At 45.7% G+C, this 72,089-nt stretch overlaps 1 protein-coding gene across 1 annotated transcript; it reads right to left on the minus strand.

Moving 5' to 3' along the window:
* Positions 1 to 4,730: 4,730 nt before the first annotated feature.
* GPD1L (glycerol-3-phosphate dehydrogenase 1 like) lies at positions 4,731 to 59,101 on the minus strand. Its single transcript, XM_065885497.1, has 8 exons — positions 58,959 to 59,101; positions 46,382 to 46,559; positions 32,759 to 32,899; positions 31,165 to 31,303; positions 24,500 to 24,612; positions 13,455 to 13,688; positions 13,110 to 13,216; positions 4,731 to 5,102 (listed from the first exon to the last, which is right to left on the minus strand). The coding sequence occupies exons 1-8, from the start codon at positions 59,003 to 59,005 to the stop codon at positions 5,006 to 5,008; spliced, it is 1,056 nt and encodes a 351-aa protein (XP_065741569.1). The 5' UTR covers positions 59,006 to 59,101; the 3' UTR covers positions 4,731 to 5,005.
* Positions 59,102 to 72,089: the final 12,988 nt, after the last annotated feature.

The following is a 72,089-nucleotide window of genomic DNA, read 5'->3' on the forward strand; positions in this document are numbered from 1 at the left end:
AGCCAACATACGGCTTCCAGGTCATCCTGGAAATTGATATCTAGTCAGCACGCAGGAAAAGAGTAAAGACAAACAGAATCGTAACTCTAGGAAGTGGCATTTTTTTCTTCCCTATGTCATTGGACAGAATTCAATCACCTAACTGCAGGGGAGGCTGGGAAATGTAGTTTGTGCATCTCAGAAAAAATTTTATAATTTAGTTAATATATATCCTTGTCTCTGCCATAAGCAGCTATAAATCTTTCTCCTTTAATATGTTAAGATTTCCTGGGGTGGGATAGGGAGGGTGGGAGGGAGGGAGACGCAAGAGGGAAGAAATATGGGAACATATGTATATAACTGATTCACTGTTATAAAGCAGAAACTAACACACCATTGTAAAGCAATTATACTCCAATAAAGATGTAAAAAAAAAAAGATTTCCTGCTTTTCAGTGACCTTCACAAAATCCTTTGAGCTAGACTGCACGGATATTATTCCCACTTAAACAATGAGAGGAAAATGCACTTCAAAGAGGACTTGGCTGCCTTGACCAAATGTATACTAAGACAATGAAGCATGATCTCGAACCCAAGCCTTGCCACAGTGCTACACCTCCCACCCAAACCAAAGGGGATGCAGCTCGCTTCAGTACTCAAATCAATCACACCTTCAGTAAAGTAGTAGATTATGCTTATAGCTTTCTCATACAACTTATTTCCTCAAAATAAAAAAGAAAAGGTTCACCATCAACTTAAGTTTACAAGTAGTCATGAAAAGTTATAAAGATTATGTGGTAAAATTTTAATGGAAATATATTTGGGAGAATAACAAAACTGGTCACATACAATAAATTCTGGACAAATTTCAGACTTTATTTTTTTCAAAAATTGCCTCTCCCTCTTCTTTCTTCTGGAACTTCTCTCAGATGTATGTTGAATCTTATCCTATCCTCTACTTACTTCTTGAATTCTCATTTTCTCTGCTACTTTCGGTTAATATCTCCATACCTATTTTCCAGTTTGGTAATTCCCTCTACAGCTCCTGTCAAATCTACTCTTTAATCTGTCCAAAGACATAATGTAAATTTTTTTATTCATCTCAAGATGTTCTAATAGGTTTGTTTTCAAGTCTCTTTGGTTGTTCCTCCACCCCCAACAGTAATTTGACCTTAATACTTTAATCCTCCTTTTATGTCTCTATTTTTAAAATTACCCCTCAAAGTATCTCTCATTTTGCTCAATTAAATATCTGGGCATCTAATTCTTCTGTTTTCAAAAAGCTGTTGACTTTCACTCACAATGAACTATTTTGCAATTATTTTATAATTTTAAAAGTGCATATTCAGCGGGAATATTTGTAGGAAGTGCATACTTATGGGAAGCCTGTGCAGCCTGGATCCAGAGTGATTTCTGCAGGTGTTTTTGTTTTTGCTTCCGTCAGTTACCTACCGGCGTTACTGGCCCAAGTTCCGACGCTTATGCTAACTTTGGCTTGTGGTTCCTGGATATAAAAATTCAAACCCAAAGCCTGTTTGTGGTGCTGGCATGATCACAGGTTTTCAGCAGAGACCTTTTTCTCTACCCGGAGTCCAACTTTCTTGCTTCTTCCCATACATGTGTTTTCTTAGCCCATTTTCTTCCCAACAGTGTAGCCCTTGGAGGTTCTAGCATAAGTTTTACAGCCCAAACCCCTAGGTGATAATGGAGAGCACTCCCACACCCTCCCCTGAAGCCACAGAGCCACCTCAAAGCCTTACTGCTCTGGCCATCAGCCCCCATTTGTTTCAGGCTCCTGGGGATTTCCCTCACAGTCCACTGGATGGCTGCAACTGGAAGGCCTCCATCCTACACTTACAATTATATAAAAAGATCAGCAAGCAATAGAAAGGAACACAGACAAATGGAAGCAGATGTGTTTGAGGAGTGCATTAGAGATAAAGCCTTTCTTTTAAAATTTGCCTTTTTATTGTTGTCAGTGCAACACAATTCAGGGAGAAAAAAAAAGAGCTTCTTAAATAAAACTATTAAATAAGCTGATTTAAAAAAACAGGATCAGTAGCACAGGTTTGGGGGATTAAATGTTTATTAAATCAAGCTTTTAAATTATATCCACCTACAGTCTGTAAACAAACATAGTACATGTGTAGGTAAAAGGCTCAGATTAGAGCTAGTGGAAAAACTGAAGATTCCTTTGTACAGTGGCACCTCACTACTCCCTGGGCCGATACCATGGGGCCAATGTTATAGCTAAGAGTTAAATGAAAAACCAGAAGTAGTTTAGCTCAATTCTACCTGCCAGGATGGGTTTCAAGACAGATATTTGTTCCACATTATAGTAGGCTGGATTATACAAGGCAACAGTGTAGTTTTTACATTCACAGATTTGGCTGAAACAGTATAAATTAAGCTTCTCTTCTAGATGTCTCCCTCCCCTATCACCATAATTAGTAAGAAAGGTGAATTAAAATAAATGATGGACCACAGGTGGTTATAAAAATAGATAACTCGTAGAGTAATAAATATCTACAGTTAGCAAAGCACAAACTTATATAAAATTTACCTTTTTCCATATGTGCAGAATATTATAATTATGTTCAAGAGGTACAGTCAGAAGACCTCAGAGTGGTAAGAGGGCATTTATAAAGAAAAAACACTCAAGTACAAAACCCAGAGTAGGAAGCTGAATGCAGATGAGAATATACAAAAGACAAAATCCGAATTCCTCACATCTGACGATCCTACCTGACAGACACCACAATTAGCTTACAGCCCTTTATGTATCTTAAAAAGCAACACTTTGTTACCTATGTACAAACTTTTCAAAAGATTAATTATGAGACAAGCAAAAATGGATTGACTTAACAGTGGCCCTAAAATCAATGAAACTTGTAGCATTTTGTGTGCTTTCATATACTTCCGTGTAGAGGAGTTTTTAAAATTCCCACAAAACCCGTTCTATAATCATTTTGGGTATAGAAGGGAGAAAGTCCCAAGCTGGAAAATAAAAAAGGTCAAAATCTCAGGCTTCCCTGGTGGTGCAGTGGTTGAGGGTCCGCCTGCCGATGCGGGGGACGTGGGTTCGTGCCCTGGTCTGGGAGGATCCCAGGTGCCGCGGAGCGGCTGGGCCTGTGGGCCATGGCCGCTGGGCTTGCGCATCCGGAGCCTGTGCTCCGCGGCGGGAGAGGCCGCAGCGGTGAGAGGCCCACGTACCGCAAAACAAAACAAAACGAAACAAAAAAGTCAAAATCTCAAAGTGACTGAAAATCCATGAATATGTAAGACATTCATAACATTCCCTTAAACACTTATCAAGTACTATGTAAGGTAACTGCAATGTTATCCTGAAACCAATCACATTTACGAAGATACAGTAATTCCCATTCTAATTCTAGAATTAAAAGCACTTAGTCCACACAATGTGCGTTTCAGCGAGGTTGACACCCACTTGGCTGTACCTCATAGTGTCACCTTAAAGCTGCATCAAAGATCCATGGCAGACCTGAACTGTAAAGGTTCAGAATGAACAACACCACAGGTAGTCATTCATCCTTATTTTTTGCAGAGTGAAGGGTATACTTGAGCTGTCCTAAGGTCACCTCAGCCTGGAAACTTCGGCAAATTTCCTTGCCAAAAAAAAAAAAAAAAAAATCTCCACAATCTGTCTGGGACTTGCTGGGCTAAATAAACAGGTTCCACTAACACACATTCTACCCCTTCAGGAGGGGTGTACAGATGCAGCTTTTCCCAAACTCACTGGACCTTGCCAGGGAACACTGGAACCACCACTAGATCCTGGGACACTCGTTTCCTATGGAACATGATTTGAGAAATGCCAATCTAAAATAAATTTTCTACAGTAGTGGTTCTCAAACAGTAGTGAGCACTGAAACACATGGAAGGCATGTCAAAGCAGAGACACAATATCCCCACTTCAGAGGTCTGGGGTGGGACCCGTGAACCTGCATTTCTAAGAGACTCCAAGTGAAGCTGCTGGAGTGAGGTCCACACTGAGTGATATCCTTCTAGACAAGGACGCACGCAAGCCTCAGCTGCAGGAAGCCCGCTGACGGCCTCAAGAAAGGCTGCAAATGGCATTTGCTACAACCAATTAGCTTGAGTTCAAACCAGCTCTCAAGCCTGAGAGCCTCTGGCTGTGCCCCTACTCACTGGGCGACAAGGCACAGTGACTGCACCTTAATAGAGGAATAACAGCAGCCCCCTTTCAGGGGATCTGTGAGGCTTAAAGGAAATAGTTGCACAAAAGTACGACCTGACAAAAAGCATCATACAAGTGTCATTAATCAGAAGAATGTGTCAGTCACAGCAGAAAAATCCCAGATGAGTTTTCTGTCTTCTGCCACTGCTGAGCCTTTATGAAAGCACATTCTGGTAGCTAATGAAGAGAAAAGAGGCTAAAAATGCAGAAAACTGCAGTGAGAGGAAAACAGATGAGTGGATTACCTAATTAAAAATAAGTAATTGTTAAAAAAAAAAAAAGACCAACCCACAATCAAAGTAGTTAATTATGTTGGCTTTGAGATAGTGTTTAAAAGTTACAGTATGTTGATCTTTGAACTCACTCACTTGTCCACTTTACCATATTAATGTTGGTTAAATTTTAACCTCAAGAGAATGAGAAAAAAAAAATTCCTTCACTGGAATACATAGGAATTAGATCCAAAACTTTTCGCTGCGATAGTTCCAATCTGATAAGCTACCACAGTGGGAAAATTTCAACAGTGATTTTTAAAAAGGGCCTTTAATTTTGGTTCATAGAAATATCCACAGAATGAAAAAGGAACACACACTCACACGTTCATATATGTGCGTCTAGATGTTGCCCAGTAACATCTTAGCCAATGAACTTCATCTCGCAATTCAAAAATGAACCTGTAAAAATTCATACACATCCATGATGGGATTACGGTCAAGCAAACGTCTTGTTGCCAAGTCCCGGTTTCCATCTGAATCCAAATGACTGATTGGAAAGGCAGGCCTTTCCCTGACAGGTTTCAAGATTCACTTTATATATGCTCTGGATGGCTCTGGAGACAAGACAACATCTCTTGAACGGGCCTGCCTTCGTAGCAGATCTGGTACACCGCAGTGAACAACGGAAACCTGGTCGAGGGGACAGGAAAAGACAAGTTAAGCCATCTGGCCTACCTCACAGAACCAACTAGTCTTTCTCTCCTGCCTAACGGACTACGGACTAGCATATGCTAGTATTGGAAAACAAAGCGACCGCCTTCACACCCCTCCATTATTTGGTCTGCAGAGAGCCTCTGCACGGTGGCTGTAAGAACTTGGTACAACCTAAACCATCCCCTGCCTCGCTGTTTGGAGTGCGCCGTCTACACTCGCATCCCACGGTAGTCTTTATAGGGTGATCTGTGGTCAATGACATCAAGAGTTGTGGCTCAGGCTCTTGGCCAAATCTAGAATGAATCCAAGTTTTTGTCACTATTTTAAAAGGTTGGAGAATAAATTTTAAATCGCAGGGAGGTACTGCTCTTGCTTCTCCAAGAAGAATCATCCAAGAATGAAGATGAGGCAGCCCACACAGCACCATAAATAATGCAGGCCTGGAACATTCTCAAAAGAATCAACGTGGGGACACACAATTAGCGAAGTGCTGATCTCATGTTGGAAGTGGGGTTTATTCTGCCTTTTCTTCCAAGATGTGAACACAGGTATAAATGAAAGTTTGAAATGGATGAGGTCACGAAGGAGTGAGCTAATAATCCACTGTAAGAAAAGATAACATTATGCCAGGGTACTGCTGGCTCGGCAAGTTATTATTATTTTTTAATGGCAAAAATCACTAAGGAAATAACTTTATAATTTCAATCAGGCTTTTAAACACACACACATACACACACAGCCTAAATGAGCTTGAAGGAATCACAGGAATCTTAAAAGCCATTCTGAAAATTATCCAGTTAAGCATCCTATAAGGACGATGTAATGTAAGAACAGCAAACAGTGCTGATCAGTCATACGTCTTTATGACAGTCTGTCACTGTGGGGTTTTTGTTTTTTTTTTTTTTTTTTTTTTGCGGTACGCAGGCCTCTCACTGTTGTGGCCTCTCCCGTTGCGGAGCACAGGCTCCGGACGCGCAGGCTCAGCGGCCATGGCTCACGGGCCCAGCCGCTCCGCGGCATGTGGGATCTTCCCGGACCGGGGCACGGACCCGTGTCCCCTGCATCGGCGGGCGGACTCTCAACCACTGCACAACCAGGGAAGCCCCACTGTGGGTTTTTTAAGGTTCAGAATGTTCTGGGGGTTTTTTGGAGTCAGGTAGAGAATCAAATCTGACTCCACAGCCTATTACCTTTGGGCAAGTTTCACAAACCCTCTGACCCTGTTGCTTATCTGCAGAATGGGGCTGGACACTCAGGATTATTGTAGTAACTGACTTACGTGTAAGGTGGACAGTACGACACTTGACATATGGTGGACATATGGTAGCTTATAAATGCAGCCACAGGGCGGCCACTGGGTCCCAGACTGTTCGAGAGGACAGGGCCCAAGACTAGTTTGTTCACCTCCGCATCAGCACAGCCTGGCCCAGTGCAGGCAAGGGGCAGATGCTCAGTGAGTATTTGTTGAATGAATTCTTGTGAATGGGAGTTAGAGCCTGGAGATTTCAACCCCTTCCATGGCTGAGTTTTCCTCTTCCTAAGATGAGAACAACTTGTATGTCCCTCAAGTAGGGTGGCAGGTGGTTAAGTGGCCACCCGAAACCATTCCCAACCCCTTTCTCTCCTTATCGAGATTGGAAATAGCCTAAGGCTCACTTTCGCAGCCTTTCTTTCACCTAGAATTGGCCCAGTAATTTCTAGCCAGCAAGACACAATACAACTGGGAGAGTTTCTGGGGAAGATCTTTCTCTCCTTGAGAGGCACTGGAGGAAAAATCTGCTACCCAGACTGCCCTCGCTCCCTGCCCCTGAGTGCAGTTGTGTATGTGATGCTTGGAGCTGCTGGAGCCATCTTGAAGCTTTGAGGGAAGGTTAACAAGATCATTAAGCTTCTAATCCAGAGGCACTGAGCCAGTACTAATAATGTCCACCTCCAGATTCTTTGTTACGTGGGAAAAATAACCCTACTGTTCAAGGCATTTTAACTGGGCGTTGCTCTTGAAGCCAAGAGCAATTTTCATGACCAGCCATTTCCAAAATGTGTTCTGTAGATGAGATGTTAACAAGTGATACAGAGGTAGGGAGAGGAGGGATTTCTATCAGTAAGTAATTTATTTAACCCTCACAACTGCCCTATGAGGTAGATAATATTATCTCCACTCTATAGATGAGGAAACTGAGGCACAGTTTCTGACTTTGTAGCCAACACTCAACCACTAGGTTATAATGCCCGTCTCAATGCTATTTTCTAAATTTTAAAATGCTACGAAGCCAATTAGATCAGTTTGGGGAACTCTCTAAAGAAGGTTAGAAGTGAAAGGAGGACAAGGAAACCATAAACAGAATGAAAAGACAACCTAGTGGATGGGAGAAGATATTTGCAAATGGTATGACCAATAAGGGGTTAATATCCAACATGTATAAACAGCTCATACAACTCAACAACAAGAAAACAAACAACCCAATTAAAAAATGAGAAGAAGTGAATATACATTTTTCCAAACAGGAGTTGCAGATGGCCAACAGGCACATGAAAAGATGCTCAATTATCAGGGAAATGCAAATCAAAACCACTATGAGATATCACTTCACACCTGTCAGAATGGCTATCATCAAAAGGAACACGAATAACAAATGTTGGCCAGGATGTGGAAAAAATTTACAGTCCTATTGGTGGGAATGTAAATTGGTAGAGCCACTGTGGAAAACAGCATGGAGGTTTCTCAAAACACTAAAAATAGAACTACCATATGACCCAGCAATCCCACTACTGGCCACATATCTGAAAAAAACAAAAGCAATAATTTGAAAAGATACATGCACCCCAATATTCAGAGCAGCATTATTTATAATTGCCAAGATATGGGAGCAACCTTAATGGTCATCAACAGATGAATGGATAAAGAAGATGTGGTATATATAAACAATGGACTACTATTCAACCATAAAAAAGAACAAAATTTGGCCATTTGCAGCAAATGGACTTGGAGGGTATTACGCTAAGTGAAATAAGTCAGAGAAAGACAAATACTGTACCATATCACTTATATGTGGAATCTGAAAAATACAACAAACAAGTGAATATAACAAAGAAAGAAGCAGACCCACAGATATAGAGAACAAACTAGTGGTTACCAGCAAGGATGAGAGGGAAGGGGGGAGGGGCAATACAGGAGTGGGAGAACAGGAGGTACAAACTATTATGTATAAAATAAGCTACATGCATATACTTTGTAACATGAGGAATATAGCCAATATTTTATAATAACTAAACGGAGTATAACCTTTAAAAATTGTGATTCACGGGGCTTCCCTGGTGGCGCAGTGGTTGGGAGTCTGCCTGCCGGTGCAGGGGACACGGGTTCGTGCCCTGGTCCGGGAGGATCCCGCATGCCGCGGAGCGGCTGGGCCCGTGAGCCGTGGCCGCTGGGCCTGTGCGTCCGGAGCCTGTGCTTGCAACGGGAGAGGCCACAACAGTGAGAGGCCCACGTACCGCAAAAAAAAAAAAAAAAAATTGTGATTCACTATATTGTACACCTGTAGCATATAATATTACACAGCAACAATACTTCCCAAAAAATAAATATTTTTTTCAAAAAGTGAAAGGAAGACAAAAGATAATATTTTATTAAAAAATGGGTGTAAACCAAATAAATCAGCTATCCTACTAATGGATACTGAGGGCTTAGATGTGTCAGGCCTCAATCATGAGCAGGGATGTGCAGTATTATAAATGAGGCCCCAGGCCTCAAGGAGCTTACAACACTGTTATGGGCTGATTGTACCCCTTCCCCAAACTCACCCAATGCCCCAGCCCCTCAGAATGACTATATTTGGAGACAGGGCACTGAAGGAGGTAATTAAGTGAAAAGGGTTCATTTAGATGGACCGTGGGACTTTCCCAGCAGTCCAGAGATTAAGACTCTGCCTTCCAATGCAGGAGGCTCGGGTTCGATCCCTGGTCAGGGAACTAAGATACCACACGCCGGGTGGTGTGGCCAAAAAAAAAAAGATGGGCCCTAAACCAATACGGCTGCAGTCCTCATAAGAAAAGGAGACTAGGACTCAGACGTACACAGAGGGGGGACCACGAGAAGACGCGGGAAGAAGAGGCTTCAGAGAGGTCAACCCTGCTGACACCTTCGATTTCTGTCCTCTGTAACTGTGAGAAACAAATTTCTGTTGTGTGAGCCACTCTGTCTGTGGCATTTTGCTGTGGCAGCCCAAGCAGACTAATACAAACACCTGATACTCACACATGGTCATAAAGACACAGGCACAAGGATGTTAAATAAAGCAAATTTCACAACAGAAAAACCCCAACAATGTTTATTAATGTCTTAATGTCTATCAAGAGAAGGTTGGTTAATAAATAAACTGAGGTTCTCCCACACCATGGAATGTTCTGCAGCCATTAAATGAGACCTCTAGGTGCGGACGTGGAATGATTTTCAAAGTATATCCTAGGGGGGCTTCCCTGGTGGCGCAGTGGTTGAGAGTCCGCCTGCCGATGCAGGGGACACGGGTTTGTGCCCTGGTGCGGGAAGATCCCACATGCCGTGGAGCGGCTGGGCCCGTGAGCCATGGCTGCTGAGCCTGTGCGTCTGGAGCCTGTGCTCCACAACGGGAGAGGCCACAACAGTAACAGGCCCGTGTACCGCAAAAAACAAACAAACAAACAAAAAGACTCAAGAGGAGAGGAGGCCTGATTTAGCCCACATTGTTTACTGTCAGCTTCATGCTTTGGTCATGAGGAGTAAGGAAATGAGGCTGAGCCTGCCAGTTCTGCTTTATGAGTGACAGCTCCACAGGGCGCCAGCTCTCCCCATGCTGCCTCCTCCCCCCACTTCTCCCCTCTTTCCCCCCTTCTCTCCTCCCTTTTATATATATTTATATATATAAAAATATATATATATATTTATATATATAAAAAAATATATATATATTTATATATATAAAAAAATATATATATTTATATATATATATATATCCTAGGGGACTTCCCTGGCGGTCCAGTGGTTAAGACTCCACACTTCCAATGTAGGGGGCACAGGTTCGATCCCAGGTTGGGGAACTAAGATCCCACATGCTGCATGGCACAGCCAGAAAAAAAAAAGAAAAAAAAATCTGAAGTGATGAAAAGGGACAAAGCAGACTGTGGAGTTCGTTACCCATCACACAAACAAAAGGGCCATGTGGAAAGTTCACTGAACCCTGAGAAATCCACCTCCATCTGGCGTAGGGATCAGGACCCACTTTAACCTGTGTGCCTTTTTCTTTTCTTTTCTTTTCTTTTTTCTGTACGCGGGCCTCTCACTGTTGTGGCCTCTCCCACTGCGGAGCACAGGCTCCGGACGTGCAGGCTCAGCAGCCATGGCTCACGGGCCCAGCCGCTCCGCAGCATGTGGGATCTTCCCAGACCGGGGCACGAACCTGCATTGGCAGGCGGACTCCCAAGTGCTGCGCCACCAGGGAAGCCCCTGTGTGCCTTTTTGTATGACTTTAATTTCTTTTTCTTTTGTGTGACTTTAATTTTTTAAGTCCATAGCACCTTAGCAGCAATAGTGTCTAAACCAGGGGTTGGCAAACTATGGCCTGAGAAGCAAGTCTGGCCTGTGACTTGTTTTTGTTCCGCCTGTAGGCTAAGAATCATTTTTACCTTTTTAAAGAACTATGAACAGAAACAAAGACTGTAGGGCAGAGTCCTGTATGTGGTCTACAAAGATGAAGTCTTTGTTATGTGATTCTTTGCAGAGAAAGTTTGCCGACTGCTGCTCTAAACAGTAAGTTCAAAGCAGGGAAAATGATTTGTATCTGGAGGATATGAAAGAGGTTCTCTGAGGACAGACCTGGCTTGCCTTGTGGGCGATGATGGCTGAGATGCTCATAAGGGGGTGTCCAGGCAGGCCAAACCGCAGGACAGATGCACACAGGAGTCTGAGAAGGAGGCGGTTGGGGCCAAGGGAGGTCCGCTTCCACTAAAGCAGGGGTCACAGGACACGCTGTTAGAAACAAAGTTGGTACTCAACTGAGATGCCAACCTAAGGCCTGTGGACCTCCTTCTCTAAGAGCAGGAGGCCTCTGAGTTAGAGGTGACCACAGCAGTCATCTGGTCTACCCCTTTGACTTTGTGGATAAACGGCACAGAACAGCTAAAAACATGACCTGCCCAAGACCACACAGCTAATGAGACACAAGGCCACTGTCCTTCTGCTCAGCGCTCTTTCTATAGCAGGCAAGGGAGAAGGAAATGGAGGAAGACCAGCATGGTGATGGCTGGAATGGAAAAGAAAGAAATCCAGGTAAGCGGTGGTGCAAAGGGAGAATAGCAGGACTTGGCTCTACCTGTGCCACTGGGGGCAGGCGCAGTGGGGGATGGACCCATGGGACTCAACACTAGGCCTGGGAGAGAAGGGCAGGTGCCCCTCAATCCAGCAGCGACCTCACTAAGCACAGGGATGGCTGGGTCGATTTCTAATCAGAAGAAAATGGGACATGACTGTGGAGAGGCAGGTTTCTCCTGCTTGGTTACACTTGCTTTAAAACAGGCAGGTACTGATCCCAGAACACCTGTTCCAGCCTGTATCCTCCAGTAGTTAGACAACACACACAGACTCACACCGGCCAGTGTGTCAACTCATAGAATCCTATCAAAGGACAGGACCCTATCCTATCTGTATACTACTGTGGGATCCTAGGACTCTACCTTGGTTGCACACAGATGCCACTTTAAAACTGTGATTGGGAGAGACTCACCATCATCAAACACCCAGGTATTTTTTTAAAGACTTAAAACAAAAATTCCTGATAAAGACTTAACGGTCATTAAAGTAGCCCCAATCACACACAAACCCATCAGTGTCTGCTGTTAAATAGGTAAGGAAAACCATGCATGTCATGGGTATTTTCCTTTTAATCATGATTAAAAGGTAGTTCTCCTCTTCCGAGGCTTGTTTATGACTCCCCCCTCTGCCCGGCTGGCATTGAAAGCCGTTTCAAAAAAATCAAATGCAAATTAAGGAAGGAAGACAAATGCTCTGCTGCCCCTCATTTCTAACTTCCAATAGGGAACTGGACGGCTGATCAAGGGGGAGAGCTGGATGCAGGCGGTGGGGTTAAGTTGCAGGTGCTTGGGACCAGCAGCATCTAGACTGACCTGTAGAGGGTAAGGGAGCTGATGGCAGACCCGTGACCCACCTCCCGGTGCAGAGAAGTGCACGCTGGGGACCAGCTCCCCACTCTCCCAGGCACTCACCTCTCCAGACTATTACAGGAGCGTTAAGGACGCCCAGGATGTGCCACACAAGCATTTACTGGGTGGTGTGGTAGCATCGTGATTACAAAGACAGGCTTAGCAAATCAACAAGAGGAAGGGCTGGGGCAGCCTCAGACGCTGGGCAGCTTCTGCGGGACTACCGGGCTTCCTCCCTCCATCCCGCAGCAGAGCAAGCTGATCCAAGCCACCTCTAACACGCGACCCGCCTGGACACGTAGCAGAGGATGGGTGGGGAGACTACAAGGCTGCCCATCACACCTTAAACAGGGCATCTCTAGTGCTGAAGTCCTGGGGGGAACTTGTCCTTCCTTCTTTTCTGAATTGTTTGACATTTCATTAACAAGGCTGTTTATCTTTTTATTAAAAGGACAAAGTAATCTTTTTTTAAAATTTAAAATGTATGTCATGTAGCTCTTACCAAACATCCTGCAGGACAAGCCAGAATCTCAAACTTCCTATTTTGTACTATGCCCTGCAGCGCTGAGCCTTCCTCCCTCGTTTCGTGTTTTGTGCAACTGCTCATTTTCAGGGTAGGCAGATGTTTCCTGCCATAGACCCTCACATCACACAAAGGACGGAACTAATGCAGTAACTTTCTGCACACACTCATCAAGTGCCTGTGCTCATGTACTGACCAGACTGGGGGTCGTGAGCAAGGCGGGGGGATGATGGCCGCTCCCCTGGCCTCATGGACAATGGGACACTTACTTGTCGAGCAGCCCCTTCTGTTTGAGTATGCGGTACACCTCGGCCGAAGTCTGAGGTCCTTGCAGCTTCTGCCCATTCAGCATCTCCTTCTCCAATTCTTCGATGGTCTTAAAAACAAAGGATGAAAACAATCTGTAAAATCTAGAGCATCACTTATTTTAAGAGCAGAGTGGGGGAGGAGAGCTGCAAGCCAAGAAAAGATAACAACATACAAGGCAGAGGGTGTAGGACTGAAGCGCTTTTAAGCAAAGGCAGATGGGGGTTATCAGGACAAGCCCAGCACACACAGCCTCCACCCACAGGTCAGCGGCTCTCCCCAGACTGGGATCCCACACCGGGGGCTACCTTTCCGGTCCTGGCAAAGGCCTCGGCCACCCTGCGGTTCCGGCCCCCATAGCAGGTGGTGATCAGATCAGCCACGCCGCAGCTCTCCAGGAAGGTGGCCGTGGACACCTGGCCCTTGCAGAAGATCCTGGCAAAGGCGATCATTTCCATGAGCCCCAGGCGGATGACAGCGGCTTTGGTGTTGTCGCCACAGCGGAGGCCGTCGCAGAACCCGGCTCCCACGGCCACGATGTTCTACAAAGGAGACAAGAAGCCCGGGGATGCCATCACACGCCCGCTGGGGGAGAGAATGCAGGGAAGGCAGGGACACTGGCTCCCCTGGGTCCCACACGACCCAGGGTTCTTTTTTTTTTTTTTTTAACATTTATTTATTTATTTGGCTGTGCCGGGTCTTAGTTGCAGCATGCGGGATCTTCATTGCTGCGTGCGGGATCTTTTAGTTCCAGCATGCGGGATCTAGTTCCCCGACCAGGGATAGAACCCAGGCCCCCTGCATTGGGAGCTCGGAGTCTTAACCACTGGACCACTAGGGAAGTCCCACGACCCAGGGTTCTGCTTTTGTACCCGTGAGAGAGAGTAGAAAGAAGGGACCAGGCTCCCATATTCCCATTCACAGGGCAAAGAGCCCACACCTGTGCTCAGAGCGGGGCATCAGCCAGAATGGGAACGGTGGATGGTAGTCTCTGGTCAAATACTGTTTGAACAAACGGTTTTTTTTTTTTCTTTGCAATAGGTGCTTTTATTTATTTTTTTCCCTCCCTCTTTTTTTTCTTTTATAGTTCAATAAATCAAATGCTTTATTCAACTATAACATTCACAGAAAAGTAGTCAAATCATAAGTGCACAGCTTGATGAATTTTCACAAACCGGACACACCTGTGTAACCAGCTCCCTGATCGAGGAGTAGAACGTAACCACTGCCCCAGGAAGGCCCCTCTGACTTTCTCCTGGTCACCCCTGCACCAAAGGTAACCTCTCTCCTGACTTCTAATGGCACAGGTTTACTTTCCTTGTCCTTAAACTTTATATGAATAGAATCATACAGGGTGTGATCCTTCGTGTCTATCTTCTCTGTCTCAATTTGACATCACGTTTGTGAGCTTCAGCCATATTTTTACACATAACGCATTTATTTTCATTGCTACGTTATATTCCACTGTGCAAATATACTGCAATTTATCTGTTCTGTTGATTGGCATAGGGGTAGTTTCCAGTTTGGAGCCATTACAAATGGCTCTGCTATGACACCTGGTACATGACCTCTGGTGGCCGTGAGCAGGCACTTCTGTTGGGAGCGTACCTGGGTCAGAACTGCTGCGTGATGATGAATGCATACGTGCAGATCAAGTTTCTGCCTTTTGTTTCATTTAATAATCCCTGGGATTTCCCTGGTGGCACAGTGGTTAAGAATCCACCTGCCAATGCAGGGGACACGGGTTTGATCTCTGGTCTGGGAAGATCCCACATGCTGTGGAGCAACTAAACCCGTGCACCACAACTATTGAGCCTGTGCTCTAGAGCCCATGACCCCGCAACAAGAGAAGCCACCGCAACGAGAAGCCCGCGCACTGCAACGAAGACCCAACTCAGCCAAAAATAAGTAAGTAAATAAATAAATAAATTTAATAATCCCTAAATGAGCATTTCTGAAACGCTGGGTTGTTGCGTGGCTCTTTGCTGCATACCAGGCAGATCAGACACAGACTTGCCTCTTCAGAAGCTGACAACCTAGTTCGGGGGTCAGCAAATCAGGGCCAAGTGTTATAAGTAACGTCGTACTGGAAACCAGGAACTCCCGTTCAGTTACATACTGTCTGTGGTTGCCTGTGTGCTGTCAACAGATCTGAGTAGTTGTGCAGAGACCTTTAAGGTCTGCAAAGCCCACATTTTCTAACGAGCTCTTCTGGAAAAAGTTCGTCATCCCCAACTTAGCAGGAAAATAAAACCTGTGCACAAATCACAATGATGCTCAGCAGAAAGCGATATTCTGTAAGAGGTACTGAAGGTTGGGTCTCATTTCAACCCATGTGTACTGAGCGTGCACTGTGGGAAGCCCCGCTGGACCCTGGAGGGGCTGAGGGTGCCCTCAGGGGGCAGGGGGCTGCAAAGATAGAATTAGACACAGGGTGTCCTCAAGGAGTTGACAATATCACTGGGAAAAGACACAGAAAAGCACATCAGGAGACAGAAGGACAAGATTGTGCAGAGAAGCTTCATTTCAAAGCAGGGAAGCCTGCATGGAGGAAGTGGCATCTGAACTGGGTCTCAAATCCTATGTAAAACCAGACAATCACATATGCCAAGTAGTGCCTGAGTGGAGGTGACAGGGGGTGGCGGTGGGGGGGGGGTGGACTTGTTTGGGACACCAGTCAACCCTCAGGTTGCCAGCTCTTTCCATGTTACCAGCTCCCTCTCCAAGAACACTCAATGCAGGAAAAAATGCAGGTATTCTGCCTCTGTCTAACCACACAAGCATTTTGCCATAATACCTGATGCCTATATATGGATTTGTGCCTTAAGACCTTAAACTATGAAGCCAGTTAGTAACAATGAGAAATAAGCTAAAATAAGTGCATTTCTTCCTCACTCCCCCTAATTTTTAAAAATTAATTAAAGACAGAACATTTTTAAAAACATTCAGGCCTATAAAATCTGAGGGATAAGATAGAAAATGGAATGACCCGGGGAGGAAAAATGTCTTCTCTGATTGATATGCAGTTTTTTATAAGACAGATCAAACACAGCACTGATGTGGCCAGGCTCTCCCTGACAGGACGCGGCCACTTCAGATGAAAAAGTTCCCGTGAGCCCTCTAGAAGCTTCGGTGGGCTTCCGACAGAGCAGGACCCTCTCCTGGCTCCCTGGGTGGCAGCAGATGAAGACAGCTGAATGAGGGAGCAGAGGGCAGGGGCCCTATATGAACCTTCCCTTCCTCAGCCATCACACCAGGCCTTACTCTGGTTCTGGCTATTCCTCTGCAAAGGCCAGGATCCATGCAGACCCCGGCTCCTACAGCTGCAGGCGGAGCTGAGGAATCCAGCCTCCTGACCCGGGAGCATGTTTTCATAAGGTACCACCTCTGCCTGTACCTGTGAGCTTCTCCAGTCCTTCCCACCACACAGGCAATGCAGACTGTAGGTCTCAGCAGCTACCTGACGGCAACCACCAGCCCCAAGCACCTGCTGCGTGTGCACAGGGATGGGGGGAGGGCGATTCCTGGCTGGGCGCGCTTGGCGTCTAGCAGCATCACGTGCAGAGGAGAGGGGACAGGCAGAGTGAAGGAGCTGGAGAGACGCTGACAGGCGAACTGGGATCCATTCTACGGCTCTGCCCCAGAGCTGCTGAGTTGGGATGGAACAGCCGGACCTTTTAGATGGGACACTGTGCCGAGAGCAGGAGCGAGAGAACACCCAAGGCTGGGCCCAAACAGGCCCAGTCACCCCTCCTGGCATAGCAGCCAAACTGAGGAAGCGCATAGGGAGATACGAGGGGCACACGCATGACATCCAGAGGGCTTCTGGTTCTCAGTCTGCCTTGTCGCTGTGTGACCTTGGGATAATCACTCCACCTGTCTGAGCCTTCTTGGCCTTGGTTGTTAAATTCAGGGCTTGGACGAGATCTCTCAAGGCTCTTCTGCTGGTGACATTCCTCCAGGGAATCTGGATCAGTTGTGGCCTGCCCTGGGACTGCAGACAGTGGGACAGCCCTGGGGCAACAGAGAGACACCTAAGGATGTGCAGAGGGACTGACCACAGAGACCACAAAGCCAACTGCTGGTGAGCCCACCAAATGGTTTTATCGAAGTTACCATGGCAACATGCCAAGGCCTAGCTTCCAAATGGTCAGATTGTGGAAATGGCTCTCTGATGCCTCCTGGGCTGTGTCCCTGTGCACCCCCCCTTCCTCACAACGTGACCCACTCTGGAGGTCACTTGAGAAACCAACCCCAGCCAATGTCTACAGACTGGATGGGACATAACACGGACTTCCTTTCAACAAGGGGCTCCTGCAGATTATTTACGAAGCGCCTACAGTGAGCCCACCAGGCCACTGCACACACGGTCTCATCCAAATTCTCATGGCAACGCCGGCAACTGTGTGCCTGTCCCCCTGGCTGGCTCAACAAGGGTCAACGGCTTGCCAAGAACGCCCGGCTGGTAAGTGATGCACATGGGACACGCCCCCGGTGCCTGGCTCCACGGGCCCACTGTTCCCTGTCCCCTGCTGCTTCCATGGTATGGCAAATGTGGCCTGGCCACTCCCACCCCTCTCCGGGTCCAAGAGACCTTCCTGAGACCTCTGCAACCAGATATCAAAGAGGACTGCCTCTTGGGCCTGCATGGAGGCTCAGGAGGCAAAAGCAGGAGGCCTAGGAGGAGAAAAGATTTATGGGAAAGAATAATAAAAATAACAACAAAAGTTAACCTTATTGATACGGGGAGGGGGAAGGGTAAGCTGGGATGAAGTGAGAGAGTGGCATGGACATATATACACTACCAAATATAAAACAGATAGCTAGTGGGAAGCAGCTGCGTAGCAGAGGGAGATCAGCTCAGTGCTTTGTGACCACCTAGAGGGGTGGGATAGGCAGGGTGGGAGAGAGACGCAACAGGGAGGGGATATGGGAACATATGTATATGTATAGCTGATTCACTTTGTTATACAGCAGAAACTAACACACCGTTGTAAAGCAATTATACTCCAGTAAAGATGTTAAAAAAAAAAGTTAACCGTATCGAACTGTTTCTAAGTGCGTCATATATTATTAACTGATTTACTCTTCACAACGTTCCTACAGGGAAGGTCCTGTTACTACACACAGTGAGAGGCAAGGAAACTCAGGCACCTGGGTAAGTAGCCCACCCAAGGTTGTACAGTCAGGATCAGGAGAGCTGGGTTTCGAGCCCTGGCAGCCCAGCTTCCTAGTTCTCTCCAGGGAGCAGATCACACAAGGCTGCTCCAGGCCGGTGAGTGGAAGGCACAGAGGGGCCAGCTCAGCAAGACAAGAATTTTCTAACAAGAAGAGTTGACCCCACCCAACGGAAAAGACAGAAGCAAAGGGAGTGTGCTCTCAGTCACTAGAAGCATCCAAGCAGGAGCTGTAATGCACGAGCCCTGAGCTCCAACGCGTGCTTCTAACCTTCTACGTCACTGCGCTCAGAGAAAAGGCAGAGGAGGGTGCCCGTGGCCCAGGGGCACACAGGTTGGGACCACCTCCCAGTTTCCCCTGGATGTCTGGCCTCCCCACCACGGGGAGGAGGGGCCACTGCAGAGTCAACCCCTCCCTTCTAAGGGGACCCTGGGCCCTGTTTAATCACCGTATGATGCATCCTGAAATCCTCACTCTCTCACCTACCACTTATCACTGTCAAAAGAAAAATAAACACACTGAGCTGGTCAGATCATGCCCGAATAGCACCCGAACAGATGTCCTCTGAGGTCGCTCAGCTGTGAAATTTATCACTATCCGCTGGGCATTTAAATCTGCTTTAAACTATTCATGTGAATAGTGAAAATTTATTCACTATTTTAAACACAGAGCTAAAAATACCATGATTTTCAGAAGACAGGCGTCCTTAAGCCCCTGCCCATTTCCCGGGTGATAGCAATACTCACAGGCAATCATCCTCCGCGAAGTGCGGTCTCTGCAATCCTGAATCGGGGCGGGTTGGATAGGGCTCAGTTTCTTTCGCTCCCACCCACCCACAAAAAGACTACAAAACTGGAGGAGCAGCCCATGTGACCCGCAGTTTATGCAAACACTCTCACCACCTAGGGAGAATGGCCCTGCTGAAAACCAAGTCAGTATTTTCTGTAAGTCCAACAACCCGCCTGACTCTTCTTGAGGCCACCTCCGAGTGCATCTGACCTCGCCTCGCGGAAACCTGAAAAGTGTAGGCTAACTACGTCGAGGTACCATGTATGGTTTGCAGGTTGGGTACTGTGTAAGGCCACCTTGGCTGAGATGTCTAGGAGGCCCAAAGTCAAGCCCACGCTCAGCCCACCAGGCTGCACACCCTGATGAGAAGCTGCCTTAGCGAGAGCAGTGTTGTCCGGCAGAAGTTTCTGCGATGACGTAAATGTTTGCTATCTGCTCGTCCAACAGAGTAGCCACTAGCTGCTGAGACTTCCTTAAGACTAATGTGGCTACTGAGTCTCTGAAATGGGGCTACTGTGACTCAGAAACTGAATTTTGAATTTTTAAAAAAAGTTTTAATTAATTTGCATGTAAATGCACACAGCCGCATGTGGCCCTGGCTGAGACTGGGCACCAGGCTGTGGCCCACAGTACATTCATCACAGCCAAAGCCCTGGAGGAAACCTACACGCCCAGCAATGAGGGTGGTGAGCCTCACCACAGACAACCCTACAAAGAATGCCGAGCCTCTGTGGCACAGGTAATGGGTGTATCTCCCAATCTACTCTCCTCCTCTTCCTGAGTCCTAGAGTTCCTGATTTTCATGCAAGTATATGGCTACCCAGAGAGAGGGGGAAATGTCCCAGCCTCCCCTGCAGCAGGTATAGTCACACAATTAAGTACTAATTGCCCATTAAGATGAAGCCAAAGTGTTACACTGTGACTCCCCAGAACCTGCCTTAAAAGACAGCTGCCATATGCCCTTTATCCTTTTCTTCACCCTGCTGCCTGGAAGGCAGATGTGATGGTTGGAGCTCTGGTCACCATCTTGGAATACAAGTACAAGAGCCATACCTCGTGAACTGGAAGGAGCCTGGGTCCCTGAGAATTCGGTGGAATGGAGTTGTCATATGGATTCAGGATTTTTACACAAGAAAGAGATAAACTTCTACCTTGCTTAGCCACTAATTTTTTTAAAAATTCTTTGTGAAACTAAATCTGGTTTTAGTGCACAGGTTTTATTATTTATATAAATTTATTTATTTTTTATTTTTGGCTGTGTTGGGTCTTTGTTGCTGCACATAGGCTTTCTCTAGTTGCGGGGAGTGGGGGCTACTCCTCGTTGCGGTGTGCGGACTAATTGCGGTGGCTTGTCTTGTTGTGGAGCATGGGCTCTAGGCGTGGGCTTCAGTAATTGTGGCACGCAGGCTCAGTACTGGCGCAAGGGCTTAGTTGCTCTGCGGCACGTGGGATCTTCCGGACCAGGGCTCGAACCTGTGTTCCTTGCATTGGCAGGTGGATTCCTAACCACTATACCACCAGAGAAGTCCCAGCCACTATTATTTTGGGTCTCTGTTAATGAAACTTAATCCTGATAAAGTATTTATTAAAAATAACATAGGTTGAGGACTTCCCTGGTGACGCAGTGGTTAAGAATCTGTCTGCCAATGCAGGGGACAGGGGTTCGAGCCCTGGTCCGGGAAGATCCCACATGCCACGGAGCAACTAAGCCCGTGTGCCACTACTTAGCCCGCGCACCACAATTACTGAGCCTGCGTGCCACAACTACTGAAGCTCGCGTGCCTAGAGCCCGTGCTCCACAACAAGAGAAGCCACCGCAATAAGCCTGCACACCACAATGAAGAGTAGCCTCCACGCTCCACAACTAGAGAAAGCCCTCATGCAGCAACGAAGACCCAATGCAGCCAAAAATAAATAAATTAATTAAATTAAAAAAATAACATAGGTTGAGCTGTACACTTATGGTTTCTGTACTTTTCTATATGAAGTACCTCTTAAACTTTACATTAAAACAAAAATTCACTGCTAGTGAAAGAAGCCAGACACAGAAGAGTACATATTGCACAACTCCATTATAAAAATTCTATAGTGTACAAAAGCAGATCAGTGGCTGCTGGCTTGGGAGAGAGGGGTGAGCTACAAAAAGACATATACGTGGGCTTCCCTGGTGGCGCTGTGGTTAAGAATCTGCCTGCCAATGCAGGGGACACAGGTAAGCCCTTATCTGGGAAGATAGCACGTGCCGCGGAGCAACTAATCCCGTGTGCCACAGCTACTGAGCCTGCGCTCTAAAGCTCGCGAGCCACAACTACTGAGCCTGCGTGCCACAACTACTGAAGCCCATGTGCCTAGAGCCCATGCTCTGCAACAAGAGAAGCCACTGCAATGAGAAGCCCCCGTTCGCGGCAACTAGAGAAAGCCCACGTGTAGTAACAAAGACCCGACGTAGCCAAAAATAAATAAATAAATTTACCAAAAAAAGACATACAGAATTGTTTGGGGTGATGGAAATGTTCTGTATTGTGGTGATGATTTTCAGGGTATATACACCCAACTGCATTATATATTTAACTGGGTGCAGTTTAATATACACGAATTGTGCCTAAATAAAGTTGATATTTAACAAGGAATACTCCCGTAGTGATTAAGAGATTAATTTAGCTACGAGGTGAAGGACATTCTGAAGCAGTAAGATGCACTGGTACAACATGATTTTGCATTTTGAATTTTCTTTTTCTTTTATCCTTGTAAGGAGCTGTTATCTTTCTTCCTCCTTTTTTCCCCCTTTTTTTGGTAAGTCAAATGCCCTCATGTTTTTGAGCACAAAAAAAAGTGTACTTCAAACATTTTTTTAGTGTGGAGAAGATTACTAAAGGTTGTTAATGTGGAAAAAAACAAAAAAGAATGCATATACGTGTGTAACTGGATCACTTTGTCGTACAGCAGAAATTAACACAACACTGTAAATCAACTATACTTCAATAAAATAATTTTTTTTAAAAGTAAAACATAAACTGCTTGAACAGTAAGATCCAGTTTTTGTTTTAAAAAGAGGACCTAACAAATGTGTGCTTGCTAAAAAGACTGGCAGAGGAGACAACAAACATTAATAGTGATTATCTCAGGATGCAGGGACTATCAGTCATTTTCACTTTCTTCTCTACACCTCTCTGTTGTGTGAAACTACCTTTTATAATCAGGAAGAAAACAACAAAATCATTAATTACATAATCAAAGAAACACACGCCCATTTGCCCTGGTTGGGCAGGCTCTAGCAAGGGAGGGCTTCATTTCATTCAACTTGCCTGGACACCAACCAGAAAAGTCAGGTCGTCCAGAGTAACAAAAGACACCGGACTGAATCTTAAAATCCATGATCACATTCTGACCGTGCTAATATCTGCTAAGTTTGAGTCATTTACTCTTTATTTTTTTTTAATTTAATTTAATTTTCTTATACAGCCGGTTGAGTCATTTACTCTTTGGCTCTCTTATCTCCTTATCTGTCCAATGGGATGGTTAGACTCAATTACTGCCAAAGCACCTGTTTCTCAGTTTTCAGAACTCCCAGCTCTGATGCAAGCCAGCAGCAATGATGGTAACTGATCCTGTTTTAAAGGAAAGCCAGGGGAAGGATGCTAAATGGTCCTCAACCCCCATCTGCCTCTGCCCCTCACGAACCACTCTATCATGGGTAGCGGGAGGCTTCCTGCCAACAGACATGAAAAGCCACGCTCAGTTCAGACACAGGACCAGCATGTGGTCCCATCAGCAGAAACTTCTCCAGAGCCCTCAATCTAGAATCTTTCTTCTCCCCCTGTTCCTTTGTTCTGGGCGGGTTCTCACAGCTTCCCCATCCACCACCGAAAATAACCCAGTCACTTCAAGAGAGCTCTGAAGCACACAGACCATGCTGAGCAATTAGGCCTTCATGGTGCCACTGCTGGTGAGTTGTCATTAGTTTAATGAAGGACTATTAAAAACACATAAAAATCTCAACCAACAGAAATAAACAACACAGCCAAAGCCAGCATCTTAAATGTATAGCAGGCGGTGTGCAATGTGAGAATCCCCACCAGCATTCAAAAAGACGGACTGGGGCTTCCCTGGTGGCGCAGTAGTTGAGAGTCCGCCTGCCAATGCAGGGGACATGGGTTCGTGCCCCAGTCCAGGAAGATCCCACATGCCACGAAGCGGCTGGGCCCGTGAGCCATGGCCGCTGAGCCTGCGCGTCCGGAGCCTGGGCTCCGCAACGGGAGAGGCCACAACAGTGAGAGGCCCAAAAGATGGACTGCCTGGGAGCCCAAGTCTTTCGTTGGCTTCAATTTTTAAAATTCTCATTGTATGGAGACATGACCACACATACACACACGATATTAATTCTACAAAGTGGTTTTCAATTCTGACCAGGAAAAAAGGTGTACACTTTGGAGAAAGCATGGGAAGGCACTCTTTGGACTGGTCTCCCCTGCATTCTTTTGATCTTTGCAATTTTCACCTGACAAAGTGAGGCGAATGCCAGATTACTTAATTTCCTACCCTAGGTGCTCAAATTCCTGAAAGGCCGCTTCTGCTACAAAAGAAATTACTCAAAAGTGACTCAAAGGGGTTATCCATTCACATGGAAGCTCTTTACTTTCCCTTTTTTTTTTTTTTTTTTTGAGATGGCAGCGAAGGCAGCTCTGATTCCAAGGGGAGAAGGATGAGAAGATGCAGCCCAGCTTCCCGTGGGCTGTTCCCCATAGTCAGGATAGAGGGACCCCGACCACAACTTTTAAAGGCAGAGGGGAACAAGCCAGGAGCCCAAGACCAAGTGCGGAAACTTCCCTTGACCCTCCCAAGCCACTAGCCAATAGAAGCTGGTTCTTTAATCTGATCTTTTCCCTTTACAGGCAAAGATAAAGCTGATCTTAGAAAGACCTGTCAGCAGCAGATTGTTTTTTTTCCTTTAAAAACAACAACCGACCACACCATCAAACCAGTAGAGTAGCATCATTCAGAGGGGCCAAGTTCCTCTTCCTGCTCAAGACAGTAAGTAGGAGAAATGTATAAATTAATAGAATACTTCACTCCTAGGTAAGACTCCACAATCAAAGTAGTTCCTGGCTTTCCAAATGTTAGTGCTGTCAACTTCCCAAAGAACAAACACCCACCCTTCTCCCAGATTTACAAATAAAAGCCAACCATGAGTGAGAGAGGAAATCTAACCGCCAAGGAAAGGCTGGGGCAAAGCAGGAAGTGATAAACAAGGCTGCCAATTCACTATTCTCCCCAGAAGTATGTGCACAGAACACAGAGGCCATTCTTCAGGACTGGCTGCAATGATGCTAGCAGTGGCCCTGTGTGATCACTCCTCCTGTGAGCATAAATATCAAGGCTGCTTTACCTTCAGAGCACCACACAGTTCAACCGTGTCTGCATCATCCACCACCGTAATTCGAAAATTTGGAGTCTGCAGAAGTTCTTTGAAGAGAAGGCCGTTCTCTATTACCTTGCTGCCTATTGAAAGGTTAGAAAAATGGAAATTAATAACAGCCTCTCATCTTAATTTTTGCATCTAACACAGTTTAAAATGACGTTTTTCTTATTACAAAAATAACATATTTTCCTGATAGGAAATTTTGAAAAGTCATAGGACTAGAAATAGAAAATTAAAATATTCCACAATCCCACCACAGGATCATTAACAATTTGGCATACATCTTTAACTTACTGAAACAGGAATATACACAGTTTTTCTCAACATTGAGAACAACATATGTGATTTCATAATCTGTTTTCCCCCGTTTATGGCAGGAATAATTTTCAGTGACATCATACACTTTCTACTTTACTTTAAATGGCTGCTTTGTAGTTTACTGCATACATGCATTATATTTTATCTAAGCATCTTTCTATTATTTGATATCTAAAACTGTTGCAACTTTTTGCTACCATACACACTTACTTATAAGCTCCTTCCAGGGGAGGAAAGTACATCCCTTTCTACCAGCATTTGGCTTGACCAGAGGATGTGCCTGGACTCACAGAGGGTGGGACAGATTTCCCCACCCCTTGACCTTGGGCTTAGTCATGTGACTGGCTTTGGTCAGTGGGACATTAATAGACCTGACACAGTGGAGGCCTGAAGCCTATTTGTGCAGCAGTAGGGCTGGTTCCCTTGTCCCTCTGCCTTCACTGTGAGAATACATCCTGGCTGGCCCGCTGGACTCTACAGGAAGATGAGACAAAGGAGCAGAATGACCCCAGCTTTGATCCGCCAGCCTCCAGCGGACCCACAGCTAACCCATGTGTTAGCTGTGCTTATTTTGGATGCCACTGAGAATCTGGGATTGTTTGTTACTTAGCATCACTATGGCAACAAGAGAACTGATACAACATCAACAAACATGTTCCTGACAATTGTGGAAGACGGAAATGCATTCAAAGGGTCCTCATTTTTGTTCCCGTTGTATCCCCTCCCTTGGGACCGTGCTTAGAATGACACAGAGGATCAGTACTTTTCACCTTATTTTTTTGGTTAGCGACTTTCAGTTCAAAACAAAAATAAAACTTTACACATAGAGCCTGATGTGAGATCTGCTCTGGTTGGTGGGATGCAGGGTGGCGCTCTGCTCTGGGAGGGCTCCAGAAATCAGGATGATAAAATTCACCAGCCAAGACCTAGCTCCCACGTGATGATCTCCACACAGAGCCTGGGGACTATGGCACTTTGGCTCTTCCTGCCTCGAGGTTCTCAAGCCTATTCCCAAGCTTGTTTTCACATTACAATCACCCAGGATCTTTAAAAACACCAAAGTCTGGCCAAACCCCAGACCCATTAAATTACAAGCTCTGGGGTGGAGCAGGCAGGCATCACTAATTTCTGAAGCTCCCCAGGTGACTCCAATGGGCAGACAAGTTGGCAAACCTCTGATTTAACCTCCTCTAGCCTCATGAGTAAAACACTATGGCACTCAGGACTGTCTGAGGTTAAATAGGAATCAGGTGTGAAAACAGCCTAGGCTCACAAGGATCACACAAAGGTCTATATAATAATAATAATAAGATAGCTGATACTTACATGCCTATGACTGATTTGCCCCATTGACAGACAGGAAGCCCAGAGAGGTTTACCAAGTTGCCCTAGGTCACACAGCTAGTAGGAGGCAGAGCCCCAATTCTAACCTAGGTGCTCTGGCTCCAGGGCCTGCACTCCCTCTCTACGCTATGCTCCTCTCAGGAGTGGGAAAAGAGAAGATAAACAAGCAACAAACATCGCAATCAGAACTATGGTCTTCCAACGCAGGAAAAAAAGAGGATGGTCAACAATCAAAATTACACCCAGAAGTAATATAATGTCAAAATGATCCAGGGGAGAGTGGAAAGAGGGTGGGAAACAGGTGAAATAAGGCCAGCCAGCAGTTAATCATTACTAAAGATGGGCAGTGGTGTCATGATACTGTTCTCCCTACTTCTGTTTGGTTTAAGGAAATTTGCCATCATATAATAAAATATTTAAGATACTTACACCCGATACTTAGAAACACATTTTCAGGACCTCCCTGGTGATCCAGTGGTTAAGAATCCGTGCTTCCAATGCAGGGGTTACGGGTTCGATCCCTAGTCGGGGAACTAAGATCCCGCGTGCCGTGCTGTGCGGCCCCAAAATAAACAACAACAAAAAAAGAAACACATTTTCTATTCTACAGGCATTGCTATGATGTCATTTAGCTGAGTTCTCCTCTCTCCAAATATCAGAAGTATGTCCGCTTGAGCAAACTGTCCTCTTCCTTTTTTAAACAGTCTTCCAGACCAGCAGCACCGTTTCTTCACCTGGGTTGGGCAAACCAGCCCCGGTCTCACATTGTGATGTTATTCCTGTCTTTTTCCTCTGTCCTCACCGCCATGGCCACTGCCTGGTGCCTCCGACAGGAGGGAGGCTCACAAGCGTTACAGACAGGCCCTCACTCCTCCCACTCGAGCCACTTTAATCCAACCATCAGCAGCTGTGAGTAACCTGACACATGGCAGGGAGAAGACTGTTCTCCATTTGCCACTGACACAAGGTGGCATTTGCTGGTACCTCTGTGGCTGCAAATTCCACATGGTGTCCATTAGATAGGTGAGCTTGATTTACAGCAATCTTACATTTTCTCAAATTCACCTTTTATTCATTTTTATTCTTTTCCATTATGGTTTATTATAGGATATGGAATATATTATATATTGAATATAGTTTCCTGTGCTATACAGTAGGACCTTGTTGCTTATCTATTTTATATATAGTAGTTTGTATCTGCTAATCCCAACCCCACCCCCTTTCCTCTTTGGTAACCACTGTTTTCTATGTCTGTGAGTCTGTTTCTGTTTTGTAAATAAGTTCATTTGTATCATATTTTAGACTCCACATATAAGTGATATCAAACGATATTTGTCTTTGTCCGACTCACTTCACTTAGTATGATAATCTCTAGGTCCATTCATGTTGCTGCAAATGGCATTATCAAATGTACCTTTTAAATTTTTAGATCTTTTATTGTTTTAAATCATGGATAAGAAAGCACTGATCGTATTATTATTACCAGTCATGAGCAGTGATGCAGCAAGCAGGGACCCATGGCATCTGGTCCAGAACAGGGAAGGCCCATCAGCCACGTGGAAGGGCTCCCCAAACTCAATATGAACCAAAAGACAGGAAAATCCCACTTCTCTTCCACACCAAGTTTTGGAGATAATCAACCTATTTAATAAGACTCCTTCAAAACACTCATCTCAGTCTGTAATTCCCTATTGTTTGTGTACCTAGAAGCTCCTTCTGCATAGAAGGGGCTTATGAATCCTTGACATTTCGCATCATGACTGATACATAACAGACTTTGAACAATATTTGTGGGTTGAGTGGAAGTCTCAGACTCTGTGAAGTCAGTCCCAAGGAGGAAAGGATTTCTCACCACAAGGGGGTGCCGCAGTTCCCCATGCTCGTTAGTATTTTTACCAGACACTGAAAACAATGCCATCTTCCTCCTCCTCCACAGGAGACTCAAGTGGACTAAGATTCCTGAATCTGTCATAATTAAAAATGAGTTGGCTGCTAATGCCATCAAGAAAGGAGACCTGGATAACCACAGCACAACGATCAAATCCGGAAAATTTAACCTTGACACAATTATCTAACTACAACCCATATTCAAATCTCCCCCATTACCCCAGTGTCGCCTTTATGGCAACCAGGATCCAGCCCAGGATCCTGCACTGCACTTAGTGGTCAGGTCTCTCTAGACTTCTCCTTTAGCCTTTCAATATCTTCTATGACACTGACATTTTTCAGGAGTGCGGACCAGTTGTTTTGTACCAATGTCCCTTTCTTTGGGCTTATCTGATATTTCCTCACAATTAAATTCAGATAAAATAAGAAAATTTTTTAAATATCACTTTCCTGTTCTATCTTACTTTCAACAGTTAATTTAATTTAATTCAGGTCACTCTTACCAGCCATGGACCAACCCACAGAGAAGGCAGTAGAAGCACTGGGTAAACAGAAGCCAGAGGAAGAGATGTAACTTCTGTGCATGTGTCTGTGTTACGCACCAAAAAAGTCTAATGCACCCAACTGGGAGAAACAAGGCCAAGAGGCATGTAAAAATCCTAGCTAAAATCTACAGGTTTTTTTTTTTTTTGGCTGCTTCAGGTCTTAGTTGTGGCATGTGGGATCTTTCATTGCAGCATGGGCTCTTCGTTGTGGCTCACAGGCTTCTTTCTAGCTATGGTGTGCAGGTTTTCTCTCTCTAGCTGTGGTGCGTGGGCTCCAGGGAACATGGGCTCTGTAGTTTGTGGCACACAGGCTCTCTCATTGAGGCGTGAGCTCAGTAGCTGTGGCACATGGGCTTAGCTGCCCCTGGCATGTGGGATCTTAGTTCCCCAATCAGGGATCGAACCCGCATCCCCTGCATTGGAAGGCGGATTCTTCACCACTGGACCACAAGGGAAGTCCCTCAAATCTACAGTTTTGAATCAAAGATTGGAGAAGTCTCAACCCTATAGAATGACTGGTGTAACCAGTCAATCCTAACCAACTGATTAGCAAATTGATTACTGGCAAATAGGACTGAGCTGGAACAACTCGTTAACAATTATTTTTGAAAAATAAAAGTAATTACAGAACAATTTGACAGGCTACATTAAAAGCATAGATGAATAAAAGAACTATGAAAGAATAAAACCTATATACAGACTAGCATACAAATGAAAATTTTTTTTCTGGAAGGATACATAGGAACTGCTAACAGTGATTCTCTTTGGGAAGAGGGAATAGGTGGGAAATTACAATCTTAATTCTAATTTATACCTCCTTGTACTATTTGAATTTTCTTACCTTACATTGCTCTTGTAAATATCAACCTGGGTAATGTTATTATAGGTCATTTTGTTTTCCTCCTTTTACTATTTGTGATATCTCTCCTCTCCAAAATTACTGTTTCTCCCCCTCCAAAAAAATTTTTTAAGTGCCCAGATAAATGGATTGTCAACAGAATGCTACGCAACTATGAAGATGTATGCTGACAGAAGTAAATGAAACAATTATAAAAGAGTAAATAACTACAGCCGTAAATAGTTTGCCACAAATAGACAAAAATAATGAAATTTAAATGAAATTAAAAATGGTTTTTGTAAGTCAGAGAAAGACAAATATCATATGATACTGCTTATATGTAGAACCTAAAAAAAGTGGTATGAATGAACTTATTTACAAAACAGAAACAGTCACAGACATAGAAAACAAACTTATGGTTACCATGGGGAAAAGCAGGGGGAGGGATAAATTAGGAGTTTGGGATTGACATATGCACACTAATATATACAAAATAGATAACTAATAAGGGCCTACATATAGAGCACTGGGAACTCTACTCAATACTCTACGTATATGGGAAAAGAATCTAAAAAAGAGTAGATATATGGGTACGTATAACTGAATCACTTTGCTGTACAGCAGAAACTAACACAACACTGTAAATCAACTATACTCCAATAAAAATTTTAAAGAAACTTTTAAAAAATGGTTTTCTTTTGATTATCTCTATTTTCCCCTGTAATCAGATAATGTCTGTACAACAGAGCTTCCTTTAACAAAGCTGCCAAGGAGAAATGATTCACATTGCTGGTGTGTTTGACAAGGGTGGAAGTAAGTTCTGGAGTGGTAGATAAACTTAAATACACTTTTGCAAAGCACCTGCAAACCCAACAGTATTACTCTTCTGAAGAGTCCTATAATATGGGCACTTAGGAATTCCAAAGCCCTTTTTAAAAGAAACAAAAAATTTCACAACACCAATGTGTAAGAGTAGAAAGAGCTTTCTGTTTCAAGAAACAGGAGACCCAAGTTCACGCCTGGGTTCTATATTAGCTGTGTGACCTTGGGGCTGGTAACTTACTCTCCGGGCCTTGGGCTTATTCACCTGAAAGTGGGGATCATTCCCATTAATTTCTAGATCTCCTTGGAATCTAATGAGGATCCAGATCCTGGCATTTGTGAGTAAAGAAAAGCTGGGTTTCCCTTATAAGAAGACGTACCAGAGAACTTGCTTTCCGTGATCCCACCCCTCCCACCCCCATATAAGAAGGCAGCTGTCTGCAAGCCAGAAAGAGAGCCCTCATCATAGAAAAGTGTTGGTTAAACCTTAATCTTAGACTTTCTAGCCTTCAGAACTGTAAGAAATAAATTCCTGTGTCTAAAAAAAAAAAAAAAGAAAAGCTGGGTTTCTAAGGCCCCACCATGGATGTAACCACCTGCTTCTTGATACAAGTACCCTTGTGTTTTTGTGTTTAACCTCGATAATGCATTACTGGATCACAGCAGGTCAACATGGTCTCCTTGGCTTTACTTTCACTCCAGAGGTTACTGAAATGCTTCAGTCCCACAGAATGGCCTCCTACATAAAATTCCCACCCCACTGAATGTCCACCCCAAGAATGTTAAGGGCAGGAGGGAAGAGTCCACTATAGAAAATTCCAGAAACGGAAAGTGTGCCTGTTAAGACACCCAATGTCCCTTCCCCAGGTGGCCCTCACCGATGGTGGTCTCGCAGAACTTCCCAGCGGCCACCTCATTGGCAATGTTGGCTCCCATCAACACGCTGATGTCAATGCCCATCTTCTCTCGGATGATGTCGGAAATGAGCTTCAGCCCCTCAGGACCCTCGTCTATGCCCTGCAAGGATGTCAGCAAGTTAGGGGAAAACGAACCACCAAGGACAAGAGGCAGGAGATCATTGCTTTATAGGTCACCTAGATTCAGACTTCCAATGGCATATGCAACTTGAAAAACCTCTCTTATTTACAACAGTAAACAGACATACTGTGTATGTACCATTTAAAGAGTAAAATTAAATGAAAATGTAACCACCCAGGTTAAGAAAGAGAACATGAAGGACACCACTGAAGTGCCCTGTGTCTCTCCCCAAATGCATCCTCCTTATTAGTGTTTCCTGGTCCCCACCAGGGTGAAGCCCTATCCTGAATGCTTTATGCCCTCCCTGTTCCTTTGCTTTTCTTGATCATTTTGCCGCATAAAACTACACCTAAACAGTAAGTTATATCAGTATATTTTTGAAAACCTATAAATGAAACTGTACTGCTCACCTGTGTGCTGTTCTGTGCTATATTATTACTTTGGAGATTCACCCACACGGCTGCATGAATGCTCTGGTTCATTCCCATTTACTACTGTGTAGTATTCCACCATTCATCTGTCCAGTCTATTGATGACTGACATTGAACTGTTTGCTTTCATAAACATTCACCTATGAACACTATGGAACACACTCTCTCACAGAGGGTTCTTCCCCTGGCAGCCTGGGGAAGTTTATGGACTCATTCTCAGACTTCATATGCATAAAGCAAAATACATAAGATTACCCAGGAAGACAATTATACTGAAATATAGTTATCAAATGTTAAAAAAAAAATTTGTGACAAAGTAGTATATGTATGTTATCAATGTAATTATAAAAAGATGTCATGGCAGGTATAATAATTATCATAATTTCCAAGTAGTGATGAGCATAAATGATACTTTGAGATATCTAAAGCCACTGTAAAGTGATACGAAAATACCTGTAATTTCTATAGATCACAGGGTCAAGGTCCTACTACTGTCACTGAAACTCTGGCCTGTGGCCTTCACTCATAAGCGAAGGAAACGCTTGTTTCAGTTAGCGGTTAAAATGAATAAAAATGCAATTCCGCCCCCACATTTAGGTCCATGAACTCTTGAATTCTATCTGTGGACCACTGTGGGTGGTTTGTGGACTTCTGATTAAAAACCCTCTCTTTCGGGAATAAACCCAGGAGTGGGAAGTAAAGATGATTAATTTCCCAGCGAATGCAAACCATGCAAGATTTCCAGAGCTGGTGGTTCTTTCTTTGGGGGACCCCACTCTTGCGCCCCCCGCCCCTGCCCCTGCGAACCCTCTCTACATAGAAAGCAGCCCCTCCTAAATGTGAGAGGAGCAAGGCTCGTGGATGGCGTGGTTTTGATTCTCTTCCAGGCATCTTTAAAAAAACAAATCCAAACCAGCCATAACTTCCCTTCAGCTCCTTATCTCCAAGAGGTGAAAGAGGAAAGGAAGTTCCCAGTAACTGGCGCGCAGCGAGGGCCCGTCACCTTGATGAGGGTGATGCCCAGTGCGTCCTTGGGCACCCTCCCCGTGATCTCTTCGCAGATCCGGTGGATGAACTGGTGGGGGATGACAAACACCAGCAGGTCTGCGTCCTGCACGGCCTCGCTGAGGTTCGCAACAGCAACCTGCGAGGGCGAGGGGGACACGGTCACTCCCAGTCAGAAACACATCTCTCCACGCGCTCACCAGGCATCAGATGCCTCCGCTGTGCAGACTGACAGTCAAATCAGAGCTGTGTTTGCGCTGCCTTCCCCACTCGGGACGTGCAGACGTGCATCTGAGGCCAGCAGTGTCCTGCCTCTGCTGCTTACAGCTGGGCGAGTGCCCTACCCTCTCCCCACCTCGGTCCCCTTCCCTGTAAAAGGCGGTCATAACCATCCTGTGCGGGTGGTTCTCTGTTGCTCTCCCACCCACCCCCACCCCACTCCCCCGCATCCATTTCTACCATTCTTTGCCCCACTGTCTCCCCAGGAGGCTGCACTCTGTGGGCTGTTTCCCCAGGTGCCCTTGCTCTCTGGCTTCCAGGTGGCTTCAGCCCAAGGCGGGTACTGTCGGGGGCTCCAAGGTGGGAGGAGAGACAGGCAGGGTGTTGACTTGCTCCTGGGGCCACTCCTACCCGGCTCCCAGGGCTGCTGGCCTGGCTTCCTTCTACAGCTCCACCTCCTGACCTGGTCTGAGGCAGCCCCTCTTCCACGTCTCTAAGCTCTGGTGGGGCCGGTGGAGTGACACTGGTCTGTCCCCTTGCCCTTTCAGGGGTGGCCATGGCTTCCTGCTGCTGCTAATCTCCGGACATTTCACCGAGCCCTTCTGGTTCCCTTGACTCCGCCCACGCCTCTGTCAACAGTCCTACGCTAAGCTCTCCTATGTAAGCACTTTAAGAGCGCTGTTGTGAAGAATAAATGACATAGAACAGAGTCTGGCACCGGGTAGGCACTCAATAAATGTCAGCTATTATGATGATTTCTTCCCTTCAGATAAGTACAAAGATGGGTTTTAAAATTTAACATGGGCACATACACACACACACACCCTCCCCCAGAGGCAGAGGTGAGGCCACCAAGTGAGGACACAGGGGCATGTGGTCTCTATCAGAGACTGCCTGTTGTTGCCCAATGTCTGTTTTCCCCCTTCTTCCTCAGCAAGAGAACCCCCAGTTTAGGGTGAGACTCATAACTGCCAGGAAAGAAGGCTACATCTCTAACCTCCCTTGCAGCTAGGTGCCCTGTGTGACTAAGTTCTGACCAATAAGGTGTAAATGGAAGTGTTGCGTGACTTCCAGGAAATGCCTTTGAAGGCCTTTCTTCCTCCTTTTGCCAGAGGGAATGTGAAGAGATGGCTGGAATTCAGGCAGCCATCTTGGACCATGAGGAGGAAAGCAAATGCTGAGATGGCAAAACAGAGTCCCTGACATCATGATGCATCATTACGACAAACGTGGTTTTTTTTTTTTTTTGAAAAGTATATAACAGATTTCTTTTTTATTTACAATCAAGTTCTGTTGGGCAACAAAATTAAATAAATAAAATGTGATGAACGTCTTTTATCTAAGAGAAAAAAAGCACAAACGTTTACTTTGCTTAGGTCACTGTTATTTTAGGTTTTCTTTTCTTTTTTTCCTTTATTTATTTTTAATTTTTTTTATTTTTTGGCTGTGCCGCATGGCACGTGGGATCTTAGTTCCCCAACCACGGATCGAACCCATGCTCCGTGCAGTGGAAGTGTGGGGTCTTAACCACTGGACCGCCAGGGAAGTCCCTATTTTAGGTTTTCTGTCGTATGTACCTGAACCTAACTGAAACTGACATAGTTCCCATTAAGCACTCCTGGTTCCCAGCACTTCCCTGAGGAAGTGCTATCTGCCACAAGAACATCATTCAGAATGGATAAGCCTCCTAGGAAATCTAGTTTGGGAGTTGTGATGGACATGCCAACTGCTTGACAAAATTTCTTCTCCCCTTTCTCCATGAACACAGAGCTGCAAGCTGGTCACTGGTCACCTAACTCAGGACTGCATTTCTCAGCAGCCATTGCAGTTACACAAGGTCAAGGACCAAGTTCTCATCAACAGAATGTGAGACGGAGCAGTGTACACCACTTCAGGCCCAGAGCCCTTAAAAACATTGGCTGCTTCCTCCACACTTTCCCTTCCTACTTTTGTGCTAGTTGACAACCTAGATCTAGGAGATGGCACAGAAATGATGAAGAAAGATGGGACCAAGAACAATGGTGTGAAGCAAAGCTGCTAGACCACTATTACGTGAGAGGGAAATAAAATCCCTTTGTCCTTTAAAAGTCACATCATTGTCTCTCCTTACAGCTTAGTCTAGCCTATTAACTAACGTGTGCAAGAGTTACTCCCTCACTGAAAAAATTCCCCAAGGGAATCTACCTGGCACTATTTCACTCCCTCCTCCCTTTGGCTGGTATGCAAGACCTGTCATTTACCACCCAGCCTTCATTCCCCTTCTTTCTAGCAAAAGTGCCTCTAAATTTCATTTCAAAAGCTACTGCTTTCCCATTCTACCATGCAATTTGGGTGGAATGGGCCCCTCCCCTGCTCCATGGATGGTCCTTAAGTTGTTCAAGCCAATGAGCACATAAAACAATAGGAGTCAATGTTTGCTGGAGCTTCTGAGGAACAGTTGCTTCCTTATACTTCTGCAACAGCTATTGGGTCTTTCTTTGAAAAGTATGGGATGACAGTGTAAGGTCTGGAACAGCTACACCCATTTTACAAATGTGAGGGGCAAAACCTAGACCTGCCAAGGGGCTCCCATGTGAATGAAGGCAGAGCAGAGAAACAGAGGAAAACAGGGTCTCACTGACATCATTTAAGCCACTGTGTCAGGCCGCACCTGAAACTGGCCCTACCCGAATTTTTAGTCGTATAACCCAAAACATCAGCTTAAACTGATCTGAATGGCAACAAAGTCGTTCCCCATAGAGCAGAACACAACCCGGAGCTTACCACTTCTCCCTCCTTATTCATACCCCCAAAGGCCGGGGAAACCTGCCTTCCTCTTCAAAGGGGCTTCTTCAGGTTGGTAATCCAGGCTGGATAGCAAGGACTCATCACCAAAACTCTACCTGCCTATTAGTTCCCTGGCATCTGGAGATTTTACCTCCTCCAAAAAAGCAGTTACTTATTCTATTTCATTAGTCCCGATGCCAACATAAAATGGCTCTGTTTGTCCCTGATTGGCAAGGCTCATTACGTTCATACACATACACACATTATGTTCTTCTCCCTGTGGTCCCAGCCAGAAGCACCAGCCTTTGTAAGACCTCTGACCCCCCAACTCCCCCTTGGGTTACTAGCCTTACTTAGGTAGGGACTTCTGCTCTCGACCCCCTTCTCATACAGAGCCTGGTCACCTAAATTTTAATGAAAACCCTTCTTCTCTGGACCTGTTGTTTCTCCTCTTCCCCATCCACCTCAGCACACACACAAACACACACACACACACACACACACACACACACACACACACACACACACACACACACCCACCCTTGTACTTCCCTGACATGGTGAGATAAAAAGGACACCAGAACCAGAGAAAAGATGGAAAAGATGTACGTTTGTGTCCCATGTTTGCAACTGATCAGCTGTGGGACCTGGACAGATGACTCCTGTTCACTGACCAGTCACCCCGCCTACAGAATGGGGATAAAAATCACCTTTCCTAACAGCTATTTCACAGAGCACTTTCAAATTAATATAAGTAACAGCACTCTGCAGTGATATGAAACAAGTGAAAGAGATTACTCATCAGAAAAATCTACCTGCCTCCTATAAATTCTTAACCTTTAAGGCATCAGCCCATCCCTATGTCCCCCGCTACAAAATATTCCCATGGAAGCTGCCAGAGGGCCCAGGATTTCTTCCTGTCTCTTACATTTCCTTTCTCAACAAATCAAAGGACTTGTGGTTGGTTGGGAGTGACGGGTCTCTGGGACAATATGCCTGGGGGCTCACTCAGCGTGGACTGATGTCCTTCCGTTGTCCTTGACCTTGCCCAAGTGCGTAGGGTTTAACCCACAGAAGCAACCTGTAACCCGAGCTGCATTTGTGTGGTGCACACGGCCCGTGATTCCTGTTACACACGATCAAAATGAGCTCTCCTCAACGAACACAGTAAATCAAATACCCTCTTTCAGAATTAAAGCTTTAGCTAAGCCTCTATCTTATCTTTTACCCTGAACCAAATCGGGACACTGCTTTGGAAACGCTGACCTATTTCATGGGTCACCTGCCAAAATCTTCCGGGAGAGTATCCACCATTAAAGATCCTGAAATGTGTTGGGAAAGACAGCTCAGAAGAAAAGCGCTTGCCTTTCACTGGCAAGGAGGACAGGTAATCAAATCAGAACAAAGGCATCATGGCTGGTCCGCTTGATGCCAGGAATCCAGGGCTCTTGGTCCAAGTTAATAAAGAAACTAATAATAATTAAAATCATTTAAAACAGAGCCAGTAAAGTCTGTGGGCCAAGTCTGAAGGTTCTTTTGTTTCCCCCTGGATTAGCTATCACTGTGCAGTGTGTGGGCATCTTGCCCCACCTCTACCACGAGTTAGCTAACTGGACACCACAGGCAACTCGCCTACATACTTCAGGGAATAAGCATTTAGGTTAAACACAACAGCATGAGTAATACACTGAGCGAAGTACAGCTGGCACACAGCAGGGGTTCAAAAATATTGTGGTTTCCTCCTGTTCTCCAAACCTCAACATAGGCCAGGATTGCAGGTGAAATTCACATCCTTGGCTCTACACTCAGAAAAATGATTCTCAGGTACAGACAACCTTACCTGATGATTCTTATATAAATATACCAGCGTGGTAAGTGAGGTTGCTTCTGGGGGGAAAAAAGAAAGCTGCTAACCCCCTGAATTCCACAATACTATACGAGTAATATAAACTTATTACGTAGACCACTGGTGCCCAAACTGTGGTTCCTCAACCAACAGCATCACCATCACTCGGGAGATCCTTAGAAATGCAAATGCCTGGGCCTCCCCTGAGACCCAGTGAATCAGAAACTCCAGGGGTGGATCCAGTGATCCCTGTTAAGCTCTCCAAGTGGTTCTGAGGAACACTTAGGTTTGAGAAGCACCAGTGAAGATGAATCCTCCAATGAAAATTAAAAAGCTAAACTCAGGCAGGAAAGAGTTAACACTGAAGCTCCTACTGAACTGATATTCTAATTTCCAGAAGCCTTTAAGCCAAAATTAATAGATATACTCGCAACCCTACTACCCAAGTCAGTGGTCATTTTTTTTTTTTTTTTTAATTATCTTGGCCTAACCCTCCATCCCACAGGACACCACCAAAAGCACTGAAACAGAACTCTCCAGCCTGGTTAGTTCTCCCTCAACCACGTCTGCTGTCCCTGGCACTAAGCCAAACCACAAATAATGCTCGGCACTATTCCAGGCACTGAAGACACATCAGTGAATGCAGGCCTATGCAAGGAACCAAATCCAGAGAGTTAGTAGCAAAGAAAAATATCTAAATTGGATTTCAAAACTTAAAATTTTTTGTACTTCCCTGGTGGCGCAGTAGTTAAGAATCCGCTTGCCAATGCAGGGGACATGGGTTTGAGCCCTGGTCCGGGAAGATCCCACATACCACGGAGCAACTAAGCCCATGTGCCACAACTACTGAGCCTGCGCTCTAGAGCCCACAAGCTACAATTACTGAAGCCCATGCACCTAGAGCCCGTGCTCTGCAACAAGAGAAGCCACTGCAATGAGAGGCCCGTGCACCGCAACGAAGGGTAGCCCCTGTTCGCCGCAACTAGAGAAAGCCCACATGCAGCAATGAAGACCCAATGCAGCCACAAATTAATTAATTAAGTTTAAAAATGATATCAAAACTTAAAATTTTTACACTTTAAAGGATACCATCAAGAAAGTGAAAACTCACAGAATGGGAGAATATACTTCCAAACTATGTAGCTGAAAATGGATTTGTATCTAATAAAGAATCCTTACAACTCAGTAATAAAAAGACAACCCAGGGCTTCCCTGGTGGCACAGTGGTTGAAAGTCCGCCTGCGGATGCAGGGGACGAGGGTTCGTGCCCTGGACCGGGAAGATCCCACATGCCGTGGAGCGGCTGGGCCCATGAGCCATGGCCGCTGAGCCTGTGCGTCGGGAGCCTGTGTTCCGCAACGGGAGAGGCCACAACAGTGAGAGTCCTGCGTACCACACACACACAAAAAAAGACAACCCAATTTTTTAAAATGGACAAAAGATCTGAATACACATTTCAGATATATAAGATATACAAATGGTATATTGTTTTATATTTTTCAGATATAAAAGATATACAAATGTCCAATAAGCACATGAAAAGACGATCAACATCATTAACCATCAGGCAAATGAAAATCAAAACCACAATGAGATACCATTTCATACCCACTAGGATGGCTGGGATCAAAAAGTTAGATAATAACAAGTGTTCATGAGGATGTGGAGAAATTGAAACCCTCACACACAGCTGGTGGGAATATGTATAATTGTGTGGCCACTTTGGAAAACAGTCTGGCCGGTTGCTCAAAAAGTTAAACAGTTGCCATAAGACCCAGCAACTGTACTCCTAGGTATATACTCAAAAAGAACTGAAAACATATTCACACGGAACACTTTACACAAATGTTCCCAGCAATATCATTCATAATAGCCAAAAAGTGGGAACAACCAAAATGTCCACCAACCGATGAATGGATAAACAAAATATGGTACACCCATAAAATAGAGTATTAGTCAGCCATAAAAAGGAATGAAGTACTGACGCAGGGTACAATGTGGATAACCTCGAAAACATTATGCTAAGTGAAAGAAGCCAGTCACAGAAGATGACGTATGGTATGGTGCCATTTACATGAAATGTCCACAACAGACAAATCTAGAGACAGAAAGTAGATTAGTGGTTGTTTAGTGCTGGGGACAGGAGGAAATAAGAGGTGACTGCTAAAGGGCATGAGGTTTCTTTTTAAGGTGATGAAATATTCTATAATTGATTGCAGTGATGGTTGCCCAACTTTGTGAATATACTAAAATCCACTGAATTGTACACTTTAATGGTAAATTGTATGTCTGTGAATTCTATCTCAATAAAGCTGTTTTTAAAAACAGAGCTGGCAAGGCTTAGGAGGCAAAGATGTGGGCTTCCCTGGTGGTGCAGTGGTTGAGAATCTATCTGCCTGCCAATGCAGGGGACATGGGTTAGAGCCCTGGTCCAGGAAGATCCCACATGCTGTGGAGCAACTAAACCCGTGCGCCGTAGCTACCTGAGCCTGCGCTCTAGAGCCCGCAAGCCCCAACTACTGAAGCCCACGCACCGCAACGAGGAGTAGCCCCCATTCCCCGCAACTAAAGAAAGCCTGTGCCCAGCAATGAAGACCCAACGCAGCCAAAAATAAATAAATAAATAAACTTGGGGAAAAATAAAAAGAAGACGACAAAGATGAGATGCCATGACAACTATAATTCACAGAAGATGCTGCAATTGTCAATACTGGTGTCACACTGAGGTTGGTTAAAGCTGGACTGAGGCAGAAGAGCTCTCTACCTGGGTGACCTCCTCTAAACAAAGGCCCTGGACAGACAGCCATAACACAGGACCAACAATTTTTATCCTGCAGTGACAGGAAATAAGAAATGTTCTTCCATTCAGTTCTAAGGGGAAATCAGAAACCCAGACTGCCCCAGTTTTTAGTGAGAAGTTGATGACATGGTCATGTCATTGTTACAGAAGGTTCCCCTGTGGAGGGGTCACATATGAGCACGTGATGACCTGGAGAAGGGTCAGGCGGGCAGCAGTCTGGGGGCACCAAGCAAGGATGACTCAGAGTCTCAATCAGCAGGAGTGGCAGACGTCATAAAAAACAATCGGACGTGGATGAAATGCAGCACATCTCTTCTGCTTGAATCCGCAAGACAGAAATGAGTAAAGCCAGCTTTTTAGCTCTAGATACACATTCACTCTGAGTCAATTAATCTTATGTCTGGCTTTTCACCTTAAAAAATGGTAACAATAATCGGTCTTGGTCTAACACTAGTTGACTTTTTAAATGACTGAATGAGGTATTTGAAAAACTCTGAAATAAACATAAAAGTTTTAAAAAAACCAACAAAAACAAAGCCCTAGCTTTGTAACAGATTCTTAACACTAAACAATTTATGTGAATCATCTCATCTACTCCTCACAGCACCGCTAAGGAAACTACTCACAGGGGCCCATCTTACCAAGAGGAGGAGGGCTGCCCAGGCTCACTCAGAGCAGGCCCTCGACTCCAAGGTGTGCCCATCACCACCATGCTTCACCACTGTTCAACTTTTAAAATTACTTATTATGAGATATTTCATACATACAAATTCTAGAACCTAGAAAGCACAAAGAAAAAACAATCAAGCACCTGTGTACCTTCTGCCCGCTTAAGAAATAAAACTTCCCAACACCCTGGGTGTCCTCTACCAAGTGCCAGCAAGGATGTGGAAGGATGTGAGTTCTCAAACCCCACTAGGTGTGTGGAGATGGGCACAACTGAAACAGGAGGGAAAGGGGCAGGGCACAACCTTTAAAAGAAGGACAGCCATTGAGGATACAACATAAACTGGTTAGAACCAATTAGGCCCAAGACGGCAGAAGTCGACTTCCGGTAGACCTTGAGCCTCATTAAGCTCTCATTATAATACATTAGCATATGCTAAACAACACACCCACAGGCACCATGACTGAAGGCCCCCCATAAATGGCCCAGAAGTGGGTGGGGTCCAATTGCTGGAAATTCTCACCCCCCTCTCCAAGACTGTTAGAATACTCCTCCCACTCATTAGCCTATGAAATTAGCCAGCCTGTGAACACTAACAACCGCGTAACCCCGAGGCCTCTGGCCTTCTGAGATGACCCACACTCTGTCCGTGGAGTGTGTTTCTCCCTGGGTGCTCTTGCCTTTTGAGACGGACTGCATTCTGTCTATGGAATGTGTATCTCTCTAAATAAATCCACTTCTTACCTATCACTTTGTCTCTCACTGAATTCCTTCTGAGCTGAGACATAAAGAACCTGAATTTCAGTAGGTCCTGACACCAGGTGTATGATTTTAATTAAAAGACAGTGGGTTCAAGTCCCAATCTGGGTTGTGCACTTTCACTATCACGCTGGAAACCAGTGATGCCATCTGGCAGATTACAGGCTGCATCCCTGTGACCCAGCGATGCCATCCCTGGGACAGAGACAAGGCCTTTCCCGGGGGCACTGTCTATAACAGCAAACGACCGGAAACCATGCAAATGTCCAGTCCAGGGAACGGATACACTAATTGTCATGAGCGTACAAGGCTTCAGATATCAACCATCTGGGAGCAGAGAGTTCCTCCCTCATCCACACCTGGGCACCCGGGGAGGTGGGGGGTGGAGTCAGTCATGGGCCAGGCTCTGAGGGACATGGCTCTTGACTCCCTCCTTCCCCCCGCTCCCCTGTTCTCTGTGCAGGCAGAGAACCATCTGGCAGATTCACCTCCCCCCACGTTCCCTGAGCACTACGCTAGGAACCTTGGGAGAACGAAACCCCAGAAAGTCAAGCCCACATGCCTGGGGCAGGTGGGGGTACAGAGTGGTCCACACAGAGTGGAAGGAACTCTCTACAGAAGGGAAGGAGTAATTGATCCCGACAGGTATGAGAAGGGAAGCTGGGAGGAATGGTCTGCACCAAGCATGGTTAGAGATGACCTCAGAGGCCTTCCAGAGCCGTGGGAACAGCGGCACCTTTACTCTTTCCATCAGATACTTGGGTAACTTAACTGCCCAGCTCAGAACCCTAGGGAACCTTCCTCTCCCCACTTACTGCACCAGGAGAAACTGCAGGGAAACGCTGCCCGGCCCTAGTGCAGTGACACAGGGAAGTCATCAAGTCATCACTGTCTAAAAGGCCATGACTCAGCAGGCTCAGGAACAGGTGTGCCAGCCACCAGCTCTGTGACCTGGGGCAAGTTCATTAACCTCTCTGAGCCCTGGTTTCTTCCCCTATAAAATCAGAATCACCATCACAGTAAGAAAGCTAACAGCACCAACCTAAGAGGGTCACTGAGAACATTAAATGAGACTGTAACAAGACAGGATGGGGTTCCCCGGAGAAAGAGAACAAGGCATGGCTTTCTTGACAGAAGAGAAGCCATCTTTGGCCTAAGCCATTTTGTGATCTAAGCCACAGTGCTTGCCTTTGAACAGGTCTCAGTAATTAATGATCAAAAGGACAAACTTATCAGGCAAGAGAAGTAACAATAGCAAAGATAACACATCAGTTGTAAAGACTCCCAGTTAGACTGGCCTAAAGCACTATCTTAAGTGGTTTGCAGGATTTAAACCGGCCTCAGGTTTAAACACCACCAGATCAACTGGAACCTAAGGAATGATGATGTTGACCATTTCTGACCCTTGTAACTTTCAATCCACTTTAGCTTGGACTCACTCAGTCCACCACCCAAGCCCCTTCATGAGTATGCATGTTCCCTTAGCTTAAAACTTCCCCAATTTTTCCCCTCCCCCTTTCCTTTGACTATAAAATTGTAGCCCACTTAAACCTCAGGGCAGAGCTCCCTCGCCTGACTGCTTGTATCTCATACAAGCGTCCTATATTAATAAATCTACTTCTTGCCAAAAAAAACTACCCCAATTTTGTTGCTGGGGAGACACTGCTTTAGGAAAGATCCTTGGTGTTCTCCTTACTTGCTCCAAGTAATAAATCCAAGAGGTAAACCCAGTTTCCGGGTAACATGATGATATATGTAAACTGCTTTGCACAGGGCTTGACACCAATGAACACTGTAGCCAAAGGCAACTGGAAATCCTCAGTGAGCAAGGTCTTCGCAATCTCCAAACTTGCTGGCATTCATCAGCCAACAAATCTGTCTCCCCAGCTAGGAGTCAGGCAGCCACCTGGGCTGGTTTTCAAACAGACTCTTACAGAAAGCCATCAGGGTGAATCTGGAACAGGAGTTTGTGAATTCCACTCACACAAGCAGCCGGGTCACCATTTTCATTCTCAGGCTCACCTTCTCCTTCCTCTGCAAGTCACTGGAATGAGGCAATAACCTAGATTTTTCCTGCTCAGGCCTAATAAGCTGGAATTGTAAACTGTCAGTCTTCCCATTTTCTATTTCCTCCAATCTTATTCGGTAATTTAGGTCTTGACCTTGATTTTAATTACAGACCAATAAAACAGGAGGGAAGGGGGCAGGGCACAACCTTTGAAAGAACGACATAGCCCAAGGACATGACATAAACAGATTAGAACCAAATGGGTCCAAGATGGTGGACAAGTCAACTTCCACCAGACCTTGAGCCTCAGTATATGCTCACTGTAACATAAGGATCAAAAAGTGGGCAGTGGCCCAATTCCTGGAAATCCCCGCCCCTTCCCAAAATAGCTGGAATACTCCTCCCACTCATTAGCCTATAAAATTACCCACCACTATAAAAACTGACAACCTCATACCCTGGTGCCTTTCTCACCTTCTGAGATGGCCCACACTCTGTGGAGTGTGTTTCTCTCTAAATAAATCCATTTCTTACCTTTCACTTTGTCTCTCACTGAATTCTTTCTGCAATAAGACATCAAGAACCTGAGCTTCGTTAAGTCCTGAAACCAGGTGTGTGACCTCAGTTGGAAGACTGTGGGTTTTGGCTGGATTTGAATCCCAGCACGTGGGTTCAAGTCCCAATCTGAGGTGCACGGTTTCACCAGTGCATTAGCTGACCTAGGGGTGGACCAAAGTCCACGTGCTTAGAAAGGGTATGTGAAATAAAATTCATATTTTGTGGCAAGACAAGAAAAAATTAAACAAAAAAAATTTTCTTTGCCCTTTGGCCTCCTCTCTCTCTTCTACTGTGCATTGTGTATCTGCATTACACATGGACCAAACCTTCCCCATCAGCGGAAATACCTGCTCAACCATGAAGAGCAACATTCTCTTAGCATCAAGGAGACAACTCCTTAAACATAACATTCCTTCTTTATCTTGTACAGATTTGGATTGTATGAACTGTCAGTAATTCATTTAACGTAAAGCCCTCTGTCTCAAAAAACATATGTAACTATGCCTTGACTTCTAATGGGCAGAACAGTTCTCAACACTGAGATGCTATTCCCAAGTTATAATCCTCAATTTGGCTCGAATAAAATTTCTACTTTTTTCTTAGACCGACTGATTAATTTTTCATCAACAGGTATCTTGGGAGTTACCAAGAGACACAATACAAAGGCAAAATTATTAGTTCTAGCTTTGATGTGACCACCACTCTGAATGCCAAGAAAGTAGCCTGTGATGAGCTGCAATGTGTTTCCCCAAAATTCATATGTTGAAGTCCTAACTCTCGTACCTCAGAATGCAATTGTATTTGGAGACAGGGTCTTTGTAAAGGTTATTATGTTAAAATGAGGTCACTGGGGTAAGCCCCATTGCAACATGACTGGTGTCTGTCTTAGGACACAGATACACAGAGGGAGGACCACGTGGAGACACGGGAAGAAGAAAAGTCCAGGAGAGGCCTAAGAAGAACCAACCCTACCAACACCTCGATCTTGGGCTTTGTAGGGGAGCAGATTTTGCCACCTCAAAATATGCCTCTTTGGCACATTAATTATCATTATTTTTTGCGGTATGCGGGCCTCTCACTGTTGTGGCCTCTCCCGTTGCAGAGCACAGGCTCTGGACGCGCAGGCTCAGTGGCCATGGCTCACGGGCCCAGCCACTCCGCGGCATGTGGGATCTTCCCGGACTGGGGCACGAACCTGTGTCCCTTGCATCGGCAGGCGGACTCTCAACCACTGAGCCACCAGGGAAGCCCTGGCACATTAATTATTTTAAGGTGGTTGTTTTTTAAGAAACAGCAGACAAGGAGGAAATTGAAAACCACGTAGGAGTTGTCCTTTTGTAAGAAATATTTACATTCATGAGGGAAACCTCCATTTGTAAGGGGGTCTCCCTCCAAGTACCTGGAAGAGTTGGGAGGACCAAATCTCTAGAAACTCTCAGGAAAGAGGAAGGCACTGACTTAAATCTGCGTAACCACCTTACCCTTGTTTACTGTGCTTTCCCCATCACCTCTCAGAACTGACTATCCCCACCCTCAACATCCTCTTTTGTCTTTAGCTGAGGATAATATTTAAGGTGAGGGCTTCAGCCATTTTGGTGAATGACGTAGTTTTCCTGGGTCTCTCCTATGCATACATGTTATTAAACTTTTGTTTGATTTTCTCCTGTTAATCTGTCTCATGTCAACTTAATTCTCAGACCAGACAGAAGAACCTAGAAGGGTAGAGGAAAATTTCTTCCTCCAGACAACGTGAAGCCTCCAGATCTGTGAGAAAATTAATTTCTGTTGTTTAAGCCACCCAGTCTATCGTACTTTGTTATGGCAGCTCCAGCAAACTAACACAAGGCCCACGTTCAGAGTCAGGAAAACCAAAACAGACCAAGCAATGAACCTGGTGGTAGAGAGGAACAGGAGACCGGGGAAGCAGGTTTCCCATCTCCCCACGTCCCAAGTGCTAACTCAGCTGAATGTAACTTTTAGAATTAACCAAAGTCTTACCACGTTTTCTGGCAGCTTGTGTCCAGGGAGGTATTTTACATTTTCATGGTCATTATTTATGATGTCTGTCAGTTTTCTCCCATTAACCGTTTCTTCAAAGACCCACATCTTGACCGTGGAGGCAAACTTCTGAAGTTTCTTGACATTATCACCAATTATTTTTGCAACAGCTGAACCCCTGCAAAAGAAACAGTGGAAAAGAAAACAAACTCACTCGGGCAGAAGAGAAAAAGCACTAGATTGTATTTCAGGAGACTTGTGTTCTGATTCAAGCACTGAGCTTAGTACTCAGATGTGATGTCGTCTCAGCCGCAAGCTGTTTGTTTGTTTGGTTTTTTAATAAATTTATTTGTTTGTTTTTGGCTGCATTGGGTCTTCGTTGCTGCGTGCAGGCTTTCTCCAGTTGTGGCGAGCAGGGGCTACTCTTCGTTGCAGTGCGTGGGCTTCTCATTGCGGTGGCTTCTCTTGTTGCAGAGCACGGGCTCTAGGCATGTGGGCTTCAGCAGTTGTGGCTCGTTGGCTCTAGAGCACAGACTCAGTAGTTGTGGCACATGGGCTTAGTTGCTCCGTGGCATGTGGAATCTTCCCAGACCAGGGCTCAAACCCGTGTCCCCTGCATTGGCAGGCGGATTCTTAACCACTGCGCCACGAGGGAAGTCCAAGCTGTTTGAAACTTAGTTGTTTTCACTTGGAAATACCACCCCATGATCAGGAAAGCCCCAGAACTTGCTACAAGGTCAGAAAGCACCACCCCTTGAAACTAGTAAGCACCAACCTATCTTGGAAGAGAGTATCACAGAAGGAAGAGAAATCCACCTGAAAGATGGCATAAAAATAACACTTCAAGCGTTCATGAAGTCTCCGAAGCAACTAGGCTATATTTCAAATCCATCAAGGAGATTAATATGCAGCTACCGTAGAATAAGCTGTGTTCTGGTGAACTGCAACAGGCTCCATGTGCAGTCATAAAGGAAAGACAAGCCCCAAGTGGATTCCAGAAAAGGAGCAGAGCAAGGGCATGGGTCCCCCCAGAAGACACCCAGAGGCCTCTAAAAGCTCCCTTTTTTCAGCATCTCTATTCACCAAACCTTTTCTGGTAATGAAGCAGTCTCCAATAGGCTTTCCCACAGGGGAAGAGAAGATGCTAGTTAACGCCAGTCCTCTGCACAAGAGCCGCGGGTGTGCGGCTGGTCCCCGTGGCAGAGGTGATCATGGTCAGCGGGCACCTGTGCCCATCTCACAGGTGTGTTGAGTGCACACTGATTGGGCCGTGGGTGGTACCTAATCCCGGCTGAACCAATCAAGTTCTTTTACAGGAATCTGAACAGAGAAATAGTTTCTTAGATAACTTTCCTGGTGTGAGGAGCAAAGGAAAGAGTGGTAAGGAGCACGTTGAGAATTCACGTGTCAGGGCATTCATTATTTTTTCTAATGATTTTTCCTAACGATTCAGACAATTTGTGAAATGGAGTAAGGGGTGATGACAGAAAGGGGGTGGGACCAAGCTGATGCAGAAGAACAGATTGGAGACAGTTATCCTTATGTTTATCTTTGGCTGCACAATAGAATTACCTGGGAGACTTGGCATTATCACCAATTATTTTTGCCCATAATGCCTTGGGCTAGATGCTGGTGATATAAAAGGCACAGCTCTCAAAAGCTTCCCATCCACTTGAGAGATGAACAAGGTAAAAGGAATTCACAATCCTGTGTGTGATAAGAGGTGAAAGGGAATGAGGGACGCGTGATTAGAAGGGTAAACTGCGAGGGACTTTTAACATAAAGGACTCAGATGCAACCCAGGTAATCCACGGGAAGGCTCGCCTGCCCAGCGTTCAGCTGAGGGAACCACGGTGGACAGACCTGGCTGGGGTCCAGGGAGAAGACATGGGAACGGTGCTGAGGAAGACCATACCTCTGCAGAGAAGCAAAAAGGGCTTCATGCATCAGGGATGGGAAAAGCAGGCAAAGCAGAGCTTCCAGCCAACACTCAGCTAATCACAGACACGTGAGGGAGCCGGGCTAAGCCAAGAACTAACCAGCTGATCCAGAGATGCACAAGCAACAACATGTGCTTGTTATTTTCAGCACCGAGTTGGCAGAGGGTGGGCTGTTTTGCAGCGGTAACTAAGGGATGCATCAGACTCAGCAACACTGAGGTAACTCCAGGTAATTCTGGGCCAAGCTATTGGATCTGCCACTCATGGATGGGGGAGGGGAGGGAAGGGAGGAGATGGACAACGGGAAGAAGCATGAAATTCAATTCAAGAATGAATCCAGGGAGGGACTTCTCTGGTGGCACAGTGGTTAAGAATCCTCCTGCTAATGCAGGGGATACGGGTTTGAGCCCTGGTCCAGGAAGATCCCACATGCCGCGGAGCAACTAATCCCGTGCACCACAACTACTGAGCCTGTGCTCTAGAGCCCGTGAGCCACAACTAGTGGAGCCCGCGTGCCTAGAGCCCATGTTCTGCAACAAGAGAAGCCACTGCAATGAGAAGCCCGTGCACCACAACGAAGAGTAGCCCCTGCTCACTGCAACTAGAGAAAGCCCCCACGCAGCAACGAAGACCCAACTCAGCCAAAAATAAAAAATAAATAAAAAGAATCCAGGGAGATGAACAAAAAGATTCTAATGCCTATAAGGCCTAGTCTTGTTCTTTCTATATAACTTATACAATAATATATTTTTTGGGATATCAGAAATGAAAACACTTTAATTTGTTCTGCTTTAATCTCTTTCAGTACTATCTCCATTTGAACCAAGTATTTTCTTTGCTGTCCACCTTTTCTGTGTTGTTTATAAAACCTCAAAAGTATATAATTCACCTCAACGTAATAAAGGCTATATATTCTATACGACAAGCCCATAGCTAACATAGTACTGAATACTCTTACCACCAAAAATGGGGAGATGGGGGCAGGAGGAAACTCTTGGAGATGATAGATGTTTATTACCTTGATTGTGGTGATGGTTTCATGGGTGTATCCCTATCTCCAAACCCATCAAATATTAAGTATGTCTGAGTTTTCTGTGTTTCAATTACACCTGAATAAAGTTGTTTTTTGTTTTTAAGTATAATCCATACCCAAAACTCCTTTGTGGCTCTGAAATGGTACTAAATGTGTTTGTCACATACGTGTAAGGAACAGGATCAAATAGCAAAGGGAGTGTTTTGGAAGAACCCGTGTGTTTGAAGGCAACTACATAAAATCCACATATAAGTGAAAACCCTGTCCTAAAAAGATGCCTGGCCTACAGAGGACCAGTCTAAAAACATGCACAGATATATTAGAACTGAGTCTAAAATAAAATAAAAATACTGCGTCCAGTCCAGTCCATGGAGGCAGTTTGTGTGTGGCTCAGCCATGGTCGGGGCTGGGGTCCCATGGCCACGGTGGTGGCGACTCCTTGTTTCAGGGGCTGTCCTGTAACTGTTCCAGCCTGGTCAGGCACAGATCGTTAACACGGCTGGGTCAAGGGCACAAGCAGCCATTGCTCCACCTGCCAGCTCGTCCATCCACTAAAGGCCAGGTCTGCGATGAGTCCGGTTTTCCCCCAAGTGAGGAGTGGGGGCCAGAGGTAGCCCCAATGGCTGAGCGCTTGCCCCCCCACACACACACAGCACCAAGTGACAATGACGCATGTGTGCCCTTTTCAACTCTCCTGGCCTCCCTGAGAGAGCGCCGAATGTCTCATGTGAGTGTTGCGGTGTTTCCCAGCTCCCCAGCCTGTGTGAATTTCCCTTCTTCCCAAAGTACGAGGCGGCCTCCACTCAGAGCCTTGGCAGGGGACCAGTATCTGGCAAGGGTTTTATAATACTGTTTTGTTTCCATTCTATTGGTGGCTGCTGTTACCTTCTACTTCCGGTCTTTGGAGTGGTGATATAAAGTTTTCTTTTAAAGTCAACTTTTAAAGAAAGTCTAAGTGAATAAGCAAAACAAAAGCGACCAGGGCAGTTTAAAGAAGGTTTAATTCCATCTAAACCTCCACCTGGCAGATTAAGACACGACACAGGAGGCTCGGTCACTCTGACCTTGGGTTACTCAACCAGGTAGTGGCAGAACTGGGAGGGGGACTCAGGACGGCTGATGGCCAGTCCTGGGTCTTTACTCCGGGGTATAATATCACATTTCCCATGGAATCACGAATTACTTATCAACAAGTCTTGGGCCTCAAAATACAGACTAGTTTGCAACCTCAGCAATATTATGCCAACAAAATTTAAAAGGGACTTAGGGTGGGAAATCACGACCCAGTGCCAGCTGGGTATACACTGGGTATTTGACACAAGAGCTCATTTCATCTTTCCAGCAGCAACGTTATCCCCACTTTACAGATGAAGAAGTAGAGGCTCAGAGAGAATGAATAAGTCATCCGGTCACGCTGTCCATGTAGAGCCAGCAGTTCTGGCCCAGATCTGTTTCCAGAGCCCACACTTTCTACTAATTCCTGTTTGCTGAGGGGTAGAGTAGAATCATTTTGTTGAGAATACACAGTAAGCACCTATGCCATGCAGACACTGTGCCGGGCACAGAGGACACAGGGGATAAAGCTGGTAAGTCTAAGGTTGGGGTGGGGGAGAATTCGAGCCAGAGGGAAGGGCCTGTGGAGCAAAGGTGCAGGAACAGTCGGGGCATGGAGACTGTCCTCTGCTTTTACCCAGAGTCCACACCTGGTGGGAGGTGGAGGAAGGGGGAGGGGAGAGGTTATGAGCAGCGACAGGAGACAGGGAGAGGAGGCTGAGAAAGGAGCAGAGGAAGGGGAGAGGGAAGGATGGGGCAAGAGGCAGAGGGTAGGGGTTTGCTGACTACCAGGTATCAGGCACTGTTTGTTTGCTTTTTGTTTTTTGATTGACATGTAATTGACAAATAACATTGTATAAACTGAAGGGGTATAACCCCTTCATCTGATACATTTAGGTATCGCAATCTGATTACCACCGGAGTACTGTTTTCAATGCTTTACCCACATTATCTGTTTTAAGCCTTAGCAACCCTCTGAGACAGGGGCTATCACGATCCCCATTTTTCAAGTGAAGACACTGAACTCCCGGGATCACATTGGTGGTCAGTGGAAGAGGAGAGATCCGCAGCCCAGGCCATGTCTTCACCACTCTGCTCTCCCTCCTTGGGTCCCAGCTGGACAGACACTCACCTGCTGGAGGTCCTAACCTCCACTGGCAACACCCCCCTTCCCCCAACCCCTTGGCATTCACTCACCTCTTCCTCTCTAAAAAGATGTGACATTTTAATCAGCCAAGGAACAGGATGCCTATCAAGTCAGGTTGACAATTCCCAGAACTGCATGGGGTGCAGAAGCTTACTGGCACAGAAAGGACGCCACAGACCATCCCTCTTTTACCAAGGAGGAAACTCTCTAGGGAGAACAAACAAGGGTTCAGCTAGATTCTCCCCATCCCGTGCCCAGAGCTCATCCTACGTGTGGATCCAAGGGAAGAGGGTGATCAGTTTTGGTTTAAATAACATCTACTTTCTTATTCATAAAAGCAATACATGAAAGACCAAAAAAAATTATCATCTTACCACCCAGGGAGAACCACTGTTAACATTTTGTGTAATTCTTTGCAGTTAAAGGGCTTTTAAAGTACAATCAAATGCCAGAGTATTAGATGCAAATGTGAAAAATAAAGTATTTTAAAAATAGATTCAACTTGGTGAATGTTTATTTGATCTCTGGATAGGGAAGCTTTAGAAATTAAAAATCAAAGATAGCAACCACAGAGGAAAAAAGATCAATGTGAACAACGTCACATAGAGAAAAAAAGGAGGGGGAGAAGCAGATGAAAAAAGTCTTTCTGTCTATCAAAATCCAAACTGCAGAGGAAAAGCCTCAAATAGAATGTTACATTTAACAAAAAACAGGATGCAAAATTGTATATGCCATATGATCATATGCATCACATGCAATTAACAAAATACATACCACCTCACACCTGTTAGCGTGGCTACTATATTAAAACAAAAGAAAAACAAGTGTTAGAATGTGCAGAAATTGGAACCCTTGTGCTCTGCTGGTGGGAATATAAAATGGTGTAACTCCTATGGAAAACAATACAGTGGTTCCTCAGAAACCTAAAAATAGAATTACCATATGATCCAGCAATTCCCCTTCTGGGCATATACCCAAAAGATTTGAAAGCAGAATCTTAAAGGGATATTTGTACACCAATGTTCATAGCAGAATTATTCACAACAGCCAAAAGGTGGAAGCAACCCAAGTGTCCACTGATGGACTGAACAAATAAACAAAAGCTGGTATATTCATACCGTGGACTATCATTCAGCCTTAAAAAGGAAAGAAATTTTGGCACATGCTACAAAAAGAAGTGAACCTTGAGGACATTATACTAAGTGAAATAAGCCAGTTACAAAAAGGACAATTACTGTATGATTCCACTTATGTGAGGAATTTACATGAACTCTCTCTTGAAGTTGGAATCCAGCCACGACATGGAGAAGCCCAAGCTTGCCTGCTGCAGAAAGATAGACACGTGGCCGGTCGCCCCCATTAGCCTGGCCAAAGCCTGCCCACTGTGAAAGGGGGCATCGAGGACCAAGAGCCCCAGTCCACTAAACACCTGACCGCTGCCTTATGAGTGAGCCCAGGTGAGACCAGCAGAAGACTCTCCCTGCTTAGCCCAAATTGCTGACCCCCAGAATCAGGAGCTAATCAATGATTGCTGTTTGAAGCCATTAAGTTTCAGGGGAGATATTGGGGCAGCAACAGATAATCAATGAAGTTCCTAGCACCCAACTGTGGAAGGAACTGAGCCCCAAAGTAGAATGATGGCAAAGTGCCACTAGAATAACCTTAAAAGAGTCGGGGGACTTCTGGCTTAGTTCCTGACATCATCAAGCCTGGGAGTTAGGGATGAGGGGAAGGAGAAAGACCTGGATGGTTGACGACCCCAGACACAACTTCCCACCAGCAAGGATTGAGAGGCTTGGAGATACTACTTGGCCTGCCACAGGGAAGATTTAGGGGACATGTGACTCTTCTATCCAATGGGACATGTTTTAGAAAAGAGTGGGCTTGGCCTCCTCTGGTGGTGCAGTGGTTAAGAATCCACCTGCCAACGCAGGGGACACGGGTTCGAGCCCTGGTCTGGGAAGATCCCACATGCCATGGAGGGACGGAGCCCATGCGCCACAACTACTGAGCCTGCACTCTAGAGCCCGCAAGCCACAGCTACTGAAGCCCACGTGCCTGGAGCCTGTGCTCCGCAACAAGAGAAGCCACCGCAATGAGAGGCCTGCCAGCGCAGCAAAGAGTGGTCCCCACTTGCCGCAACTGGAGAAAGCCCCCCCACAGCAACAAAGACCCAACGCAGCCAGAAAAAAAAAAAAAAAAAAGAGTAGGCTCGCCTCAGCACTGCTCACAGACTAATGGGTAGAAGCTGGAGGTGACAGATTCTCCTCTCAAATATAAGACTTTTCTAATAATTAATTTACTAGATTAATTTTAAGATCAGGTGCCTTAAAAACAGTAAACTATGATCATGTCATGTCGACAAGAAATGGGATGCCTCCTTTGGAGGGAAACTGAACAGGATGATTGTTTTTTTTTGGCCACACTGCAAGGCACGCAGGATCTTAGTTTCCCAACCAGGGATCGAACCCGTGCCGCAAGCAGTGAAAGCACAGAGTCCTACACACTGGACTGCCAGGGAAGTCTCTCCAGGATGATTTTTAAGACCTCATTTCAATTTGATTTTTCTTAAGTGGAATATTGTTATACTAGACATTTTGGGGAGGGTAAGCTACTCAATATTTTTGTGATGATGGGATTTGTTCTCAGGTAAAAGTATGCTTCCCATTAAAAATGATAAGAATTTATAGAAACACGGACATTGGAGTTAGAAAGATCTGGGTTTCAACTCCACCTTATTAACCACTGACCTTGAAAAGTTTTCTAATCTCAGTTTTGTCACCTAAAATAGGAATAATAGTAGTACCGCATAGACTTGTCATGAGATTTAAATGAAATAATGCACATCCCAGACACAGAAAATGACCCTAAGTGGTAACTGTTATGATTATTCCCCTTAAGGGAGGGGAGGAAGTGAAGAATGATGAAAGAGGTGAAAGAGGGCTGAGATATGAAAATCAGACTCATCCCCAATATAGCTGTGATGTATACACTGCACAACAGAAACAGGTGTGCGGATCAGCCTGGCAGGTGTCCTCAGCCTGGCTCCTGAGGGAAATGGGTCTCCTCCCAGGTCAGCCCGAACCGCCACTACCTCTCCCTCCAGCTTCCACAGTAGAGGTGTGTCAGCGTCGCCTGTGGACCAGGAAGGGGTCATTCTGACCTCAGAGGAGCTAACATGCAGATGCCTAAACTGTTTCGAGCTCTCCACGTGGGGGTACAGCAAGAATCATCACAGGCACTGAGCAGCACAGTCAAAAATGATGACACTGGGGGATGAAGAGCTGCCAGGCTGCATTCAGATGTTTCCAACAGGACACAAAGGGTCAGCCACATGTCCAGCTTCACTCACCGGTGCAAAGTAGGCCAAAGCTCTCCCTGACTTTCAGTCCCAGGAGTCAAGCTGTGCTGAAAACAAGGGCAAAAGATAACTCCCGGAAACACCTCCCGCTCTTTTATCTTCTCCCTTCTGCCTCTATCCCTTAGCATTTTGTGATTGGCATTGGTAAAAGTACACTTCTCACTGAAAATGCTAAGAATTTATAGAAACATGGACATTGGAGTTAGAAGGATCTGGGTTTTAATTCCACCTTATTAACCACTGACCTTGAAAAGGTCTGTTTTGTGATGGCTCTGGTCAAGGATGATGGAACTAACAGCATTTTTTCATTAGCTGACAACTGCTGGGTGCTAGTCACTTTGCACTCTCTCAGATCATCTCATTTCATCCTCACCATGATCCTAGACAGCAGGTACCCATGTCAGGAGCAATGATTCTTGGAGAGAAGCAGTTTGCTCAAGGACCTAGAACTTGATGGGGCCAGAAACCCAGGGGGTAGGAATCCCGAGTGCCTCCTTCCACCGCTGCCTGACCCGGCCTCCCAAGGAGGTGTGGGGTGTTTCTGGACTTAGACTGCAAATACAACCCTGAGGTTTTAGTTCTAGAGCTGCATCTTGCACTGTGTCTGGGTGCCCTTCCCAAGATTCTGGTGAAGGAACTTTGTTTCATCTTTGGAGGAACCTAAGAAGCTTGTTTTTTCCTTTCTGTTACTATTGTGAGTCACCAGGACCAAGAAAAGCCATGCCGCTTAGGAAGCACCTCCCTGCATCCTCACAGGGGGCAGCACAACAGGGCTCAGCTGGATGCAAGAGGCCCCCTTGGCCTCCTCTCTCCCACCATCTAGAGGAAAAGAGGTGAGGGAGGGCGGGACAGGCCCCTCAGTCTTCAGGTATCTGCATAGCAACTGATGATTATTTACATTGGGGGACGCACCAATGTGAGCTTTAGAGCCACCTTTTAGCTATAGATGTAACATCATTATTTCCATAAGCATTCTGAGCTGCTTCAAAGTCCCAAATGTAGGGACTTCCCTGGTGGCGCAGTGGTTAAGAATCCGCCTGCCAATGCAGGGGACATGGGTAAGATCCCTGGTTCGGGATGATCCCACATGCCACGGAGCAACTAAGCCTGTGCGCCACAACTACTGAAGCCCGCGTGCCTAGAACCCGTGCTCCACAACAAGAGAAGCCACCACGAGAAGCCCATGCACCGCAACAAAGAGTAGCCCCCGCTCTCTGCAACCAAAGCCCTGGCGCAGCAACAAAGACCCAACACAGCAAATAAATTTCTTTTTAAAAAAAGTCCCCCCCCCCAAAAAAAAAGTCCCAAATGTAAACACTGCTTAAGTAATTTCCTATTCCTGAGCATCTGGAAGGGTCCGTCTTTTGGTAACCTGTTTTAAAATCAGCAGAAGGCTAAAATCTCTTAGGGAAAAATCTGTTCCACCCTCAGGTAATATGATTCAGCAAGTCTAGCTTCAGTGCTAATTCTGATGCAAGTTGTCTTTGGACCACATTTTAAGAAACATTACTAAAAACACTATTTAAAACGTCTACTCTTGGACTTCCTTGGCGGTCCAGTGGTTAAGATTCCGTGCTTCCACTGCAGGGGACATGGGTTCAGTCCCTGATTGGGGAACTAAGATCTTGCATGCCACGTGAGAAAAAAAAAAAAAAAAATTCAAAACAGAAACCAAAAAAAACAATCTAAAACGTCTAATCTTGTGACAGATATTTCATTCTACTTTGTACTTCTTTTGAATTTATCTTCCAAATCCTTATCTATCTGTGACCTGAAGGAAGAGATGGTGTCCACTTGTGTTCCTATCCCTGGAAAAACCACCATATCTGCATGGAGCAGACAGTCAGACCAGAGCTGAACACTCAGTGGGCCCCTGGGCAGCCTCTCTGTGTCCTTTTCTGTCCCTAAGTTCCTGAATCTCTCTGGGGAGGTCGTGAGCCTCTCTCTAGGACTAGCATGGCTCTGCACCCAGGGCAGCGACAAGGAAGCCAATGACTGTTCCAGTCTGATCCCATCATTAACAGAACCGGCAGCCAGCCCAGACCATCGGCACATTTCTCAATTGCTCTGCTCCAGTGTCACTAGCCAAGTTCTACTCCATTTCCTTTGGCTGGAGTGAGCCAAGAAAAAGTCAAGTACATCAGAGAGAAGCTGCGGGAAGCCGGGGGCATGGGGCCAGCGGGGGGAGGGGGAACGGAGGGGCAGGGCCGCAGGAGGGTCACTTCACAACTCTTGTTTCAGGCCCATATCTGGCGTAGCCCAGCCATGCCACTTCTCCTGCACCTTGCAAAGGAGGAAAAGGTGCTGTCATCTGTGGTTCTGTGGCCTCTTACAGAAGAGGAAACTAATGTTAAAGAACACGCGCTGAATGGGCGCTTTTTCAGTCTCACGGCCCACAAGGCAGCTGACATTTCACTCAGGTGACCTTGGGATCAGAACTGGCAAAGTCCAGCTGAAAGTCCATACGAAGCTCTGCAGTGGGCGGGTAACAACTCCATTACATGTGGGACAGAACATTCTGTTGTTGGTTGAAAAAAAAAGTTTACAGAAAAGTGCATAATATCCTAGTATTTGCAGGGCAGAGAGATAAAAGAATATATGTAAACATTCGCTTGCATCTGATAGAATTCTTCCAGAAAGAACAGAAGAAACTGATAACAGTGGTTTTCTTCCAGGAGATACCTTGGGAGACAAGTGTCGATGGGAGATGTTTCACTGTGTTTTTTGTGGGGTTTTTGGTATCTTTTAAACAATGTGAATTATTGCCAAATCATATACAATTACATTTTTACATTAAAAAGTTAGTTTTTAGACATTCACTTAGTATTTACTTTGCATATGCCCAGCACTAAGGTAGATGCTGTTCTCAAGAGCTGGGAGGGGAGGAGTGGAAACAGATAATCAAATAAATCATCACGTTGCAATGACAGATGTCAGCAACAGAGGCACAGGGAGAGGGCCCTCACCTTGCTGGGATGGAAAAGTGGAGAATCAGATAAGGTTTCCTGCAAGAAGTACTTTCTGGGCCAAGTCTTAAAGATGGAGACCAAGTAACTAGTACCAATTGCTGCAGGACTCCTAGAAGCCTGAACAGTGGTTAGTGTCCGGCCACCAAAAAACACAAGGACTTTAAGGACATCACTCTGAACTATTCTATACTAGTCCCTCGGATGTGGGAAAAATAGGGCGCAGCTGTGGAAAAAAGACTGAAAATATCAGATGCTATACCATATTCTGCCTCCTCTCCCCCAGTCCACTTTTCCTCTACAGTAACCCAAACACACCAAATAATCCCACTGTGTAAGTTTCAGAAAGGTAACTAAAAGAGCTGACATTTAAAGCGCTTACAAGAACGCCTGGCACAAAGTGTTTTATAAACGCTAAAGTCAAATAAAGCCTATCGGAGAAGCAAAGCTGCGCAAACATCCCCCCAAAGGAGAATTCCCAAAGTCCCTGAGCTACTGGGGGAGCCTGGCCTGTAGGAACTTGGATTTTCTTCCCGATACTTTATTAAGATACTAGACTTCGCAGAAGCCGGAGCGGGACCCGCACTTGGAAGGGCAGAGCCGGCCCCGCCCTCGACCTGGATAGCAGGCGCCCTTCAGTCCCCTCTGCCTCGGTTTCCTCGATTCGGAAACCCCAGCGAGAACGCTCGAGCCTCCTCCAACTCCTCGACCCAGGCGATGTGCCCAGGAGAAATGAAGAACGCCCTGAGGATGTTGCGCAAACCCCCCGGGCATGGCAAGCAGGTGGCCTCCGTGCGCCCGCCGCGAAGCGCCGCGAGCGCAGACAGGTGCCCGCCGGTGCGCCGCCCCTCTCTCCGCGCCGCCCCCGCGAGCACACGGGCCCAGGGCCTCCCCGCCCAGTGCCTCAGCGCGGCCTCCCCAGACGCGCGGTGCCCAGCCCGGCCGCGAGGCCGCCCGCCCCGCCTCCCCACGCGCGGTGCCCGGTGCCCACGCCGTGGCGGGGACGTGCGCCCTCGGACGTCCGGCAGAGGGGCTTCCCGCAGGCGGAGCCCGCGCCGCCGGCCCGCCGCCGCTCACCAGTTCCCCGAGCCCACGATGCACACTTTCAGGGGCGCCGCTGCCATGGCCAGGCCGGAACGCAGCAGACCGGCGCGCGCCTCCCTGGCCGGCCGCCCGCTCCGCCTCCGCCTCCTCCCGCTCGGCCTGAACCAGCTGAGGCTCGCAGCAGCCCGCCCCTCCCGCCTCTCGGCCAATGGCCGCTACCACCCCCGCCCGAGCGCACAGGGCTACAGCTGACAGTCGGGAGGACCCGCCCCGCCACTCCCGAGAACCACCGCGCACGCCCGGGCCCGGCTGGCCCCTGGCCCCGCTCCGGCACCGCCCAGCCCTGCCCGAGGCCTGCCGGGACTTGTAGTCCGCGCCCCCTGGATCGACGCTCCCGCCGCGCCCCTTGCTTCCCCGGGTGGTTGCGACCTGACGCGCGCTCCGGGCGCCGGGGGCTGCACTAGCCTCCCCGCGGAGCAGTTCTGACCCGGCTGGTCCAGGTGCCCCCCACCCCGACCCTCTCGGGAAGAGCTGCCGGGGCTGCAATTTGGAGCCGAGAGAGGAGCCTGGATTGACTCTAAAGTCAACCAGGCTTGGTCCAGAGCTCGAAGTGGCCACCCCATCCTCTTCAGCTTCCGCCTCCCTGTGGAAACAAGAAACCACCTGGCACCGCCGAACTTCGCGGTGTCCGTGTATCTTCTGAGGCCTTCGGGACTTGGCCGGACAGTACCTGCGCTCTAGGGAGGGGGAGACCTGGACACGGGCGGCGTCGCCGTCACCCACTGGCTTGGCAGGACTGGCCTCCTCATGGTCTTCGCCCCAGGACACCAGGAGGTTTGCGGTTCTGAGACCACACTTCCCTCCTTCCTGAGAAACGGGACGTTGTGTATACATTCTGAGCATCACTTTCCACCAGGCGCCACGCCGGACCCTGAAGAGGAGGACAAAGCGGTGTGAACCAGGGTTTCTGAAACTCCGCTGCAGCTCTGAGTCTCCGGAGCTTTTCAAAGTCCCCACGCCCAGTCAGCACCCCAGACCAATTGCATCAGAATCTCCCGGAATGGGATACAAAACCTTCAAATTTTTTAAAGTTCAAGGGGTGATTGCAAAAGGACTCGAGATTGAGAACCAGAGAACTAAAATATCAGTGGAGACTGGCTGAGGAAACAAATACTCTAGTACCTAGAAAAATACTAGGCTTATTAGTTTGATGCCCAGAGGATTAACTGTTATTTTTGTTTTCACTTCTACATTGTATGAAAAACTTATCTCTGTTATTTATGATACTTAGGCAAGGAACTACTTAGAATGAGTGAGACAGAGCATGCCCTCCACTCCTCACTGGTGGTTAGCTCTCAGTTATTTGCCAGGAAAGATACCAAAGCGGGAATGATGTGAAGGATGGGCTATCCAAGCTTTATTCATTTTTTTCCCCTTGCCATTTGTGTTACCGAACAGGTTTGTCTAATTAAGTAATGAACTCATGTACTTGAGGAGTCAACATACTTTGCCAAGATTCACACCAACTGATCGGCTCACTTTTAGCCTTTGCCTAAAAGATTTATTCTTTATATGGACGCTCCCATTCCGCAATGCTGCAACTGCACCTGCATGAAAATGAACTGCTTGGATGTTCTGTGGACCCATTCTGCACAACATCATACAGGATTTATCAATCAGCGGAGATGCATGACATATTGTGCCAGGATGGACATAGTGAGTAGTCATTTATTTTCTAGACTGGCTACAAAGATCATGCAAAATTACATGTATCAACAGGCATATATACATACATAGTATACCTGTAAGGGAAAAGAAGGGAAGGAAACACAAAATACAGGATTGTGGTTCTAGTGGAGAGGAAGGTTGGTTATGCTTTACATTTTTACATATATTATAAACATTTTTGTGTATTGATTTAATGCAGGTCGTGGGGGAGGGGAGAAGCTCCAGGACAGAGGAGTGAGACAATCCAGTGCTGAGATGGCTGGTCCTCTGCCAGTCCCCCTCCTGGTCAGCTAAGATAGCAGGGCTGCCGAGGTTGGCCTCCTGTGGGTCACCCAGAAGAGGGTTAAACAACTTGGAGGACGACAAGTTAGCCCATCTCATTGGACGTGTGAACTCTTGAGGGACCTGGAGAAGTCCCAGGGTGTATACGATTCGGTGCGTGGAGACAGCACCTGACAACATAACTGGGGTATGCATGTATCTTGGTAAAAACTCACCAGGCAGCTAGGAGAAGCCAGGCAGCCCTTTAGAAACTCAGCCTAGCAATCTCCTTAGCCAGGTCATTGAGTTCATGCCGCACATTTCTGATTTTCTGCATTACAGGAGGCACAGCAACACTATTCCAAACTTTCCTATATAACTGGAGTTTCCTTTACTCTCTTGGCTCCAGCTAACATTTTCCTTCGTTCCCTTAAGCCCTCACCACCAGCCTCCTACCCTGTCCCTAACACCCTCCCAGGGCCTTTCGACTCCTGCCTGCTACCCGGTCCCAAAGCCAATGCTGCATGTCAGGTGGCAGCAACACTCCACTTGCAGGTCTCAGCATCCGCCTGGTTATTTCTTGTTGTTTAACAAAGCATCCCAAAGTTAGATCTCCAAGCAACCACATTCATTTCTTTAGCTGCAGAATCAGAGGGGGGGGGGGCTCTCCACATGGGGTGCACGGTCAAAAGGGGCTGGAGGATCCACTTCCAAGCTGGCTCATTCGCACGCTGGCAAGTCGGTGCCCACAGCTGGCTGGTGGGCTGCAGGCCTGAGTGTTCTCCACGTGGGTGGGCCTCCCCGAAAGCTGCTTCCCCTTGTGCCTGCATCCTACCAGCAAACATCTCAAGGGAAAGGAAACGAAAGTTGCCAGTTTCTTAAGACTTGAACCCCTAAATTAATCACAGTATCACTTGTGTCATGTGATCTTTTGGTCAAGAAATCAGAGAGGCCAAATTCTAGGGGAGGGGACATAGGCCTCACCTCTCAGTAAGACAATGTCAGAGAAGTTGGGGGCCAGGTTTTAAAACTGCCACAATCTGTAGTGTATTTTCATACTATAAGTGAGGACAAGAGATACAGCAAGACTAAAAAAGACTTCCCAAAGTTCCCATGGGGAGGCAGAGCCAGGAATTGGGGATTCTGTGTCTTACACTCATCTGACTACTCATTCATTCAGTGTGTATTTACTGAGCACCTGCTGTGTGCCAGTTACATACTTACATACTTACATTTAGCGGGAGATACAGGGCCAGTTGACAGGTAATTACCCTACAGTGTAATTTACTATGGCAGCCCAGAAAAAAAGCCTCTGTCCCAGATTTGGGGGCTCACGGAAGGCTTCTTAAATAAAGTAAGATCTTTGTTGAAGCCTGAAGAAAAAGGTGCTGTTGGCAAGGTGAAGGGCTGGCGGCGGGTCGGCACACAAAGGAGCTCTTCCAGGCAGAGGGAAGAGTATCAGCTAAGATTCAGAGACAGATGACATGCTCAGGAACTAAAAGGAGCTCAGTATGGTTGGAAGGGAGAAGGAATAAGGGAAAGAGTATGAGGCGCAGGGTAAATGGAGAGAAATGAAGGTAGGGAGGTAGAGGAACTGCCTGATCATGATTGGCCTTATAAAGGATATCAAAGAATTAGAACTTAAATCCTGAGGGCAGGGCTTCCCTGGTGGCGCAGTGGTTGAGAGTCCGCCTGCCGATGCAGGGGACACGGGTTCGTGCCCCGGTCCGGAAGGATCCCACATGCTGCGGAGCAGCTGGGCCCGTGAGCCATGGCCGCTGAGCCTGCGCGTCTGGAGCCTGTGCTCCGCAACGGGAGAGGCCACAGCGGTGAGGGGCCCGCGTACCGCAAAAAAAAAAAAAAAAATCCTGAGGGCAGAAGAAGCCATTGTAGGGTTTAAAGGAGGAGCTTGACATCGTCAGGGCCAGGAGGCAGAGGCCAGGTGGGAGCCTGCTGCAGTGTTTATTCTTTTTTTTTTTTAATTAATTTTTATTGGAGTATAGTTGATTTACAGTGTTGTGTTAGTTTCAGGTGTGCAGGAAAGTGATTCAGTTATACATATATACACACTCCTTTTTAGATTCTTTTCCCATATAGGTCATTACAGAGTACTGAGTAGAGTTCCCGGTGCTGTACAATAGGTCCTTATCAGTTATCTATTTTATTTATTTATTTATTTATTTATCTATTGGCCACACCATGCGGCGTGCAGGATCTTAGTTCCCCGACCAGGGATTGAATCCGGGCCCTCAGCAGTGAAAGCATCAAGTCCTAATCACCGGACTACCAGGATATTCCCTAGTTATCTGTTTTATATATAGTAGTGTATATATGTCAATCCCAATCTCCGAATTTATCCCTCTCCCCTCTTCCCCCACTTGGTAACCATAAGTTTGTTTCCTACATCTGTGATGCAGTGTTTATTCTACATGAGGGGTGATACTGGCTTAGATAGGACAGAGGCTGGTGTGGTGGTGATGGCGATGGGGAGACGTGGGTGAAACTGAGACATATCTAGGAAGTAGAAAAATAAGACCTACTACTTTCTTGGGGGCAGAGAGAGGAAGGAGTCTAGGATGACTCAAGCTTTCAGGCTTGGGCAACTGAATGAGTATCATTTGCTAAAACAGGAAGAGGAATTGATCTGGAGAGAAGGGTGATGAGCTCAGTTCTGGAGAAGTTAAGTCTCAGGAGTCCATTTGGATTCCATGTGCAGATTTCAGGGAAGCAGTTAGAGATACATTTGCAGATCATCAGCACGTACTTGGAAATCCCAAGGGGTCAGTGCCTAGGACCCTGCCAGGCACAGAGTAGACACTCAATAAATGTTGAGTGAAAGTGATTGACATCACTCACAGAGACATCGGTCAAGCATCAAAGGAAGACAAACCAGGACAGGACTCTGAAATGGACTTAACATTTAAGAGCCTGAGAGGATGAGAAAGGAGCAGCAGGAATGCAGAGTGTGGTGTTATGGTTGCAAAGGAAGACCACATTTCCAGAAGGAGGGGTGGTCACAGGGGAGTTTGAGAGTGGTCAGACAAGATGAGACCAGAGTGCATCTTTCAAGCTAGCAGAAAGAAGGCTGCCAGCAAAGTATGGTCGTGCAGGTAGCACACTGCACAAGGCCAGTGGGTGCCATGCACATTGTGGACATTGCAGATTGGTGTGCTTGAGAGGACCGTTTTCTGACAGAGGGAAGCAAGTATCTTAAGGAAGGGATACCTTTTTCCAGTCCACACTGGAAAGGTCTGGTATGGGCTAACCACTGCCCTTGTTGGTGGTGGGCCCGGTGAGAAGACTTCAGTTTCAGTTCTGGGTAGAGATTTTGGTGGGTGGAGGCATAAATGGAAAGCAAAGAAATAGCGCTTGAGAGAGTGTAGACTCTGCTTTCTAGAAGTTTGGCTGTCAGCAGAAGATGAGGGCTAGGGATGTGTGGGGAGGGACGGCGAAACCTAAGGGGGAAGGGAAGAATTCATAGGGCTTTTTTTCCCCTTTAAATTATGCGGGAAAGGCTAGAACATGTTGAAATATTCCTAGGAAGGAACCAGTAGAGAGGAAGAGGTTGAAAACACAGAAGAGGAGAATGAGAGGGAAAGTAGGAGAGGGAGAGAGGGATTAGCCTTAAATTAGATGAGATGATCAGAGAAGGACTCTGAGCAGGGACACCTGAGTGAATCAAAGGAGCCAGCACTCCAGGGAGGGGGAATAGCCAGTGCAAAGGCCCTGAGGCAGGAAATAGCCTCCGTGTTTAAGGAACAGAAAGAGCTGTAGAATAGTGAATAGTGAACAAATATGAGAGAGGGGAGAATTGCAAAATCTGTGTCCACACAAGCATTAAAGTAAATAATGGTAAATAACAAGAATTTACAGTATAGCACAGGGAACTGTATTCAATATCTTGTAATAACCTTTAATGGAAAAGAATCTGAAGAAGAATATACATATACATGTATAACTGAATCAGTTTTCTCTACAACTGAAACTAACACAATGTTGTAAATCAATGTACTTCAACTTAAAAAACTAATAAGTAAATAAATAATAAATAACTAAAAATAAATAAATAATGATAGTAATGGGCTTAAACCCTTTGAATGAACTAAAAATTCATGGGTCTATGGTGATTTAAAGAAATACGTAAACAGGGCTTCCCTGGTGGCGCAGTGGTTGAGAGTCCGCCCGCCGATGCAGGGGACACAGGTTCGTGCCCCGGTCCGGGAAGATCCCACATGCCGCGGAGCGGCCGTGCCCGTGAGCCATGGCCGCTGAGCCTACGCGTCGGAGCCTGTGCTCCGCAATGGGAGAGGCCACAACAGTGAGAGGCCTGCGTACCGCAAAAAAAAGAAAGAAAGAAAGAAAGAAATACGTAAACAATCTAGCAGAAGGGAGGGCTCCTGCTTACAGTAGCATGCCAACTAGTAAACACAGAGGGAAGAACGGTGCTCCACAGTCGTCAGTGGGTGCCAAAATAGTGGTAGAAGTTTGATGAGGGACAGGATATTTACGGAGTGTCAAAGTTTCCACACAAATTGCTTACAGGGGATAGAAAACTTAACAGTAGAGAAGACTGACCGACACCACCTTAACCAATTGGGCAACATCGACATTACCCGTGATGGGACACACATGCCTTCTTTAGCTGGCTCGAGAAGGCATTTAGTTAACATTGGTTTGTCGAAAAAATATTTTGAAATAGCTCCCAGGAATTTATAAATTAAACACATTTTTACTTGTCTGGAAGTCTGACAGAGAATCATCATTTTTTTTTCCAAGTAAGGATATAAACCATTTGCCATATACTATTCGCATTTATTTTGTTTCATCTTATTTATTTTAATTTGATTAATTAATTAATTTAGTGAATAACTGCTGCATTCACAGGATTCAAAATCCAAAAGGATGGAAAGGGTATACAGTGAAATTCTCTCTCCCTCCCTTTTCCAGTCCCCAGTTCCCTCCCTTGAGGAGACATTGTTACCAGTTTCTCTTATGGACACATTATTCTGTTGCCTGCGTCCCCACTTAACATTATTTCATATTGCAAATGCCAGTCAATGCCAAAAACTATGCACATAATTAAAACGCAAAATGAAGGATGTAAAGAATAAATTAAGCTCTTGAGAAAACTCTCCCCACAAAGTCTTTCTTTTCCTTATTTTTCTGTGGCACTGAAGATGTTTTCACAGGCTGGTATTGGTTAAATTCATTCCTCTAATTCCAGGGAAGATGTAAACTTGGGTCGCCCTCGAGAAACATTTTATCTACTCTGTCCGGCAGTACATGCATCACTGTTCTGCTTCCTAATTACACACCGTACAGCCCCCAGTGGTAACATTTGTTCTTGGTACAACAGGCATCAACTGAAATTGCCCATCTTCAGTATTGGTATTGACAGTCTAATTAGAAAGTACAGATTTTTGGCCAAAGAAAACAGTGTCTCATTCTGGAAATGTATATGGGCTTTTATCTCACTTCCTTGGGGAAAAGAGACAGAATAGATGAAAGGCAGATTTCGCTGCTTGAAAAAACCAAATAGAGTTCCAGACACAACAGTAGCCAGTGTCAATTATAATCTGTTCATACCAAAGTATTAAATTATCAAAAGGGTTGTTCACCAGGTTGTATCCACCAAATGTACCTTTTCACCAGCCCCTTAGACTGGGGTGGTGTAAGGTTTTGTTGCTTGTTTTAAAGATCATACTACTATAACCTACCTTTTTTTAAATATATAAATTTATTTATTTTATTTTATTTTTGGCTGCGTTGGGTCTTTGTTGCTGTGCGCGGGCTTTCTCTAGTTGCGGCGAGCGGGGGCTGCTCTTTGTTGCGGTGCGCAGGCTTCTCATTGTGGTGGCTTCTCTTGTTGCGGAGCTTGGTCTCTAGGTGTGCGAGCTTTAGCAGGTGTGGCTCATGGGCTCAGTAGTTGTGGCACATGGGCTCAGTAGTTGTGGCACGCAGGCTCAGTAGTTGTGGCTTGAGGGCTCTAGAGCGCAGGTTCAGTAGTTGTGGTGCATGGGCTTAGTTGCTCCACGGCATATGGGATCTTCCCAGACCAGGGATTGAACCCATGTCCCCTGAATTGGCAGGCGGATTCTTAACCACTGCGCCACCAGGGAAGTCCTATAACCTACCTTTATTTAGGAGCCAGCTCTTAGCCAAGCACTGGGTATTATTATTCATTACATCTGGTGTACCAGCCACCTTGGATGACTTAGAGAACTTGGGAGTTTTAAAGATGAAATTATCAGACTCAGCACTGTACCCTACCAGAGAGAGTCAGAGATACTTATTCAGTTTCCACCTGATTAAAAATCAAATGTTAACCTGGTCTTGGTTCTAGATTTGAGTCTTATTTGTGTGCTTATTCAACACTGAACTCCTACCATATGCTGGGAGCTGAGGATACAATGTTGAAGAAAAGAGGCAAAGGTTAGTCTGGAAAGGAGATCAGATAAAGAAACAATATCTTCCATAGAGTCCAACCTGATGTTGCTCTGATAGGAAACAGGGGACTCTGGGAACAGATGGGAGTGGTACCCACTGTGCCCAGAGCACCAGGTAAGACTTTCTGGAAGAAGGATGTCTGAACTGAAGGATGAGTAGTAATTAAATGGGAGAAGACTGAGGCAGAGAGAATAGCACATGTGAAGGCTTGGAGGCAAAAGAAACCTAGCTCTTGGTTCCTTTGAGAACTGAAAGTTCAGTCACTTAGAGGATAGAGCAAGAGGTAAAGACAGATGAGGCAGACAGGTGGACAGGGACCAGGTCATGGAGAGTTCTCTTGTAGGGGTTGGGATTTTATTTTGAAGGCAGAGGGGGAATATTGAAGCATTTAGGCGGATAAGTGATGTGGTCATATTTGTCTTATAAACGATCACTCTGGTTGCATTTGAAGGGGTGAGGGGGGGAGGAAGTTAAGGATGACTTGCAGATTTCTGACTTGGGTCGCTGCGTGGATGGGAGTGTTTTGAGGCAGAAGTTGCCTTTCTTGGCAAAAGCAAAACATCTGTTGCTTTTCTAGTTTTCCTCTTTTCCAGACCATGAAATCAGAGACCATGCCTGTGTTACATTCATGCCCAGCTGTATTCAAGATTGGTTGTAGTTTTATGTAAATGACCTGCCAGCATAAGAGATGTGATTAAATTTGTAAAAGATTGGCACTTTGGAGGAATTAAAATTTTTCTATTCTTAGGTCAGTTCTCCATGCAAGACAGAGTTGGGTACAGCTTAGCCCTCATAATATCACTGTCACTCTCCATGGGTTTTTTTCTCTTAATTTTTAAAAACCAAAGTAATACATACACATAGTTTTAAATTGTGTATTGTACTAAATGCTACTAAGTGGAAAGTGACAATCCACCTCCCTAGATTCCACTCCCTGGAAATAACCACTTTCAACTACTTTTGGTCTTTCATCTGATATTTACTTCCATATTTCTAAACAGTGTTCTTATGCTACTGTTTCTTTTTAAAGTAAAGTTTTGCAGTAAGTAATATGTTCATGTGGTCCTAAAATAAGACATGTAGAAAGAAATACAGTAAAGAGTCTCTCTCCTTCTATTTCCCATCAGTCTACTTCCCACCCAATCCACTTTCCTCAGGTCACCACTGTTAGTTTTCTATATGTACCTATATACAAGAAAATAACATTATATATTTCCTTTTCTTTTTTTCACACAAAAGGTGGCATAGTACCCCTCATCAATCAGGGTGAAGTAGAATGTGTTGCAGTGACAAACCATCCAGGCACCTTAGCGGCTTCTTTCTTATTCATGCTCTGTGTCCTCCCATGGTGGTTTCACGTTTTCCTCATACAAGGTTGCAAACCAGCTGAATCTCTGCCATCTGGAGTGTTATGCTTGTGATGGCAAGAGGCAGGGAATATAACAAATTGTTCTTAGGCCCCTAAAGGCTTCCTCCCAGAGGTGACATGTGTCACTTCTGCTCCCGTTCATTGAGCAGAGCATGTCACGTGGATCTGACTGTTTAAAGGAGTCAGGGAAGTGCAAACATATTCTGTGCCCAGGACTCAGAGAGCTGGATGTACTGGTGGACCACATTGATGGTCACCTCATAGACACACCGCTCTGCACCTTGCCTTTTTTCAGCAAAGAACACATTTAATCATGCCCTGTTTGCTCCATTTGAGCAAATAGAGCATCTTTATTTATTTATTTTTTTAAAAGGAGATGGACATTTGCATTTTCCCCAATGTTTCCTTTACAAAAAGGATGCAGTGAATATTCAGATGTTATTTTGCACACATGTGAATATATGTCTAGGATCAATTCCCATAAGCGGCATTGCTGGTTCAAAGAATACACACATTTGTAATTTTGATAGGTATGGTCAAATTGCTGTCCACAGAAAATAGGCCAGTTTACATTCTTCCCAGAGCCTTGCCAAGGGAGGGAGTGTATTACCAAACTTGTGGGATTTCACCAGTTTGATGGGTGAAAATATTCTCGCTTTATTTTTACACTATTATTTTTACACTCTTATTATGAATAAAGTTTTCTGCTACTTCTTGATTTGTATAATTCAAATATCCTGTAATAGTAGACGGGGAGTTACTTCATTAACACTGGTGCCCACCCCACCTCCACCACTCCACATGCACCTATTTCCTCCCCAACAGCCTCTCTGCTCTGTAATTGCATCACAGTTTGGGGTCGATTCAGTAATTAGTTTGCCTTTTTATGACATGTAAACATATTTAGCTATAGCACTGAGAAGTGCATTATAAGATTTCCTCTCGTGTATTCTTTCTCCCCCTTGGACTAAATAATTGCCTTGGTTTTTTGCTCACATTTTTTTTTCTACCAATCCTTAAAGTTTTATCATTTGCTCCATTGGATCAAGTATATTCCTGTCAGTAGTTTTCCCCAAATGATCAAATGTATTGACTATTTTATTGATCATATCTTTACCTGGTGATTTCCTTCCCACTGTCTTCTGTCTCTTTTTTTTTGGTCTTCATGGCTGCACGCGGGCTTTCTCTAGTTGCGGCGAGAGGGGGCTACTCTTCGTTGTGGAGCATGGGCTTCGCATTGCGGTGGCCTCTCTTGCCGTGGAGCACGGGCTCTAGGCGCGCAGGCTTCAGTAGCTGTGACATGCGGGCTCAGTAGTTGTGGCTCGTGGGCTCTAGAGCGCAGGCTCAGTAGCTGTGGCGCACGGGCCTAGCTGCTCCGTGGTATATAGGATATTCCCGGACCAGGGCTCGAACCTGTGTCCCCTGCACTGGCAGGTGGACTCTTAACCACTGTGCCACCAGGGAAGCCCTGTCTTCTGTCTCTTACACCATCCTGACCTATTTGCTCTCTAAGCCTGCTTCTTGGATCCCATGTCCTTCTTCTTGGATTACTCCTTAGTTAAGTAGAGCATATCAATCAAGAACTTCTTAAAAATTCTGTTTCTACGTCTTTAATGGCTTTGTTCTGACCTCACCTTGATATTGGACTAGTAGGACATCGTTGGGTAAAGATCATTTTCTTTCAAATTATGGAGACGTTATTCATTGGCCACTAGTATCCAGTGATGTGTGAAATAATACAGTTCAGTTCTGTGTGTCCTCCAGGATCCATTCTTCTTTTTTCCTTTAGTAAGAAAATGCCTGACTTCTAGCTTCGCTGGAGATCACATTTCCTAGCCTTCCTTGCAGTGCTCTCTGGACACGTGACTTGAGTTCTGGCCAGTAGACTGAGTTGAAATCCTGCTTTCCACTTCCAGATTGTAACCTGGAAGGAATCAGTGTCCAAAGTCCTTTCACTTCTCCCTCTTCCCCGAGGAGGGATGCAGACATGATGGAGGGACCTAGGTTTGCCCCCTAAACTCAGAACTAGAAGCTGGACTGTGGATTCCTGAGCTACCCTTCCAGCCCTGGGCTCTACCTCTGAGCTATGGCTGGAGCTGGGAGTAAATTTCTATTTTGATTACACTGCTCCATTTTCTGTATCTCTGTGTTAAAGCCACTTAGATTATTCCCTACTACACTGTTCCTTTCTATACGACCTGTGTTTCTTTCTCCGAAACTTTTAGGATCCTCTTTTTAACCCCAGTGTCCTGAAATTTCATGATTATGGCCCTGTCACGGGTCTTTCTAAATTTGGTGATGCACTTTCCGTCAGAATTATTATGTTTTTCAATTCTTGTCTCATTTCTTGAGGAATTAGATCCTATCTATTTTCTCTGTAGTTTCTGTCTGCAACTTTCATCATTTAGCATTTGTGTCCTTCACTGAAGTCCTGCCCCCACCGTCACTTTCTGGATTTTTATCTTTCAGCTCTTTTGGTGCTTCTATTTTTTTTTTTTTTTTAAAGGCTGTGTTGGTGGTTTCAGTCTCCAAGAGTTCTTTCTCATTATTCTTTTTTATCTCTTTGAACATATTAAGTATAGATTTTTTCCCCTTCGTTTTCTTTTGTGTTTGCATTATCCTGTGTGTGTTATCTGTCATGGCAGAGGCTTTTCCACACGTTTGGTGTTGTGAGCTGTTCATAGTTAAGCGTGAGGCACCTCTAGGTGGCTTGGGTGGGCTTGTCAACAGAGGGGCAGCAGGGCTTTTATATAAGGCACTCCCAAATGTCATTATCCTGATGACTTTTCTCCAGAGCAGGTTAACTTCTCAAGAGGAGAATTCTGTAGTTTCCTGGCAGGGTGGAGGGCATATGCCTCATCCTTAAAGTTGAGGGGGAGAGAGATCACATGTACACTTCAAACTCGCTTTCACATATAAAGATATTAATGATTCACTTTAGTGAGCCAAGGATCATAACATATGCATACTGTAGCATGTTTGTTCATTTAACAAATATTTATGACTGTGTGTGTGTGTGTGTGTGTGTGTGTGTGTGTGTTTGTAATGCTGGTAAGACAAAACTGAGAAAAACCCCATCTCTGCTTTGGTTTGTAGCAGATGTGATCACAATGTATGGTCAGATAAGGACTGCTGTGATGGGGGTGGCGATGCCAGGCAGGGGATTCACCTGTATTTTGCAGGGAAAGGGGGAGAGTAGGTGCGGGAGGGACTCTACTCCTTTCTGCGCATTTGACAGATATGGAGTTTCCCTTCCTGCTTGTCCCCTTTCCTGCCCCTCCCCCCCCCAAAATAAACCCAGGTCTACCAATTATATATTAATAAATCAATATGTGTTGGTAAAACCTTTGACATGCCAA

Source organism: Phocoena phocoena, chromosome 10, assembly GCF_963924675.1.
Source record: "Phocoena phocoena chromosome 10, mPhoPho1.1, whole genome shotgun sequence".
NCBI classification, from domain to species: Eukaryota; Metazoa; Chordata; class Mammalia; order Artiodactyla; family Phocoenidae; genus Phocoena; species Phocoena phocoena.

Excerpts from the sequence above, each read along its gene's own strand:
- GPD1L (XM_065885497.1), bottom strand. The coding sequence starts at position 59,005 with ATGGCAGCGGCGCCCCTGAAAGTGTGCATCGTGGGCTCGGGGAACTG. Across the intron at positions 46,560-58,958 it reads ATCGTGGGCTCGGGGAACTG|GGGTTCAGCTGTTGCAAAAA; the intron begins GTGAGCGGCGGC and ends TTTCTTTTGCAG. Across the intron at positions 13,689-24,499 it reads AACTGTGTGGTGCTCTGAAG|AACATCGTGGCCGTGGGAGC; the intron begins GTAAAGCAGCCT and ends TCTCCTTTGTAG.